The 71,129-nt window shown below is 39.5% G+C and overlaps 8 protein-coding genes, 1 long non-coding RNA gene and 6 other non-coding genes across 17 annotated transcripts in view; 8 read left to right on the top strand and 7 right to left on the bottom strand.

Moving 5' to 3' along the window:
• The window catches only part of LOC102700308, a 6,958-nt gene extending 6,918 nt beyond the window's left edge, over positions 1–40 (top strand). For all 3 annotated transcript variants that reach the window (XM_040521068.1, XM_040521067.1, XM_040521069.1), the window contains one exon: positions 1–40. This exon is cut by the window's left edge. The gene's annotated coding sequence lies outside the window, so the exon portion shown is untranslated.
• An 11,792-nt stretch (positions 41–11,832) lies between these two features.
• On the top strand, positions 11,833–12,774 carry LOC102700028 (dof zinc finger protein 3-like; the record flags this gene model as incomplete). The annotated part of the gene is made up of 1 exon (XM_015833056.2): positions 11,833–12,774. A coding segment is annotated over one exon (942 nt), but the record flags the coding sequence as incomplete, so codon positions are not given.
• Positions 12,775–21,190: 8,416 nt separating this feature from the next.
• LOC102712328 (NAC domain-containing protein 76-like) lies at positions 21,191–22,496 on the bottom strand. Its single transcript, XM_006647061.1, has 3 exons — positions 22,325–22,496; positions 21,920–22,197; positions 21,191–21,820 (listed from the first exon to the last, which is right to left on the bottom strand). The coding sequence occupies exons 1-3, from the start codon at positions 22,491–22,493 to the stop codon at positions 21,191–21,193; spliced, it is 1,077 nt and encodes a 358-aa protein (XP_006647124.1). The 5' UTR covers positions 22,494–22,496.
• A 10,466-nt stretch (positions 22,497–32,962) lies between these two features.
• Positions 32,963–36,847, bottom strand: LOC102712049 (serine/arginine-rich SC35-like splicing factor SCL30). Its single transcript, XM_006647060.2, has 8 exons — positions 36,758–36,847; positions 35,763–35,916; positions 35,568–35,645; positions 34,415–34,579; positions 34,289–34,329; positions 34,016–34,070; positions 33,726–33,908; positions 32,963–33,422 (listed from the first exon to the last, which is right to left on the bottom strand). The coding sequence occupies exons 2-8, from the start codon at positions 35,906–35,908 to the stop codon at positions 33,299–33,301; spliced, it is 792 nt and encodes a 263-aa protein (XP_006647123.1). The 5' UTR covers positions 35,909–35,916; positions 36,758–36,847; the 3' UTR covers positions 32,963–33,298.
• Positions 36,848–41,523: 4,676 nt separating this feature from the next.
• LOC102699752 lies at positions 41,524–42,152 on the top strand. The gene has a single exon (XM_006648444.3). It carries the CDS (start codon positions 41,640–41,642, stop codon positions 42,012–42,014), a length of 375 nt encoding a protein of 124 aa, XP_006648507.2. The 5' UTR covers positions 41,524–41,639; the 3' UTR covers positions 42,015–42,152.
• Positions 42,153–46,285: 4,133 nt separating this feature from the next.
• LOC107303506 lies at positions 46,286–47,038 on the top strand. Its single transcript, XM_040521430.1, has one exon. It carries the CDS (start codon positions 46,380–46,382, stop codon positions 46,776–46,778), a length of 399 nt encoding a protein of 132 aa, XP_040377364.1. The 5' UTR covers positions 46,286–46,379; the 3' UTR covers positions 46,779–47,038.
• A 1,079-nt stretch (positions 47,039–48,117) lies between these two features.
• LOC102711770 (probable inactive dual specificity protein phosphatase-like At4g18593) lies at positions 48,118–50,770 on the bottom strand. The gene is made up of 3 exons (XM_006647059.3): positions 50,648–50,770; positions 48,617–49,066; positions 48,118–48,523 (listed from the first exon to the last, which is right to left on the bottom strand). Exons 2-3 carry the CDS (start codon positions 49,041–49,043, stop codon positions 48,369–48,371), a joined length of 582 nt encoding a protein of 193 aa, XP_006647122.1. The 5' UTR covers positions 49,044–49,066; positions 50,648–50,770; the 3' UTR covers positions 48,118–48,368.
• Positions 50,771–52,236: 1,466 nt separating this feature from the next.
• Positions 52,237–52,308, bottom strand: TRNAQ-UUG. The gene has a single exon. It is a non-coding gene; the product is annotated as a tRNA-Gln (tRNA).
• Positions 52,309–53,442: 1,134 nt separating this feature from the next.
• On the bottom strand, positions 53,443–53,514 carry TRNAQ-UUG. The gene has a single exon. It is a non-coding gene; the product is annotated as a tRNA-Gln (tRNA).
• Positions 53,515–54,774: 1,260 nt separating this feature from the next.
• On the bottom strand, positions 54,775–54,846 carry TRNAQ-UUG. Its single transcript has one exon. It is a non-coding gene; the product is annotated as a tRNA-Gln (tRNA).
• A 5,175-nt stretch (positions 54,847–60,021) lies between these two features.
• Positions 60,022–60,093, top strand: TRNAQ-UUG. The gene has a single exon. It is a non-coding gene; the product is annotated as a tRNA-Gln (tRNA).
• Positions 60,094–64,302: 4,209 nt separating this feature from the next.
• Positions 64,303–67,619, bottom strand: LOC102711221. Its single transcript, XR_423149.3, has 4 exons — positions 67,276–67,619; positions 66,825–66,928; positions 65,960–66,076; positions 64,303–64,599 (listed from the first exon to the last, which is right to left on the bottom strand). It is a non-coding gene; the product is annotated as an uncharacterized LOC102711221 (long non-coding RNA).
• Positions 64,503–64,574, top strand: TRNAQ-UUG. Its single transcript has one exon. It is a non-coding gene; the product is annotated as a tRNA-Gln (tRNA).
• Positions 65,967–66,038, top strand: TRNAQ-UUG. Its single transcript has one exon. It is a non-coding gene; the product is annotated as a tRNA-Gln (tRNA).
• A 198-nt stretch (positions 67,620–67,817) lies between the features above and the next one.
• On the top strand, positions 67,818–69,743 carry LOC121053468 (seed biotin-containing protein SBP65-like). Its single transcript, XM_040520406.1, has 2 exons — positions 67,818–69,473; positions 69,570–69,743. Exons 1-2 carry the CDS (start codon positions 67,818–67,820, stop codon positions 69,741–69,743), a joined length of 1,830 nt encoding a protein of 609 aa, XP_040376340.1.
• The last annotated feature ends 1,386 nt before the right edge of the window (positions 69,744–71,129 follow it).

Below are 71,129 nucleotides of genomic sequence, written 5' to 3'. Positions count from 1 at the left end.
AGCCCTGTTTGATGCTAATAATAAACTTGTTTTACTTGTTCAGAACTCATTTTACTTGTTTGATGCTAAGAAATTTGGTAAGAGTGCATGTTCAGAATTTTTTTTACTTGAAAAGGTTTACTGGCCAGACACAATAATAAACTTGTTAGTTTTGTTATTATAATTCACGTCACGTAAAACTGTCTGGGTGTACATGTTCAGAACTTCAGATATAACTATGCTCGAAAAGTTTGTCAGTTTACTAACTAGACATAATAGTTTTGTTAGTTTCGTTAATTAAATTTTCAGATAATTTGTTTTGTTATCACTTAAAATGAGTACTCCCTCTGATTTTCGTTTTTTTATTTGATGTAATTGACTTTTAGATTTATAGTTGACCGTTCGTCTTATTCAAGAATGTTGTGCAAATATGCAAAGTTACAAGTCATTCTTCAATTTTTCAAGTAATAAATCAAATCATAACAAAAAAAATTAATAATTATACTAAGTCAAACATAGACCAAAAATTACTAGTGTCAAATAAAAAAAATTGGAAGGGGTTTGTAAGAAAATGTGAATCATAGTTAAATAAGGTTTATGTTTTACCATGTCTAAGCAGAGAGATTTTTTGTCTTTTGTTCTTCATGCAACAAGGTACCGAACATAGGGATCTGGTGAGACTATCTAGGGGTGATTGTAATAGCATGTTTACAAATGGAAATTATTTTGTAACTAAAATTTTTATAACATGTTCTTGACGATCTAAAATCAAAGGCTATAAAATAAACTATGATGAAAGTCTTAAAATTGACTATAAATTTAAGGTTAAATTTTAGGTTAAAAATATAAATTTTGGTATATAAGCATAAACAAAAGCGAAAAGATGAGGGATAGGTATGTTCTATTTGAGCAATATTAATTTTATTAACAAGTTTCCGTAATCAGAAAAAAAAATACATTTGTTTCGTTTGCACTGAATATTACTCTAAAAAATACAAGTTTTAGTGAAAACTGACCTAAATGTTTTCTAAATTCAAAAGAAAATTACTAGAGAGAGATATAAGAATGAACTACTACCTCCGTTTCAAAGTATGAGCATTTCTAGGGTGAGCATTGATTAAGAAGTCAAAAGATTCTCTTTCAGCCATTTTAATGATTAATTTTATAATTTTGAATTGATTAGATTTTCTATCTAACCATCTGATTAGCTCTGAAATTATCGGAATGACTAAAATTATGAAAATCAGTGCAGAATGCTTATATTATGGTATAAAACTTGAATCTTAGAAAATTTTAAATTTAGGGATGTATGGCGTACATTACAAGTACGAAGCCAACTTCATTTGAGATGGCTCGTCTGTTCCTCCTAAAATGAAGTTGAGCTTTAGTTGATGCCTATAGTTGTGTCAAGTAATGTTTTATGAATTTTAAAAAGTTTTGGGATGGTATTCCGTTCCAAAACGGAATGATTCATTACCAAACATGATATTTCACCAGTATCAAATATAATCAAATATGGAACCAACCGTTACCAAATGATATTGGATGGTATCAGTTAATACTTTATTGGTGATGACTGATATCTAGTACCAACAATAAACATTAGTATCAGGATGATACTTTAGTTGTCTGTTGCCTGCCAAATTAATCACCGTTGTGATTAATTAACATACTACTAATTAACTATGTTTGTGCGCTTGCACAAACTATGGTGCAGCGTACACGAGAGAATACCCCCCTAGGGACGGTATACCGAGAGCTAGCTTTTTCCAAAACTTCTCCGGTTTATACGGATTCACTTATTCAATGGATTTTACTAATATTTCCCTATTTTAGAAATAGCCAAATAAGAGAAGTATAATTTGCATGCGAAATTGACCTTTTCTCTGTTGTGTCGATCTGCAGTCCATAGAGAAGTGTATTTGAATGTCGAAACCAACTCAATCGTGTGTGCCCACGTAATGCAAATCTACACCAACCCAACAGACGTAACGGATGCGTACGTATATGCATGTAGATATCACAACTACTTCATATTTATTATGCAATTGCACTTGAACGAAACCAGACAGCCCACTACGGACGTCAATGGACGGTGTGTATACGTGTATGAAAAATGTGCACAAAAATCAATTTCGAGGAGACTACGGAGCGATATACCATTCTAGAACGATAGACGATATAGGTCTGATGCCTAGGTATCAGTTTATCCCGTTCGAAGGGTATACTGTTTCTTTAGCTTTTGTGATCAATTTTTGCTAGGCAAAGAAATCAAATTAGATCCCAGACACTCAACAAAATATTAGGGGCAAGTTAAATAAGCATATTTTACCCAAAAAAAATTGACAATTATGTAGTTTTGCCGACGCTTATGAACCAAACATGCATGCCCTGATGAATTTCTTTCAGAGATCCACTGTAGGGGCTCTCTACTGGATTGAGATCACTCTGTACAATAGCTTCCTCTTAGGGACTTGGTTTGACATTAGTCATCTTTCTTAAACAAAAAATTCATGGTATGCTAGGTGAATGATATGTTTATTGGCCAAACTGTTCCTTGTAATGTAAAGTCGACCCTTAGCTTCACATTGAACAGCCCTAGAGTGGTTGCTTAAGTAGCAACACTTCCCTATTCTAAATGGGTTGACTAATAAGCTTTTAAAGATTAAAATATGTTACATGATACTCGAAAGTTGGGGTCTTTGGTTATGCATACTCTACAATTGTACCTTTGCTAACTTACATCAGAAGATTGTGGTAATTTGTTACTAAGACACTGCAACCATTAAAATATAAAATCCAGATAATTGAGAGGTAAGAGTCATAAAATATTTATTTTGCCCTCTTCTTCGACATCGTCTAAGGTCATGTCCTAAACAGCTTAATTGGTTTAGCTACTCATCGACTTCCATTAACACATTCTCAAACTACTAAACAATATGTTTCGTGTCAAAACTATATGAAAATTGTTTTAGGAAAATAAATTCCTTTTTAAGTTTAATTATATGGTAATCATATTCCTGGTTTTGCGTGTGTATAATCGGCACCGGTTCAAGCGGGCCCATGCATGTGCTGTTACAGGAACAAATAGAATTGTCTGTAAGAGCATTGTGATTTGTGCTACATTCAAGTTATAGCATTTTAAATATACGAACTCAAACGGTGGGGCCCACTGTATAGCATATATCGGATGATCTCCACCAACTAATCCCTCTCGCCATCACATGGTCCACTTTCCCTCCCCTCCCCCCTCTCTCATCAGGAAAGACATACCGGGTTTCCGCGATAAACGTGACATAATTGAGCATAGGAGAAAAGGACAAACTGTCTCTAACGGCATTGTGATTTGTGCTACATTCAAGTTATAGCATTTTAAATATACGAACTCAAACGGTGAGACCCACTGTATAGCATATATCGGATGATCTCCACCAACTGGTCCCTCTCGCCATCACATGGTCCACTTTCCCTCCCCCTCCCCCCTCTCTCATCAGGAAAGACATACCAGGTTTCCGCGATAAACGTGACTCAATTGAGCATAGAAGAAAGGACAAACTGTCTCTAAGTGCATTGTTATTTGTGATACATTCAAGTTATAGTATTTAAAAACATATATAAAACATATTTGACTTTAATTTGTGAGGCCAACCATATAGCATATACCAGATGATCTCCACCAAGTGGCCCCTCTCTCCATCACATGCTCCACCCCCGCCCCTCCCCCTTCTATCAACAATAGGAAAGGACATATCGGGTTTCCACAATAAGCATGACTCAATTCGACACAGGAGAAATGGACAAGCCAATCATTTTGCTGGCTTCCCTTGTCTAATATATTTTAAGCATGACTCAATAAGCATATATTTTAACGCATGTCACGTTTAGTAGGATTTCACCGTAATGTTTTGATATTATTTTAGCAATATTGTACTTTTGGAGTGTCCATCAATAAAGACATCAACTTTCAAGTTTCCATGGCAATTTTTGTCACTTCTAAATGGTGTTATATCTGCGAAAACTTTCTATACATGGATTTCGATCTTATAATATTGTTTTAAAATTTATATTTTTTACCTTTATATTAGTTAATTCAATCATTTGTAACCTTGGTAATTGTTAATTCAATCATTTGTAACCTTGGGTAATTTCTGAATAGTATTATTATAATTTGCATGCCTAGCTTGTTTCCTCGTATCTCTTATATATAATTGTAGTTCATAGAGAAGTACGTATAATTTGCATGTACAAAAACTAAATCAATCATATGTTTTTTTAGGTGAAAATCAGTCGTGTGTTGTCTAGGTAATGCAAGTCTACGCCAACCAAACGGTCGTAACAGATGCATACGTATGTATAATGTATATGCATGTGTACTATACCACAACTATTTATTGTGTGCAATTTCACATGTACGAACCTGAACAGCAGCAATACAGATTTGCATGCGCGATGTGTATATATACGTGTACGTACATACCGTTGACGTCGATCGACATATTCAATTTTTTAGCAAGCAAATCAAATAAAATTCTAAACACTCAACAAAAATTGCTAGCAGAACAAATGAGCGTATTTCCCCCAAAAAAGATGATGGTGTATGGTGTTTTCGTTTGCTATGGTCTGGTCTCTGATATTATTTGTATTTTTTTTCCAAACAGATTAAGGACCAGATTTTGTTTTCTGCTACAGTAAATTAAATACTGATGTTGGATTAATACTATTTTCCGAGCCAAAAAGTATATTTGTAAAATCAACCATGATCATCTTTACATTGAATTGCCGAAGTGCATCTGCTTAAGTTAGGTTCTAGGGACACTTCCTTCTTCTTTGGAGATTATTGGATTGATGAGTATTTCTAACATTTCAAAAACAAAATTTGCTACAAACATTCAAAAATTATGGTCTTTGCTGATGGATACTCTAAAATTTTGGTTTTGCGAGACAATACTAAAAGATTGCAGTAACTTGCTACTAGACACCACATGCATTAAAATATAATATTCGGATGGTTTATGGGCGAGAAGTCATACAAAACATATGTTCTTCCATCTTCTTCGACATCTTGGGGGCATCATTTGTTTCTAGATAAAAGGATGGATGTTTCCTAGTTTATTCGTTAGTATGTTTCAAATTGTTAAAAGGTTCTATCTAGAAAGTTCCTTAAAAACAAGTAAATATATTTTGCAAATTCGCAATAGGCAATACTTAACTAATTGTCCACTTATGGTTAACCTTAGTTTCATGTCCCATTGAAAACACATCCAAACATCACTAAAGAACTGTGTCTAAGTCACGCACCAGTTTTTACACAAGCTATCAGAGCTATTCATAAGCACATTGGGATTTGTGCCACATAGAAGTAACACTATTTTAAAAAATAAAATTCAAATCATATAAAATTAAGTATGTGGGGCCCATCATATACCAACGTCCGTTCCTCTTCTCGTCACGTCACATGCTCTGTGCCCTCTTCATCACGTCACGTGCTTCATGCTCCGTGCTCCGCGCCCTCTCTTTCAATAGAAACAACACATTTGTTTCAATGATAAGCGTGACTCTATTTGAAGGATGGATACGAACAAACGATTTATTTTGTATGGATTACCTCTTCATAGCTGGCAAGATATTATGTTGTAACGCATGTCGCATTCAGTAGAAAATCACCGAAATCTTTCGGTATCGTTAAGCAAAACTTTCAAATTCCTATAGCAACAATATTAATTTTTGCCCTCTACAAAACGGTGTGATTTGGAAAAAAAGAGAGTGCTCACTTTTTTAAAGGTGTATTTAAAAAATTACATCTAGAAAGTTTCTTAAAACAAATAAATATATTTTTCAAGTTCTCAATAGGTGATACTTAACTAATCATCCACCTACAGTTAACCTCAGTTTCATGTCCCATTGAAAATCCATCCAAACATCACTAAAAGAAATTTGCCTAAGTGACACACCAGTTTCCACACAAGCTATCAGAACTGTTTATAAGCACATTGGGATTTGTGCCGCATTGAAGTAACACTATTTTGAAAAACAAAATTTAAATCATTCATTTATAGATAAAAGGATGGATGTTTCCTAGTTTTCTGTTACCATGTTTTTCAAATTGTTAAAAGGTTCTATCTAGAAAGTTTCTTAAAAATAGATAAATATATTTTTTAAATTTGCAATAGGCAATACTTAACTAATCGTTCACTTACGCCTAACCTTAATTTCATGTCCCATTCAAAATCCATTCAAACATCACTAAAGAATCATGCCTAAGTCACGCGCCTATTTTCACACAAGCTATCAGAATTGTTCATAAGCACATTGAGATTTCTGCCGCATTGAAGTAACACTATTTTAAAAAACAAAATTCAAATCTTATAAAATTAAGTATGTGGGGCCCATCATATACCAACCGCCATTCCTCTCCTCATCATGTCACATGCTCCGCACCCTCTTCATCACGTCATGTGCTCCGTGCTCTGTCCCCCTCTTTTAATAGTAACAACACATTTGTTCAAATGATAAGCATGACTCTTTTTGAAGGATGGGTATGAACAAATGATTCATTTTGTATGGATTATCTCTTCGTAGCTGACAAGATATTATGTTTTAATGCATGTGGCATTTAGTAGAACATCACTGAAATCTTTCGCTATCGTTTAGCAAAACTTTCAAATTCCTATAGCAACAACATTAATTTTTGCCCTCTTCAAAACGGAGTGATTTGAAAAAAAAAAGAGAGATCACTTTTTTAGAAGGTGTATTTTTAAAAAAAATCCATCTAGAAAGTTTCTTAAAACAAATAAATATATTTTTCAAGTTCGCAATAGGCAATACTTAACTAATCGTCCACTTACAGCTACCCTTAGTTTCATGCCCCATTGAAAATCCATCAAAACATCACTAAAGAATTGTGCCTAAGGCATGCAACCATTATTGCACAAGCTATTAGAACGATTCATAAGCACATTGGGATTTGTGCCACATTGAAGTTACAATATTTAAAAAACAAAATTCAACACATACAAAATTAAGTATGTTGATGGGGCCCATCATATACCAACCGTCGTTCCTTCTCCATCATGTGCTCCGCGCCTCTTCATCACGTCACATGCTCCGTGCTCTGCGTCCCCTCCTTCAGTAGAAATAACATACCAGCTCCAATGACAAGCGTGACTCCGTTCGAAGGATGAATATGAACAAACGATTCGTTTTGTAATGATTACCTCTTCGTAGCTAACATGATATTATGTTTTAATGCGTATGGCATCCAGTAGAAATTCACAAAAATCGTTTAGCAAAACTTTCACATCCCTATAGCAACAACATTAACATTTTTTCCCTCTTCAGAACGGTGTGATTTTCAAAAAAAAAAAGATCACTTTGTAGTTATAAATTTCTTATAACTCATTCATTTGTATCCTGGAATAACCATCCCATGCAATTCATTCAGCAGAGAAGAAGAGTTAACACGCCCATAGGAATACCCGGCCCGTACGTTGCTGTACCTCCCAAACTCTGCAAGCAATCTGCACAAAGTCCCAGCATACACGCGATGGCCGCCATGGGCGGCCCCCATCCACTTGTCACGCACCTGCAGCTGCTGGGAGAGATCGAGGATCGATCGATCGGAGGAGGACGAAGGAGAAGCTAGCGGCCGGGAAGGGGGGTTGTTTTCTTGTGCGAAGAAGAATTAACATGCACCCATGCAAGTGACGTACGCGTGAAGAAGATCCAGCCATAAATTCCAAGCAAGCATGCATGCATGATATGACGACGATGACCATGGCGGGCGGCCAGCAGCAACCCGGCCCGGCCATGCGTGTTTTCTGGGCGGGCCCCATTTGCTGACAGCCGGGTTAGTTCGCTCGCTGAAGCCAGCAAGCAAACGGCATGCATGCATGGGGAGATCATCTCATCTCCATCGATGGCGACGGACGGGAGCGGCGTCACGGCCGCGTCGACCGTCGACGAGGCAGGCCTGAAGCTACCTTTCACGGGAAGCCGTTGGTTGCTCTTGTCCCGAATGAATCGATCTCTCTCCTTTCCGTTGCTACCTACAGCTAGAGGCCGCGCGCGGGTGAGAGAGTAGACTTGCAAGCCACCATGATCTGGTGGATGGATGGACGCATGCAGCCGTCCATGCCATGCCTTGCCTGGCTCTCGAGATGGATGGATGGATGGATGGGGTGACGTCCCTGTGCTGTGCAGGCCGGCTGTTTCCACAGAAAACCAGCGTCAGGTTGTTTTGCCTCTGGCTGGCTGCCTACCTACCTATTTTTCATCTCTTTCATCCCGGCCCTTCTCCCTCTCTCTCTGGCGCCTAGAGCTCACCTCACGCACCTCGATCACATGCCCCATGCATCCATCGTCCGCGATAGCTTGCACTGATCTCTCTGGAGCACGATCTCCCTCCCCTCCTTCTGCAGGCTACAAGTATTAAAGGAGGGAGCCTCCGTCTCCTCCTCCTCCTCCTGCTCCTGCTCCTCGTCTTCACCACCGTTTTGCTTGGCTTTTCTTGCTTGTTCTTCTTCTTGTTTCTCTCATCTCGGGGTTCTTCGCTCCTTCGTACCTTTTGATTGAGTTTGCTTCGCCGCGCGCTCACCAACAGGTATGTGCTTGTCTTTGCCCTCTTTCTTCGCTCTTTCTCCTTTCGGTTTATATGTATGTTTTTAAGTAGTTAATCTTCGAGTTTGGTTGAGTATTTAGATCTTGATCTGTTTGCTAATAGCTACTATATACAGGAGTATTGTATGGTTTTTGTGTGTTTTGATTCATCCGACTGATTTGTTGTGTACTCCACACAAACTTACGGGGTGTTCTTCCTATAGCTATACATCTTGATATGTGTGCAAATATTCATAGTCCATCATCTACAGCTACCTATCTAACATTCTAGGGGGGATCTGGTTTTCTCTCTTTAGAAACATACCATGATCAAATTATTTTCTTTCTTTGCTCCGTTTACAGTTAAAAAAATTTCAAAATAAATATTTGCATCCAAATGATCCAATTTTCTCTTTAATCTAGAAAACTCCATCTCTTGACGCGTACGGTGAATAAGTAGGGTATTTGACAAAAAAAATCCCCCGATTAATCTTTGTTCATCCATGAATTCCCCGAGAATCCCATCTTGGGTTCATGGATGAACAAAGATTACTTTAGAAGTTTTTTGGGACCATGCTTCACTTCTCCGTGTGTCGACTTTCACAACTTCTGTCTTTGGTTGGACTGAAAGTGAAACATGTTCCAAAATAAAAACTTTGTAGAAATTCCCTTACTACGTCAGTTTTGGTCATCGGCATGCTTCGGTTTTGAAGAAGTCCAAAAAAAAGACGTAACATGTTTCATCAATCACGGGTATACAGACATCTTAAAAAATTAAATTAGTACATATTTTGCTATGTTTCATGTTAAACTTATTAATTTCTTCTAAAAATATAAAACACGTTTAAGTCCTTCGACAACACCTAGAAACTAAGAGCCTACTATATGATAAAAATACATGAGGATAGACAAAAAACTTTGGGTTTGCATACAAATGATCCAACATTGCCTTTACTCTAGAAAACTCTACGGAATAAGTAGGCAATTTGAAAGAAAAAACCCCCCAAATTAATCTCTATTCACGCACAAATCCACAAGAATTCTATCTTGGGTTCATGGATTAACAAAGATTAATCTAGGGGATTTTTTTGGAACATGTTTCGCTTCCTCATGTATAGACTTTTCAGAACTTCAATCTTGGGGCTGGATTGAAAGTAACATGTTCCAAAATAAGTACTTTGTAGGAATTCCCTTATCACGTCAGTTTTGGTCGTACGGATGCTTCCGTTATGAAAAAGTCCAAGAAAATATGATGTAACATATTTCCTTGAATCGTGGGTCGACATAAAGCTTAAAAATCATATTAATACCTATTTTAGTGTCATATTAAACTTATTAATTTCTTCTAAAAATGTAAACCACGTTTTAAGTCCTTCAACTAGCACACTTAGAAATTAAGAGTCTGCTATATGATAGAAACACATGAGGATAGACAAAATACTCTGGGTTTGCATACAAGAAACTCCATCCCTTGACCCGTACGGTGAATAAGTAGACAATTTGAAAGAAAAAGTCCCCCAAATAATTCTATTCACTCACGAATACACGAGAATTCTATCTTGGGTCCATGGATGAACAAATATTAATCTAGGGGATTATTTTTGAACATGTTTCACTTCCTTGCATATAGACTTTTCAGAACTTCAATCTTGGGATGGATTGAAAGTAAAACAAGTTCCAAAACAAGTATTTTGTAGGAATTCCCTTATCACGTCAGTTTTGGTCATATGCATGCTTCGGTTATGAAAAGGTCCAAGAAAATAAGACGTAACATATTTCCTTGAATCACGGGTAGACCGAAAGCTTAAAAAATCAAATTAATACCTACTTTCTTATGTATCATATTAAACTTATTAATTTCCTCTAAAAATGTAAACCACGTTTAAGTCCTTCGACAAGCACTACTAGAAACTGAGAGTCTACTATATAATAAAAGCACATAAAGATATATAGAAAAAAAAAACTCTCCAGGACTAGGTCTAATATTATTCATCCTATTTTTTTCGACCAAAGGCTCATATGTGGTGAGTGGTACAAAAATAGTGTTACTTGAATGTGACACAAATCTCAATGTGCTTAATTACAAACAACTGTGATAGCTCTTGTGACAACAAAAGTCACCACAGTTGTCCGCAATCACATTGAGATTTGTGATGCATTCCAACAAAAATATTTTAAGGAAAAAATACAAAGCATATACCAATTAAGTACGTGGGCCCACCATATAGCCGGATGACATCTCCCCCAACTGGTCTTCCCGGCCTCTCTCCATCACATGCCCCCCCCCCCCCACCCCCTCTCAATCCACTCTTGACAGAAACGACATCTTGGTTCCTAGGTGTGACTCGCCAGAAAAAGGCATACTATTTATTTTGCATATGGTTTCCCTCTCCTTTGCTGTCTAGAAGTTTTATTTTAATTCACGTGACGTCTAGTAACAAATCACTACAATCTTTCAGTGCTATTTAGCAAAATTATGATGGCAGCCTTGTAATTTTTCTAAGAAATATTAGTACGCATCAACAAAGCCCGCGATTTTCAAATTCCCATTGCAAATAAATTTTGCCCGCTTATAAATGGTGTAATTTTTGTAAAAAGTCTTTGTATATAGCATACACCGGATGACATCTTCCACTAACTGGCCTTCCTCTCTCCATAGAAATGGCATCTTGGTTCTCATGATAGGCATGACTCAGTACGATGTAGAACTAAGCACAAATTGATCATTTTGCAGAGCTTGGAATTAATGGTTAGCTGGTATTCTCCTCGTTCTTGTGTGTATGGCTGTAGTAATGTGTGTGCACCTACATAGAAATGTGTTTGGTGATTGATATAGATATGTGTTGTGCAGAAAAGTGCAATGTAATATTGTATTATTTTATTAAAACATGTGTTGTACACACAAACATTAAAAGTAAAGACGTCCCAGATATTGTGTTTTATTGGAACATGTCTTATACACACAAACCTCAAAGTAAAGACACCACAGACATTGTGGCTAGTTGGAAATATGTGTTGTACACACAAACCTGAAAGCTAGCAAAGATACCCCACATATATATTGTGTTTTATTGACAAATATGTGTTGTATACATATGAACTTTTGTGTTGTAATTTGTAAATAGACTTAACACTTTGATTTGTGGTAATTGCAGGAGGTCATCAATGGCGAGTGGTGGTGCATCATCAAAGGTGGTGGCGGAGGAGAAGGCGGCCAAGACGGCGGCGGCGCTGGCTGAGCAGCAGCAGCAGCGGCGGCACGACGACGAGGCGGCGAAAGCGGCGACGGAGCTGATGAAGAAGAGCAACCCGAAGTGCCCGCGGTGCAGCTCCATCCACACCAAGTTCTGCTACTACAACAACTACAGCATGGCGCAGCCGCGCTACTTCTGCCGGGAGTGCCGCCGCTACTGGACCAAGGGTGGCTCCCTCCGCAACGTCCCCGTCGGCGGCGGCTGCCGCAAGAGCAAGCGCTCCTCGTCGTCCTCCTCCTCCTCGTCGGTGGCGGCTGCAGCACCGGAGGCGCCGGTGTCGCCGCCGCCCAGCATGCAGGCGGTGCTGCCGCCGCTGTCGTCGGCGATCAGCAAGCTCCTGCAGTCGGAGCCCATGCCGGCGCCGTGCGCGGACTTCCCCAACGTGCTCCCGACGTTCGTGTCGACTGGGTTCGAGCTCCCCGGCGAGCACCTCTCCCTGGGCTCCTTCGGGCCGTTCGGCAACCTGCCGGCGGTGGCTCCTGGTGGGACGACGACGTCGTTCATGGACATGCTGAGAGGAGTGGGCTCAGCAGGAGGAGCGCTTTTCGATGGAGGCAACGGCGGCGGCTACTACGCCGCTGGTGCGCCTGTCACCGCCGCCGGCAACGGGATGCTGATGCCGCCGCCGCTGCCGCCATTTGGTAGCCTATCTCTGATGCAGCATGAGATGCAGGGCTTGTTCGCCGGTGGTATCAACCACGCGATGGGAGGAGGCGGCGAGGAAGGCGGCGTGATGGGGCTAGGCCAGTGGCCGCCGTCGGAGCTCGGTGGCGCGGAGGAGCAGCAGCACGCCGGCAGTGGCGGTGCAACTGCAGCCACGATGATGAAGGACGGCTGCTACGGCTGGAACAGCGCCGCCGCGGCTGGAGGCGGCAACGGCGCTGGCGCTGCCGGTGGTGCAACTCCATGGCAGGGCCTCATCGACAGCAGCTCGGCCATGATGTAAGCTCAATCGAGCAAATCATGGCAAAGGTGGCGGCCGGCCGGAGAGACCTCTCATCCAGAAGTCGTTGCTGGCTTTTGTGATGGTTCTCTTCAAATTCATCGCTCTTAGTTTTTTTTTTCCTCCGTTTTGGATCAAATTAGTTCGCTCTTTTGGAAAAATTCGCCAAAAACAGCTTTAAATTTTGCTAGACAGTGCATGTCGTCGCTCGTTCGTTTACCTGTAATTAGCTTAATTGGAGTGAGGTTGTTTGATTGACCTCGTGGAACCATGCATGCATGAGGGTTGATTAATGTGTACAACATTGGTCGTGACATCGCTTGATTGTCGTTGGTGTTTTCTTTAATTTGTGCATGTCTTTAGAGTTTTCAGTGATTTATACTTAGTTTTTATAGGTTTTTTTAATTAGGGGAGGTGATTTGGTTATTTTGCTCAAACTGGGAGGTCATTTGGTTACTTGATGTATGGAAGTTGAATTGCCACAAATTAAGTACTTTTTTCCTGCGCTCACACAATTTCAAAAAATGTTCCGCAAGAATTCTCTGTGCTCTTTGTTTGGGGAGCTCAAGATTCTGAAAAGCGACCAATAGGATTTTTAAAAATTATGGCATTCGCTAAAATCTTGTTTGTTAATGGTTTATTTCTAAGTACTATGACTTTTAGTAATATCACAATCTAGAGTCCTAAAGATCAACGATATACATTAGTATTTGTATTAGAGTAATTTTACGGTAATTGAGTAGGTACTGAGAGATACTAAAATTTTAGTGTAAAATTTGGTACCTCGTAGTACCTAGGTACCAAGATGTAGTACCTCATGGTAACTTCTCAAGGACTATAAAATTATTCTTTGTATTATTGTATATTAGAGAGAGATTAACATAAAGAAAGAAAAATAGAATGTGAACTCATGCATACCAATAACTGTTTGGGAGGATTCTTGAACTGAGTTCAGCTTCCACAAGCCAGAGTGCCTTGAGTAAAGATGTATTGCCAGATTTCTTAACCTAGAAAGATGGTGAAATGGCAGCAGAGAAGGTCAGAGGGAAGAAACAATTGTACCTATGTTTAATACATGAGTTTTTTTCTCATCCTTAAACAGGTACGATGAGGTACCATTGTTTTCTATATAAAATTTGGTACCTTATAGTATCTAAAGTATCAAGAGGTATCAAATTTTACGTCGAAAACAGCGGTAGCTCCTAAAAATAGTAAAATTGCTCTTAATACATATATGGTCTAACCGGCTTTTTCTATGTCAAATGCATAACGTGGCGGAGGACAAATAAAAAAGAGGAGTGGCTAAGTTCAGTACATAAAAATGTTCTATCAATGACATGACAATACGAGGTAGTAATAAGAAGCTAGCATTTAACATGAAAATCACAATTCATTTGCAAACATAGAAGAGATTATCGATCGGAAAGTACCTGGCAAAATGAAGATTCAATGCTGGACCTAGAAGAGAGAAACATACATATATAAATATTTTGCCGCTGTTATTTTGTCAAACAAAGATCAATGATATACATTAGTATTCGTATTTTTGAGATAGATTAACATAAAGAAAAGAAAAACAGAGTGTAAAGTTATCAATTACAAATTTTTAATTGCGCCTGGATACTTTAGGAGATCCAGGCAATTGCATTTGGCTATTATCCAATTAGATGCTAAATAGACTAATCAAAATCATTAGATCTACCTCTTTGATAAGCCAAATCATCTTTCCTTTCCTTTTTCTATTCATCTTCTCAAACCCAAAAATGGGAATCACACAAATTCTCAAATCCAATAGTCCCTACATCCCCAATTGTCATTGTATCTTGAACCTACTTGCTGTGCTGCCACCACCGATGCCTTGCCTCCTCGTTGCACCGTTGTGGGGGTGGTGATGGCCGGTGACGGCTGCTCCACATAGCCCACCGAGCCACCTACTTACCGCATGTCACCTGGTGCTTGGCTTACACTATGTCACTAGCGACTACCATCTAGGGGTTGTTGTCGTCCATTAGCCTTGGCCTTAACTATCCCACCAACCACCACTCGCTCCCTTACCTTGAGCGAGCCCTTTGACACAAACGCAACACCAGCCGCCGCTACCTTTCGAGTTCATATTGAATTAGTGTCTTGTAGCTATGGTTCCGAATCCTAATTCACCTAACCACAAGTATCACATGGGCCATGGGCCACGGCCCAACTCTAATCCACCATCTCTGATCCATAGAGAAATAATATTTTGGCGCTCACGTGGTGTGATGACCATGGTGTCATGACTCATGAAGGCCGCCTAGTGCTTGCATGAGGGCATCGTAGGAAGAAGAGGTGCCAGGGTAGTAGGGTTATTGAGTCATGGTTGAGGTATAGCAAGTGTCGCACATGGCCTCGTCAGTGGTCTTCACGTAAATGCATACATGGTCTTTTAGTTGAACCAGATTTGAGGATGCATATGAGCTGGACACACTTGCGTTGTGCTTGCGTCCTTGTGCGTAAAATTTACAGATTTATCATAATCCATTGCAACATCAAAGAACTCCTGTTTTCTCTTTTTTATGTTCTCTTTTCATCCCCACAAAATCGGAATTTATAGAATTCATATTACTACTTGGACGAGTTGATTGGCAATCACAAAGGCTTACAAAACTTTCACTGCATTATTTTTACATGGAAACTTTATTATATAGCTAAAATCGGAACTTTTTTTATTGTGGTAATTTTTTTCCTCCCTTATGCGCTCCACACAAGCTAGGCACGCTTTGCACGATGAACTTGTGTCCTTATTATGTGGCATGTGTGTCGTGCTACAATCAATTTTGTCCATGTCACGTGTGATGCCTTTCTCTCTAGAAAATGGGCCTCACACTTAGCCTAGTCACTCAGCCAAACGCCCATTCCACCTGCATGCATGTGTCCTAAAATTAATGGGCTGACTAGATGTACAGATATGAAAATAGAGAGTATGTTTGCCTTCTCTTCCAAGAAAGAGTCATTGAGTAGTACTGTAATGTATTGAAATAATAGTGTAAAATTTTCTAGTAGCTAGGTACCTCCTGTCACCTTCTCAAGTACTATAAAATTAATCTAAGATGATTTTACAAAATTTGACAAGGTATATGTGTGTTCAATAGTGTTTAGCTTTAATTCCTCAAAAATTAATACTCCATCCGTCCCTAAATATTTAACGACGTTAATTTTTTATACATGTTTGACTATTCATCTTATTAATTTAAAAAATTTACATAATTATTAATTATTGTTATATCATTTTATTTATTGTGAAATACACTTTTATGCATGTAAATAGCTTTACATATTTTCTAAAAAATAAATAAAATAAATAGTTAAACATGTGTCAAAAAGTCAACTCTGTCAAATATTTAGGGAATGATGGAGTACTTAACTTTAGTTGATGGATGAAGATGGTATTAGAAGAAAGAAAAGAAATGTGGGTCTCCTAAAAGTTGTGCGTGCCTTTTATTTGCAATGAAAACCATGCTGAATTGGCTAAAAAGATAGGATTTCCACACCAGATTCATATAAATCAACTAACCACTGAACTAATCGGTTCAAAAAATGTATATTTTAATAGTTTGCAAAATTGTATCTTAATAACTATCACATATATAACTTAGTTTGAGGATTTCCACAAGAATTCTCCATGTCCATTGTTTAGGGACCTTGAGATTCTGAAAAAGCAGCCGACGAGATTTTGAAAAAATATGGCATTTCTAAATTCTACAACTTTTCGGAATATCACAATCTAGAATGCATATATGGACTGATTGGGAGAATTCTTGGAGTGACCATAACTTCCACAAGCCCTCCAAACAGGGTCATTAGTGCCTTAAGTATTACTCCTTTCGTCCCTAAATATTTGACGTTGTTAACTTTTCTATATACGTTTGACTATTTGTTTTATTAAAAAAATTACATAATTATTAATTATTTTAATATAATTTCATTTATTGTTACATACTTTTATGCATATATATAGCTTTACATGTTTTTAAAAAAATAAATAAAATGAACAGTCAAACATGTGTCAATAAGTCAACCGTGTCAAATATTTACGGAAGGAGGGAGTAGATGCATTACCAGGTTTGTTTATCTGGAAAGATGATGAAATGTTAGTAGGAGGGCGAGAGGGAAGAAGCATTATACCTTTGTTTAGTCCATACATGGTCAAACCGACTTTTTCAAGTTCAAATGCATAGTCACATAGGACAAATTAAAAATAAGGTGTCACGCATGGCTAAGTACAATATAAGTGCACCAAAAATGTGCTCCCAATGACAGGATAATGTGGGGTAATAATCAGCAATTCAACATTTAACATGAAGATCACAATCCATTTGCAAACATAGAAGAGATCATTGAAAAGTACCTTGACAAAATGATGATTCAACACTAGAGCTAGAGGAGAGCAGCATATATATATATATATAAATAATCGGCCACCGCCATTGTGCCAAACAAAGAGCAATAATATTTGTACTTTTGAGATAGATTAAAATAAAGAAAGACAAAGGGAATATAAAGGGATACTAATAACAAGTTTTTAACTATGTCTAGATACTTTAGGAGATCTAGCCCATTACACTTTCCTATCATTCAATTAGGTGCTAAATAGAGCAACCAAAACTTCCAAACAAACTAATTGAAATTCCCAAATCTACCTCTTTGAGATGTCGATGTATCTCTTACCTTCTTTATCCATCTTCTCAAAGCCAAAAATCAAGAATAATACAATTTCCCAAACCTAATAATCCCCAATTGTAGTTGTTCCTTGAACCTACATATTGCCTTGCTCACCTTCTCCAACCTCATGGATGCCTTGCCTCTTATATACCACTGTCATGGGGTGGTACTAGCCAGTGGGCGGTGGCAGCTGCACCCCGGCCTTGGCCTTAGCCAGTCCATCGACCACCACTTGCCGCCTCACCTCGAGCCCCTAACGGCAAGCCCTCATGACATGATGACGCAACTGCAACATTCACCATCTTTACCCTTTAGGTTTCACATAAGGTTCCAAACTCCCAATTTATCAGCCCACATAAGAAGCAGCCCATGGGCCGCTACGTAGGTCTGCTAATGGGTTGGATGGAAATGGGTTAAATGAGTTGGTTTTGATTTGGATTGTGTTTAGTTGGGTGTAAATGGACTATAACTTCAAATGATCTGGATTGGATTGGGTTATAGAGACAAATGGATTGGTATGGACTAGATTTGGTTAGCTTATTTTATGTTCTAAATGGATTTAACCCGTGGAGGGTAAATGGATTCTTTAATTGGATAGCTAATGGATAAGATAATAGACATACGTGGGGTCCACATGTACAAATCGACCAAAATTTACACAAAGTTGCTTTTATATATAACAGATCATTCCACTAAATTTTAGTCAAATTTGATAAACTTTTATAGTGTGAACGCGAATTTTAAAATTTTAGGTCCGAGTTTATACATATCAAATGGTGCATCCATTTTGCAAGAGTGGGTTGAATCCATTTTAACCAAATGAGTTGGTACGGGTTGGGCTAAAATTAAAGTTGGATTGGTTTGGATTGGATCTCAATGAAAAATAATTGGTGCGGGTTGGTTTGATAGACTAATTAGCGAAGAAATAGAGTAGAATGAATTTGGATTGGATTACAATCCACTGGCAAGCCCAACTTCCAATCCACCGCCTCTAGTCCACAGAAAACTAACAACGCTTGCATTGCACGGCCAAGGTGTCACATGGGCCGCCTAGTGCTTGCAGGAGGGGGTCGTGGAAAGAAGAGGTGAATCAGGGGGAGGATGTGGGGGTGGTGGCCTGCTTCCGTCATGGTTGAGATATACTCCCTCTATATTTATTAAATATATGTTATATGACGCTGTTGACTTTTAGTTTCATGTTTGACCATTCGTCTTATTTAAAAAATTTATAATTATTAATTATTTTGTTATAATATGATTTATTATTATAAGAACTTTAATTATGCATTATAATTTTGCATATTTAAACATAAATTTTAAATAAGACGAATGGTCAAACGTGATCCTAAAAGTTAATGGTGTCATATATAAAAATATAGAGGGAGTAGCATACTCGGCGCTCCCCCCTAATGTATATATGGTCTTTTTATTGAACTAGGCATTCCTTTCGGATATTCTATTCCAAATTGTTTGTTCGGTCGGGTCCAGTCCTAATAATTTTTATTGCTCTCATATGTTTTCCACAAAATTAGAATTTATAGAATTCAAATATTTACCTGGATAAATAGGTTCACAGAAAACCTATCCGCTTACAAAATTTTGATTGCATTATTTTCGCATGGAAAATTTTGTGGCCAAAAATTGAAATTGGTCCCATTTTAAATTTCATTTTTCTCTTCTCAGCGCCGTACAAGCTGGACTCACTTATGATGCACTTGCGCCCTTATGCGTAAAACTTATATAGTTATATATTACCATAATCCATTGCATTATGCAAAAAAAAAACTTTTTCCTTTCTTCTCTTATTTCCCCCCACAAAATTGGAATTTATAGAATTCAAATTATTACTTGGACAAATCGGTTGGCAACATAGAGGCTTACAAAATTTTGTCTGTGTTATTTTACACGGAAAATGTATTGTACGGCTAAAATTGGACAATTAATGATTCCCGTAATTTCCTTTGCTTTCCTCACTTACACGCACGACACAAGATAGGCACGTAAGCATGTTTCGCATGATGCACGTGTCATTAAGACAAGTTATTATAGATTTGGTGCGTGTCACGTATGGTGCTTTTCTCCCTAGAAAATGGGCCTCACACTTTGTCCAGTCACGCTGCCAAAGGCCCATCCGACTTGCATGCACATGTCTGAACATTGATAAGTCATCTAGACCAATCAATTGGCTTATGCGTCCTAGCAATTCCTGACGTGTGTGTATATATAGAGAGATTGTTTTGCTACCCTGAGTCGCACCTCGGGTAGTTTCCTTCGTTAAGATCTGAGCCGTCGGCTCTGCATCAGGATTCGTACAGACAGAGCACTAATAAAATCTAAACTCTGGATGCGCCTTAACTGCACCCATCCAGTCCTCACCTTTCTCTTTCCTTTCCCTTTCTTTCTCCTTCTTTCCCCAGCCCACTCCACCCTCCCACTCACGAGGCAGCCCCAGCGCTAGGAACCCTACCAAATAAAGGTGGCAACAGGGACCCATTATCCGATACCCGACGGGTATTTACCCCATTAGAATGGCTAAATAGGTTAGATTTTGTACTCACGGATACCTTAGTGAGAAATTTTTATACGCGATGGGTAATTGGTTTTGGGTATGAGTAGGTAGTATCCATACCCATCATCCAATGGGTACCCACTAAAAATAAATAAAAATAAATTATAACATTTACCCATAAAAATTCGGCCCAACATAAAAAAAATTCTAATTATGTGGTAAACTATTAGCCAACTACTTTTGTGGTACTCATCGTTTATTGCTAAATTATAGCACAAGATTACAATTGATATTGATCTTGTATTGTTATTTTTATTGTATTGTGGGTAATAATTGGATGTGGGTTACCTGTGGGCAAAAAATATCCACGTGAGTATGGGTATGAGAAAAAATTATACCATGAATTTAAATGGGTAATCCAATGAGTGAAATTTTATTTCGTAGAGGTGGGTATAAGGTGATGGTATCCATTAGGTATCTACCCATTATCATCTTTATGCACCACCACCCTCGATACAACTTAGTAACGAGGGATCCTCTTTACACTGGTTCTGATGGATGGAGAGTGTTCCGTACCCAGTTTTACGGTTGACAGAGGTGATCGGAATTTAACCCACGGTTGAGGAAAGTAAAATGAACTTTTTCAGACAGGAGAAACTATAACAATTTGGGCCAGAACGGAGGTGTTGCTGACGTTGGGCTCATATTAGTTTGGGTCAAGCGCAAAACGCTGATGAGAGCGCCCAGGAGTTGTGCCACGGTCCCAACTCATGTCGACATTAAATTAAATCACTCTATTCCTACTAGTACTACTATTTGCTTTACAAAGTTAGAATTAGATTTGAATTTTTTTTTGTTTTCCTTGAGAGTCAAATCGTCCTTACACTCATCTTCCTCGTATGAAACCCAGAATAAACGTATCAGCAACGCCAAAAGGTGTGCCTGCCGTTCGGTTCATACCTACCTGACAAGCTCAGTAATTTGAGACTAACAAACATGGATTGAACATTGAGAAAAGTTCATACGGAATTCAGGATAGTGCTTGACTTGCACACACACGCATGCTTCGAGAGGCAGTAGCAGGACAGAACTCCGAGATTAATCTTATCAAACTAATACTAATAACTTTTTGACAAAACTAGACAAAAAAAATACAAGAATTCGCCTGCTTAATTAAGAGCACAGGAGCTAAATTAGTTACTACTGCATTGAGTTCTACATAGCAAACTTGAGAAGATCCGCAGCCTCCAGCCCGAGGTAATGGTGGAATGGCAACCTCTGCTGCATCGACGAGGCGGCGTCCATGGCGACCTGCTGCTGCTGCTGCTGCTGCTGCTGCTGATGATGATGATGATGATGATGCGATCCTGCAGCTTTGCCATGGAAGAGCTGGTCGAGGTTCTGGTGCGAGGCGAGGAGCTTGTCGAGGATCGACCAGTCGGCGCCGGCGCCGAAGCGGCCACCGTCGGCGCCGCTCAGTATGAGCATCTCGCCGGCGCTGCCGACGGCTTCGAGCGGGTTCATGGAGGCGAACGCGACGTGGCCGCCGACGCCGACGCCGCACAGCGTGGCGTCGGCGCTGGCGAGCTGCGGCAGGTGCATGGAGGGGTCGAACGCCGGCGGGACGAAGCCGCCGCCGTGGCCGTGCGCGAGCTGCTGCTGGAGGGCGTGCTTCTGGTCGACCTCCGGCGACGACATGGCGAACGCCGCCGCGCCATGGACCTGGTACCTGAGGTCGTCGTCGTCCTCGGCCGCCGCCGCCACGTCCGGCTGGTCGTCGAAGCCCCCCCTCTGGTGATGGATGCTCTTCTTCTTGAACACCCTGCACACCACCCACCCTTCCTCCTGCACGCGTCCCGACATTCCAAAAACCTCCATTAATCCCTTCGAGCGCAACACTAAGCTTGATTGATTAGCAGTGGTGGTGGTGCTGCTGTTGCTTACGGGGACGTCGACATTGTCGTCGTCGAGGCGGTACTCGTGCATGATCCAGTCGGTCTTCTTGCCGTGCGGCGCCCTGCCGGTGTAGAACACCAGCGTCTTCCTCAGGCCGATCCTCCTGCCAGCGCCGGCGCCGAGGAAGATGGCCTTGTCCCGGCCGGTCGCCTTCCAGAACCCGGCCGCCGTGGCCCGGTTCGTCCTCGTCCCCGTCGGGTACTTCTTGTCCTTGTGGCTGAAGAAGTACCACTCGTCCTGCGGCCCCGTCCCAATACTGCACCGATCTGCATCCATCCATGCATCAACGCAACAATGCACATCAACACCCACCCAAATCCAAATCTTTTTGCATCAAAATGCATTTTTTTTCTCATCGATCGATTTGTAGCAGCAGTTCGATCATTAGCATACCTTTGAGATCCCATGGCTCAAGCTTGTTAAGATCAATCTCCCTGATGACGTCGAGATCAATGGCCTCGTAGGCCACCTTCTTCCTCAGGTAGTAGTACAGCAGCTCCTCGTCGGTCGGGTGGAACCGGAAGCCCGGAGGCACGGTCAGCGGCGCGCCATTAGGATGCATTCTTTTGTTCTTCTCCTCCTCCTCTACAAGAAACAGCAACAGCCACCATTATCACAAACTCATGGACTCAATGTAGTAACAAGATTAGCCTTTAATTAGTCCCTGTATACATAAGTTTCTCTCCAAAAGAACATGCATTCATGCATATATATGCAAATCTATATATACCTTGGAAAGGCACACACAGAAGTAAAGCTGAGATCTTTGCTACTTGGTGGTTTTGCTCAGCTTGGAAGCAGCCAAGATGGGAGTGAAAGCTAGGTTTGTGTTGGTGTATTGGTGATGATGTTGCACACACTGGAGAGAGGAGATGCAGTTTGGGGTTATAAAGGGGAGGTTGGGGGAGACCAGCAGAGGTAGCAGCTAGGGTTTGGGAACTTGGGATGATCTGATTTGAGATGCTCACCAAAGGACATGACCTGGGGTTATATAAAGTACTAGTACTATGGGCATGCATGGATGTGATGGAGATTAGCTGTGAATAATGATTTGTTGCATGATCAGTCAGTGACAGTGTGTTTGCATTGGTCATGGCCGGTTTTTGGAAGGACTAAAGGAAAGGAGGAGCCCTGTCTTTGGACCAGGGGACGCACAGGCCACAAAAATGGCCTCATAAGGAGCAATGACATGTCTCCATCTGCAAATAGTAGTGCTTGCTAATTAGCATGTCTCTTTTGCAATGCATGCCTTCTCTCTAGAGATCATTAATTACTATGTGGCAATATATATTATTTTTTTCTCTTGAAGCTTAATTTGTTTTATTGAGCGTGACACTGACAGAGCTAGCTAAATAGGTTTGGATTATTCCTTGAAAGGAGAAGACGTTAGGTTCCATATGATATGATATGATGGTCCATTCATGTGTATGGTTTTAGTTAATAAACAAACTAAACAGCTTTAGATCATCCTTTGACCAGCCGTGTGCGAGTCAGGGAATTAAACCGTGCATTCTGTTATTCCATATTCCATTTCTATTCTCTTCTAATCCCTACATGTTGTTCATTATCTATTCCTATAAGCTACTAGTAATTTGTTAATTATATATTGTGATCCAACTTTTGCATTGGTTATCACACATAATAATTTACTTATCCCAAGTAGAGATCTTGTGATAGTTCAAACATTGCGGTTAGCGCGCGTGTGGTACGATCTTAAATTGTATTCAAACCTGACATTTGACCTTCTCTTGCGAAATAAATGGGGTCATCTGACAATTAAAAACCGACTTTTTAATTTATCATTTGTTGAATGATAAATGCCACACCTCGTTTTTTAATGTACAATTGGCATAAGTAAATGCACCGTATTTATACCACTCCCTTTATTTTATATTAGGACAATCCAATAGAAGAAACTGACACGGTTACCGTAATTTTCTACAATGGAGGTATCCTCGAATAATTAATGTTTTTTTCTTTGTCTCTCCTAACTCTGTATTATTTCCCCAATGGTGAGCGTGATATATGTCCTCTAGAAACTAGTAGTTTCTCCCTAATGACGAATTCATGGTTTCTTGGTGTATTGGATGAATAGAAGACTTGGTTTCTTCATGAGAAAATCATTAATTACTTTGTCATGTCACCATTTTACTTATGTGGCAAGCTATTTAATGAGGATAGAAACCATCATTAATATACGATTGGGACTGCCCTTGGGACATGTTTAAAGATAGAGGCTAGTATTAAATCTTCTCTCATCCACGTCAGTAACATTAACTCATTTTATAAGCGTATACACAAAATTAGAGTCAGATATGGTTTATTTATTAATACTACAAAATATAGTTTTATTCATATTTTTTCTTTTAATCTACCCATGCAACAATTTTTTCTTAAATAGATGCTAAAAGTCAACTCTAAGTCGTTGTCATGCATAACAACCATTTTTTATCTTTCCTCACTTCTCTTTTCTCCATGTCATCGTATTTGTTTACGTACCAATTTAGAGACCTAGTTAATAATTATCATTGTACATGTCCTTATATAACTTTGGGTTTATTCTAAGTCAAATGTCTTTTAAGTTAATTTACAATAAAAATCTAAGAGACACTTTCTAGTTCCTAAATATTGCCATAGGCATCAAAACCCCAATGCACCAAAACTGGGATTTGAAACCTTGTGACTGGCTACAGTATCATAAAACCTAATGAGTGCCACTGCTGGCATGTCATGGAATAGCAAGGATAGTGTCCTTCATGTTTTGGAGAGATGGATCTCCTACATGTCATAGGTGTGTCCATCCCCACCAAAAGAGAGGAGACATCCTTCTACAAGGAGACATCCTTCTACAATGAGATTTCCCGTGCAAGAATTGACTAATGGTGGTCGTGGAAGAACTGCCCAATGGACACAACGTCAACTATATGGACCACGGTAGAGTTCATAAGACAAACCATCCGATGGGTGTTTGTTCTACCTCCCCCTCCGTATATTTTGTATGGACCATTGGTGCTAGCGGGTATCCGCTGGTACCGATAGAGTATTGTGCCAATATGGACATGCGGTAGATATAAATCTAAGTACCCACGTGTTATCGTAATATTTTTAGGATTTCTTACAATAGCAATCTCCATTTTATATTAGGACATATTTAAAGATAGAGCCTAATATTAAATCTTCTTATCCATGCATATTAATAACACTAACTCATTTTATAAGAACATGTACAAAATTAGAGTCAGATATGATTTATTTATTAATACTATAAAATATATTTTTATTCATCTTTTTTCTTTTAATCTACCCATGCAATAAAATTTTCTTAAATAAATGCTAAGAGTCAACTCTAAGTCGTTGTCATGCATAAGAACCATTTTTCTCTTTCCTCACTTCTCTTTTCCCTATGTCGTTGTATTTGTTTACATAGCAATTTTTAGAGGGTCAGCTAATAATTGTCATTGTATATGTTCTTATAAGTTACTTTGGGTTTGCTCTAATTCAAATGTCATAAAGTTAATTTACAATAAATCTGAGAGTGCATACACTTCCTGGTTCCTAAATATTGCCATAGGCATCAAAACTCCAATGCACCAAAACTAGGATTTGAACCCTTGTGACTGGCTACAGATACCGCAAAACCTAATGAGTACCACTATTGGCATGCCGTAGCATGGATAGTGGCATTCAAGTTTTGGAGAGATGGATATCTCCTGCATGCCATAGGTGTGTCCATCCCACCAGAGGAGGAGAGGAGACATCCTTCAACGAGAAGATTTCCCATGCAAGAATCGACTAATGGTGATCGTGGAAGAACTACCCAATGGACACTACGTCAATCATATGGAGCATGGTAGAGTTCACAAGACAAACCACTCGATGGGTGTTTGTTCAACCTCCTAGCTCCTCCACATATTTGGTATGAACCGATATCTGTTGGTGTTAGCAGGTATCCGCTAGTATCATAATATTTTGGACATGTAGTAGATCTATCTAAGGACCTACGTGGTATCATAATATTTTAGAATTTCCTTACAATAGCAGTCTCGATATTAATATGGTATTTTAGATCACCATAAAAATTATCGTGGATTATATATCCGGGACGAAGTTATCTAATACATTAGATTGAAAAGTTGAATAAACATTGATCATTAGATCAGAAGAAAAATCCAAATGGACACAGTATTCTCTATGAGAACAGGAAAAATTTTGGTTTGATGAGCTATCACTTGGATGATCGAGCTAGCATTGAATCGTAAGCTTGCTTGCGAGTTAAGCCGTTGACTAATTAAGCAGTTACCTACTCGATCGCAATGTAGATTCATCTATCTTTGTGTGGGTAGAAATGCTCATCAAGCTAGCTAGACTACTGTTACTGTACGTAAAATATTGTCGATCTGCACCATCTCCAAGAGCCTCCAACTTGCACATACGCATGATGATCAGCATTGATCATCTCAGCACTATAGTTCAGTAATAAGTACGTTCGTATGTATTCTGCTGCCACTAGCCATGGATATCGCATAGTCCAGCTATTTCCGGCCGGGGCTCCGGCTAGCTGTGCGGCAACATGCCATCGCCGGCGCCGACGTGCCACCGACCACCGTCGCTCCATACCGGCCGGCCGGCTGGCTGGTTCCATGCATGCTGGCATACACTGATACACAACTAAACGAAATTAACGGGGTCAACGAAGAAGTGATACATGATTGAGATTGATCATCTCGTCATCGAGACGACAGCGATAGCGATCGACCATGCAGCCGCCGGCCGGCCACCGGAAAAGATTGGTGGATCTCACCGTCACCGGCTGGCAGGAGCTGATCCAGTGTGAGAATGGTGTGGGCTCGAGTCCTTGCTACCCCGGTAACATTAGGCCAATCTCAATGGGAGTTTTATGGATAATAAATCGGGTGTCATGTAGATATTTTTGATGATGTGGTAAAGTATTAATGAAGAGAGATAAAATAAGTTTTATGAAGATAAAACATTCTATACACTGTTACCTCTTATATTTAACCTAGAAAACAACAATAGATGAAACTATGCATTGAGAGAGGAGTGTTTTATCCTAGTTTTAAATTTTATAGATGATATATCACTCTAGTTAATCGCGTCCATAAAACTTACATTGAGGATGGTCTAACGGAAACATTCACTAAAATTTTATGGTAAAAATCAATAAGACTGAAGCTGCGTGGAGGGAATATTAAGAGGGAAATAAATAGTAGGAATAATATATATTATCAGGAAAATATGGGGCCGGGCGAGAGAGATGATGGATGGATTTGTCGCCGGCGATGGCGATGGAGGAGGCGACAGGAGAGCTGGAAGTCCGGGGAGGTGTGGCGCGGGCCGGGCAGTGCACACGTGCGCGCTCATCACCTAGCTGCGGCTTCTATCCCGGCCGGGCCCTGACTTCCAGGGATATATATACACACTATACTATTAGGTGCGTAATAATTAATAATTAGTTATTCACCACCTGCGCTTGCCCATACCGTCAGGGCCAAATTTGAATTAAAGCCAAGTCAAAAACCATTTCTATTAAAACTTAGTTTTAGGTTTAGTTATTTATTTTCATTTCATTAATTGCTTGATTAGAGGACAGACATATAGCTTAGTGGTCACGGTGACCTGAGTAGCACTAATGTCTGTATTCAAATCTTTATAGGAGCATTAATTTTAGATTAGATATTTGAGGGGCTAAGGCCGCGTTCGGCCACCCCAGATAAGTTATCTAACTCTCTTGTTTTCCACGCGTACGTTTCCCGAACTACTAAACGATGTATTTTTTCAAAAATTTTCTATATGAAAGTTGTTTTAAAAATCATATTAATCTATTTTATATTTTTTTTAATAATTAATTAATCATCTACTAATCTATTATTACGTTTTCCGCGCCTGATAACTAACCCGTCCCCCTTCTACCAAACACGGCCTATGTCCCCTACTTGGGCTAAGTTCCCGAACTAAAAAAAAATGGTTGCATGCATCCAGTTGAATATAGAGGCCGGGTAAAAATACCCTTCTCTATAAGGGATATTACCCCCGTGCAATTTTAGATGAAGCTAGATTTATATTAATGTGGAATTAGATTTGTATATAAGATTCTACTTCTAGAGAGATACAATTGTTTTTTTTCCTACAAGTATATTTGGATTTTATGTATAACTCTTAGCTTCTCCTTTTCACATATTTAGGCTTTAAATGCAACTTTTTGCTTCTGTTTTTTAGATATATATACTTGCATTTTATAAATATTAGTATATTGCTTAATCTACAACATTAAAATTTAGACTCTCACATTTCTCATGTGCCCTCTCCTCTACTCTTTACCATGGTGGAGGAGGCATGGGCCAGATCCTATGGTCCTGGAGCTCATCCACCATGGCATACGGGGCATTTAACTTTTTGTCACTCTTATGTTCATAACAGATTTATCACCGGATGCGCATGTCATAGACTCACGAGGACATATATGTCATAGACAGTTAGTTATTTTGACCACTCGTAAAAGTGATAAAAAGTTAAATTTTTCATGGCAGACCGACAAGGGAAGTAAAGAGGGAGAATTTTGCAAGGTGCCATTGACAGGCAGGAAGAGACCAGCGCAAGGTGGTGCCAAGCAGAGAATCAGGTTAGCGAGGAAATGAGGAGAGGCCGAATAGAGAGGAAGAGATATCATATGCCTCACAGGAGGATCTTGGAGGATCTTGTATTCACACTTATAAACGGTCGATTCAATTACATCCTGGCAATACTGATAACTCACCCACACATAAGTGATTGTCAGACTAGCCTCCTAAACTGGGATTCATATATTGGCTCCATCTTTTCAATTTTACTTATGTTTATAAGCTAAAATTTAAATTTTCAACCTTAAATTTAGAGCGTAGTTTAGGTTTTCTTCATCATGGTTTATTTTTCAGCCTTATATTTTAAATCACTAAAAACACGTATATAAAAGTTTTATAAATTATTTTTTATTTATAAATATGTTGTTTGGTTTTTTATAGAATAAACAAACAATCATCCATTACATGGTCATCATCAGCATTGGGTTTCGGTGGTTTGAGATGCACAAGTTCGAAGAACGGAGAAGTCCATAGTAATGCTGTATTTTTTATCCAACATTACTATTGTGGTATTAATAATATATTGATATACCCGTAACTTGTATCTAGGGAGAGACTGTTTGGTTTTTTTTCATAAAAGGAGGCAAGTATTATATTTGCAAATAAAAAATAATCTGTGAATATATAAAATTTTTATATACTTATTCGTAACGGTCTAAAAGTCAATGGTGAAAAATAAATATTAATGAAAAAACTCCAAAATTAACTCTAAATTTAAGGTAAAATTTCAAATTTTAACTTATAAGTATAAACATAAGTAAAAATAGTACTGGATACGTCACTACTAGTTATACATAGCTCTTGTGGTGGTGGATTTGTTATGAGATTGATCGAACGGTGCCGGGGTAACAATATAGAGGAACTAGCTTCATCATTGTTTTCATCCGTTGGTGATAATTGATATACATTGTACTGCTGCTACTACTCTAGTTAACTTTTTTTTTTAAATTACTACTACTAGAATTTCAGTTAATAATAATAGGGGCAGAGGGATGCTCACGCTAACTTAGTGCACTCTATTCGATGTATACAACCACCCGGCTGGTCAAACGTGTGGAGCCTGATAAGATCTCTCGTGTATGCTACTGCTCTACCATTTGACTAGCTAGCTTGATTACGTACTATCTTTTCATTTCTATCTGTACTTATAATTTAAAATTTAAATTATTAACCTTAAATTTAAGCTGATTTTAGAATTTTTTATCAAAGTTTATTTTTTAATTTGGCTTTTAGATCGTAAAGAATAAGTATATAAAAACTTTACTCATAGTTTATTTAGTTTGCAAATATACTGTTCCGCCCCTTTAACTTAGATCTCTGCTGTTCTGCAGTAATATTTGGTGGTTAACTTCGGAGTATATATATGCATCTGATCAGTATATATGATCTAGGGATTGGGGATGATGTCCATTTGGGATGTACAATATTCCCCACAAGAAACTAACGTTGTGTATTTCTTTGTCTTTTTTTTTCTTTTTGCTACTAGCCACTAAACTCATCGTGAGCACACTTCTCAAGTTACAAAACAGCGCGATATTTGCAAAACCTTTATATATATAGCAACCCTTCTTCTTCGTTTGTGTGTGAGAGATTAGGAATTTGAAGGTGCTACCATTGTTCCTTCCCTAACAAATTATTCTTTCTCAGCTCAGTCTCTCTAATTAACCGTCCTTGTACGTGTGGCATGTTTGTGCCACTGTGGTTGTGTTCTTTTGGTCAATTAAAAATGAAAATAAAAGATTATTTAATTATTTATAACTATTTAATAGTATAAACGATAAAATTAATTAGTATAAAATTATAAAATATTTTCTAAAGTTGAGATGATGAACTTTTGTATGGATTTTAGCAGTTTAAAAACATTTATATAAAAATCAAGAAATAATCTGGTCCAAAATAACACAGCTTACGTATATAGTTATACAATAACCTTTTACGCAGGTTGCATCCATACTTGCATGCATAAAGACAAATTACAGTTCATAGCTAGGATCGAGCCAAGCTTCCCCTTTCCCATATTCTCTCCCCCTGCACTGCACATACCATTCGTGCGAGTGATGACCCATACATTTCTATATTGTTCCGTGTCCCCCATCATCCATTTGTTCGCACGAACATATAGACAACTACTCCCTCCTTTCACAATATTAATATTACTTGTTATTTTACACAAAACCGTGGTCTTCAAAAAATAATTTTAACCACTATTTTCTATTATAATATATATAAAAATATCATAATGTGAATATATACATATAGTTTGCATGCTTCTAAATAAATATTTTAAAAATTAATTATAGTCAAAGTTCTAACAGTTTAACATTCGCCATATCCAAGATGACAAATATTATGTAACCAAAGGGAGTACGTCGATTATCGTTTAGTAGATATAACCAAACTAGCAGCTAATATAAGCCGGCCATTTAGTTTGACCATACGTGGCCACCGTCTTTTCATTCCTGCTTATAAACTAAATTTTAAATTTAAATTTATAGTTAATTTTGGAGTTTTTTCATCGTAGTTTATTTTTTTATCCTAGGAATATATATATATATATAGAGAATATTTTTAATCATTAATAAGTCGTTCGCTTATACTGTAATCTCAAAAAATGATAGTGCTGGTAGCAGTTTAACTAGGTTGTTAGCTAGGAACCACTCGTGCATGCATGGGTGGGTCAAGTGAAGATCTAGCCAGGACAGTGGCCGGTCAATAGTCATTAGTCGCAAGCAAGGGGTTTTGTGGGGGCCATCAGCGATCAACAACTTTTTTGCAGCTCGATCGGCACCTTTCATGGAATGATGTCTGACAAATTCTGTCCGTATATATGATATGAGAATATTATTTTACGCAATTTCAAGATAAAGTTGCTTGTGTAACTTTTGTTATTTAGTAAAGATGACATGAATGTGCTTTCAACACATAGCTTTTTTTGAAGAAAAATCTTTCAATATAATTTTAGTGAGGCCAGGAGATTTATTGTTGGTCTTGTTTTTCTTAGCATATCTTATATAGCGTTACCACTTATCACGGCTATATGGTGTGTGTTCTTAATCAAATGTAATTAGAAAATTAAAAAAAGCACGGCACACTTTTTTTTTTCAAACGGAAAAGCCTCATGCAAAAGCCATAAAACCTCGTATTTTCACTTCTATTTATGTTTATAAGCCAAAATTTAGAATTTAACCTTAAATTTAGAGTTAATTTTGAAATTTTGTATTATAGTTTATTTTCCCGACTTTGCTTTTAGATTGCTAAGAATATATTTGCAAACATTAAAACCCAACGACGTCATCTATACAATATGAAGGGAGTACTCCAATTACATTCATGTGATTTTAAGAAAGAAATCACCCTGGTGATATACAACCACTCCCTACGACTATTACCTGATCTTTATGTAACTGGAGATAAGGGGGGGGGGGGGGGGGAAGAGAAATTTGTTGTATAAATAGCACTGTAGCTTGTATAGCACATCACATCCTGGCCAAAAAGCTTGTATATATACTACGTTTGGATAAGTAGGATGCTGATTATCACCATGTACACCAACACAATTAATTTGACATCCATGCACGATGATGAATCTCGCGGCCACATGATCAGTAAAGCCATATATATCAGGGATCGATATGGTACACGGACCGGTGCGTTGGGGGGAAGCAACGGCCACGTCTTTCTTTCTTCAATATTGTGAGCTCATTGATCACCTTGATCTTGCTTACGCCATATACATGTACTGTAGAGCTAGCTAGCTAGGGTTTCGATCCACTGTTTATTTTTTGTTTCTCGTTAACAACGTTGATCTGTGCTCACGTAATTATCTTGAGAACAAAGCAACATCCTGTTCTTCTCGTTTTGATCGATGCATGGAAAATAACCCTTTAATGAATGCAAATTAAAGTGAGGCACGCAGTGATCGATACAGGGGAGAGTGATACTCCAAAAGATGACAGTTTTGGGTGATGTCCACTCAAAGAATGATAGATGGTAGATCGATCAAGAGCAACATCGTCGGCCCTTTCTCTCAGATTTTCAGAGAGAGCTGCTGAAATACGTGGATTCTAGTGAAGTGAAATGAAGTTTCCGACAAAATGGCTAGAGAATCAAACAGAAATGCTACGTATCTTTCTAGGTTTGTGCTTCCGTTTCATCTCCAACAACCCCAACTAACAAGAATTAGATTTCAGAAAACGGGAAGAGGGAAGTTTTCACGATTGGGATTGGGGTCCCGGGGAAAGGGGGGGGGGCACGAAGTACCAAACAAAGGCCACACTTGTATTAGTATTTAATTAATTAATTATTAGCTACAAAAACTTAAAAGATAAACTGGTATGATTTTTTAAAAAAAATTAGTAACTCCAGAATCATGCAGGAGAACATAGGTTGAAAAGAAGAGTTGTCGAACATGGCTTAGTCATCAACACTGTCCACGAGCACAGTACATAAGATTGATATGGTAAAGTTAACAACACAATATCATGCCACAAAGCAATTCTAAGGTTTCACCGCACACACGACTCGATCAAGAAGTCTCCACCATGGCCGCACTTAAGAAAGCACACACAATGGTGACAAGCATGTCCTCGATACCAAACCACCACAGATGCTAACATTACAGGTTTACGACAAAGCCCCGGAGGGGTTTTTACTTGAACTACTGGTTCAGTCCGACCAACAAGCTAGAGGAGATTGTAGCCCAGTGCAGAGCGTTGTTCTGTGACTTCTGTCAGTCACTCCTGGCAGGAGACGCATCGGCAGACCTGGAGCGGGACCCTGGAGGCGATCCTGAGGATTGCCTAGGGGACCTCCGATGCGGAGGGGATCCATCGCTGTCAGCTGGGGGCGACCTTCTGTGAACATAAAAATACTCTTTTCATTGTATGACCAGAACAGTATACGTATGTTTATAGATATCCCACAAGTAACGCACAATATGACCAAAATGACTCTACATGAGTATGCACAAAAGATTACTAGATTAGAATGCTTTCCCCTTATGCACAACAGCTACTCTTATCTTTACTAGAATATCACACGCTAAAAGTCTACTGTCTGCTACTTTCAACCATATTGGAGTGTGAAAAATAAAAATATATAAAGAAAGCAGACCTTGCATTGCAAAGAAAAATATATATGAAACACTCAAAACTTACTTCTCGAAACCATTATCAGCATCACGTGGGTCCCCATCCCTACTACCAGGAGAATAGGATCTCCGCTTCTTGTCTTCTTCATGTTCTTTTGGCTGACGCCTAGGAGATTTTGCACGATGTGTGTCTTTTCTCTCTGGGGATGCGGAATAGTCCTCTCGCCGTCTTGGAGCAGGAGAGTACGACCTTTTAAAAAATAACAAAACATATAAGCAAGGACTCATGAATAAAGCTGAGTGGCTTAGGAATCACATGGAGCAACAAAACATAAACAGAAATTATTATTGGTCTACCTTGACCGTGGACGACCACGATAGCGGGGAGAGCGAGAACGTGAACGAGACCTCCCTGTCAGAACATATAGATGTCATCAGTAATTCAGTGTGCCAACAAAAGAAATTCAAGCTTGCATTTCAGAACGAGAAAGTTAACAAAAACTGAAGATATCGTACCAATAGGGACACATGAATTACATTTTTCCAAGCATAATTACAGAGCATACAAGATTCTAAACGTGCATTTAGAAAGGCATAGGATCATGAATGATGAGTAATGTGAGAAAATACCATAATGCCCTGAACGACGACCTTCATTGCCAGAGTAACCTCTGCAAAGCAACCACACAAAGTCATTGCAAACAAGCACACAACTGAAGGTTCAGCCGCACATTCAAGCAGTAACAGGAATAATACCTGACTCTAGCTCTACTTCGCATCTCTTCTGGCCTTTTCCGTGACTCAGCAGCAAGAACAACAGTTATCTCCCGACCAAAAAACACCTGGCGATTCATGTGATATTGGGCCTCAGAAGCATCATATGGGTCAACAAACTCCACAAATGCAAAACCCCGCGGCTCCCTGTATATGTAGACTTTATGAGACAATTTCCTGGGGAAATTTGATGGAAAAACTAACAAATAAGAAGATGCAAAGTGTTCATGTGTAGTGTGTGTATGTCATGTTACCATCACAGTTCAAAACTCAATTTGCCCTCTATGATTCTCAGTGGAGCACAGTCAACAACTTACGAACATTTCCACCAAAACGGAAGCAAGTGATGCAAAAAGCAGTTAGATGTCCAGGCTCTAGTATCTGAATTTCTTGTAAAACACTACGTACGGTGATCCTCATAAAGAGCATCTTCACAGAAGCATTTGCTTCATGTTCCTGAATGTGCGAAAAGTCAAGATAGTACTTGAAATCAACTTCACTCCCTTTTATCTTCGTATGTACCACCCAGTACAACTCTTTTATCTTCTCTTCATGAAATTAATTTTCTCAATGAATCAAATCTTGTCTTCATAGAAGAACTTCTTCATTCGGACAAGACTCTATCTTGCCAAACAAATCAATTGTTAGGAATATTAAAAGGCATTCTTCAACATTGTATTTACTTCAATCCAATATGACCCTGGGAATAATTTCAGGGAAAAAACTCACAGGGAAAGGACAAGCACATTACATGCTCCAGTGACAGCAAAAGAAAATAAAATATGGATTCCCACATTAGTTTGTTACATGTCCAGTGATAAGAATAAATTTACTAAAAACACCATCAGATTAAAAATGATTAAAGCATTTTAACGGAGCTAAATGAAAAGCTGATTGATGTAATTCAAACCACACTGAATCTGGAAAATGTTCACAAGGCAAGCCTCCGTTGTGAAACAATTATTTTATTTCCAGTCTAGTGCATAACTTTAGAAAAGCTTCTAAGTTTATTGCAGTCACAATACAAACATACAGACGGTCTACATTTACTATCCTAATAGTATAACATTCCTTTTTTTAGCAATTGCCAAAGAAAAATTCAAATAGAGTAAGAAAATCATTAACAACACTTTACCCGGTGTAATAATCCTTTGGCAGGTAAACATCTCGAACGGGTCCAAACCTTTCAAAAGGAACTCGAAGATCCTCCGCTCTACCATATTTGAGAGACCAAATCAAATTGAATAAGTCAAATGGAATATCTGCTTCTTTCATGAAGAATATAGTCATCACAATGGAAATAGGTGCTACAGTTATACAGTTCCAGTACCTGCAGCTTAAAGGAATGTTGCGGACCAAGAGACTGCCAGAACCCTGCTCCTTCCGACCTCCATATCCCCTCCTAGGGGGACTTCTTCCCCTGCCACCATATCCCCTCCTTGGGGGACTGCGATATGGTGGGCTATACCTCCTCATTGTTCTGTCTGAATTTACAAATGAATGCAGGAACGGCCGCAATAAGACAATTGCAAGTATGCAACCAAACAAGAAAAATTGCTGAGCCTATCGCCAGATATAGGTTTTGATAATAGTAATATACATCATAACTTAAAGATATAGGGAACAAAAAACCATAGGTAAATTCAAGTACATGGGGAGCAGTCCTCAAACACAAGCATGGGGTCATGTTAAAAAGCATTTAACAAAAAGAAAAACTACCACATTAAAATTTGGATAGTCCGATGGTGCTTGCACATTGCAAGTTCATTGCGCAATTCATAAGGCAACATATTTGAGTTTAAAACACTGTTCCAAAATTTTGAATTGCAACTCAAATTTTAAACTATGACTGTTCCCTTATCCTTTGGATGTAACAATTACGACAATGGCACAGAACACAGCACCAAAACAAAGGGCTATATCGATGTAACACCAAGATCCAGCAGATTGAGTTGACCTACCAATTACCCCCCAACAACTCAGGTACTCCGGTACCAACCAAGCAATTACTACGCATATGACGAACTCACGACAACCCTGAAGCAACAACGCTAGCCTAGAAACCTGCCATGGCAGGAAGAGATCTGAGATTCCAAAACATTTCAGCCACGGAGCGAAAAGAAAAGAAGCACGCCCTATCTCGTCAACCTGCTCGTCGAGGCATCTCCAACAAGAGAACCACCAAATCCCGCGCGGATCTACGCGGCGGCGGCGGCGGGGGAGGCGGACCTAGGGTTTTCGATTGCGGCAGACATGGCACGAGCGAGCGCACACGAATACGCATGCGAGGTAGGGAGAAGAAGAGGAGCACAGATCCAAGGTTACCGGGTGAGACGGTGGGCCACCGGAGATGCTCCGCCCCTGCCGCTGCCGCCGCCGCCGCGGACGCCGACGCGTACTTTGCGAGGGAGAAAGCGAGAGGCGGGTGGAGGGGGGAGAGGTCTCCGTAGATAAGGCGTAAGAGAGAGAAAGAGGCCGGTGGGCTGTATGGGCCTAGCATCGATATTTGGGCTTTGCAGGCCCAGTAATCCGCTAGCTTGCTAGTGGAGTAAAGAAAAAGTGTATTTCAAATCCCTCATCTGTAGTACGAGTTCGATTTTGACAAGGGTCTTCAAATTTTATGACTCATATGGTCATCTGGAGTATAAGAACATCCATATTATATCATTCATATATTTTATTAAATCTATATTACATTATTCATATATTTTATTAATATTTTATAACTAGTTTTCTCATATTGTTATTGTTCTCTTCTCCTGTGATTGGATGTTGAAATATGAAGGAGATAGAACATTCATATTTGGAGTTTCTTTTTTCAATATGGATAATACTCTATTTTTGAATGATTAGATAGAATATCTGCTTGAGCAACATTTTTCTCTACACTCTCTATTTTTAGAATGGATGATGGGACAGAGTGTCTACTGGAAATGCTCTAAGTCGTAAAATTGGGTACAATCATCCCTCATCTTTCAAAATTGGTGCGACCAAACACTTGTGAAAATGGTTTTTTGGCCGATTATGCGCTAGTGGAAGAATAAGATACGCAAAATGAGATAGGTCATTAGCACATGATTAACTAGGTATGAATTTTTTTATATTAATATAATTTTTAAAACAAATTTTCTATAGAAATCTTTTTAAAATACATATTGTTTTGTAGTTCGTAAAATATGTTGATGGAAAAGCAGGCACTTTTCTCTCTTTGCCTCGCTCTCGAATGGTTCCTTCTGCTACAAACCGTGCCACCAGAGTACAAAATTCACATCAAGGAATGATCCCACACAAGCAATAGTGATTTAATTGGTAATTGATATGTTCTCGGTTGTCCCAACCTTTCGATGAGCATGCATAAGTTGATTGGGTAGAGAACAAATTGATGAGACTACAACCATCTAGGGAAATATGTCTTAGCGATCACCACACCAACTCCAAAAACCATTCTTGATCTTTCATTCCAATAATGAGGGTACATATTCCTACAAGCAATCCGGAAATAGCAATAACATGTTCAACAAGCTAAACTAATTATACTCATAAAAATAAGTTTCCAAACAAATAACTAAATGGTCTAGCCGACACGCAAAATCACAACCAAAATGATTGTATCTAACTTTTAATTTATCAAAACCCTAAAACTCGTACCTAACGATTTAAAGAGGTGGGAGGATGACTCGGTGGGTCCTAAGGTTGTGCTCTACTTGGTTGGGGTGCACGTAACATAGGTCCCATTTATGTCGGGTTCTAGGCATAGTTATAAGCGCATAGATTCAAGACATGTGGTGCGACACTTTGTTCAGTTTGGGTGGAATTTGGTGATGAGACTACATCATTCAAAAGAGAACTCTGAGAGATTTGCGTCAAGTATTTATAGGTAAAAAATGAATCATATACAATTTGTTGGATGTTTAAATTTAGAGTAATCTTTAGTCCTTGAGAAGATATCAGGAGGTACCAAAATTTACATAAAAAAAGTGATACCTCTTGGTATCTTCTCAAAAACTATAAAATTGCTCTTAAATTCAACACCGTCTCAAGAGGCCGAACATAATTTGTTTAGAAGATTTGATCTATGCATCTACATATTTACATATTATGTGAGCAAATTGTATCCATACATACCATGGTCACATAAGTAATTGTGACCTGGAAGTGGTTTCAAGCTAGGTCACACATTCTGTTAAAATAACAAAATTGATAACTTTTGCGCTGTGATATCTATCATTTCCATTGGTCAGTTGGGCCTCTTGGCTCACGCTTAGTTCAGGTACAATAGCAGGCTATAAGCTAGCTATAAAATTTTTTTAAAGAGATAAAAGGGAGAGAGAAGAGAGGTAGACTACTAATTTGTAACCAGCTGTACACGGGCTCCAAGACAAAATGTGTGTATGACACGTAGGACCATGTGTTAATGTTTTTTTAGGTAACTATTGTATAAATTGACTATTAGATTGACTATAGATGAATTGAAGCTATGAGTTGAATATACTATTGAACTTGCTCTTAGATGAGCCGGATCTTATTGAGACGGCAAGCCAAAGACATTACTCCTACACAACTGGTTCTGTGCACATGCATTACAGCAGCCCAATCATGATCATTTGAACACTGGTAGTAGGCTAGTAGCCTCGCAATGAGAAAGACAGAAGTGACATTTTCAAGCTTTCTTCATTTCTCCGAAGTAGAGTTTGTCATGGGCACCCGTCGCTCTCCACTCGGGAAGGAGTATAGTGACACTGCCCCCTCTCACTTTCAAGTGCTTGCGAGTTGCAGCTGGAGAAAACAATAAAAAACCACTCAATAAATCTTTGCATTTGACTGTGCTGTTGGTACTAATTTAGAGAAATCTTGATTTTTCATTAAAAAAGTCAAATGACATATTTACAAATGAAAAATAATGTATGAAAAAATTTATATACATATTCTTAGCAATCTTAAAAACAAGTCTAAAAAATAAATTTCGATGAAAAAACCCAAAACCAATTTTAATGTTAATATTAAAATTTAAATTTTAGCTTATAAGCATATGAAAAAACAAAAAGATGCGATGACATGGGTAGACAGGAGGATTCCTCGGAACCAGCAGCTGCTTGCTGGCAAGGTTTGACTGGTGGGAATGATCTATGGTTTGAATATTATTTCCTGGCCCAGTTCAACTCCATCGTTTTGCCTACAACTAGCAAAAAAATAATTTATAAATAAAACTTTTATATATTTTTTCATAGAATTTAAAAACCAATACTGAAAAATAGATTAGGATGAAAAAGCTCGAAATCCAATACTGAAAAATAAATTAGGATGAAAAAGCTCAAAATTATTTTTTTAATTTAATTTTTGGCTCCAGCTATCTTATAAGCCGAGAGACAAAAGATCGATGGTTAGATGTATTAGTTATTTGCTCAGGTGATACTCCATGTGTTCCTAAATTTTATTATCTAATTGGCTTAAATTTACAACACCATCCTTTTATTTCTGTTTATGTTTATTATCCAAAATTTATATTTTTAACTTTGAATTTAGAGCAGATTTTGAGATTTTCATTGTAGTTTATTTTCAATATTGTCTTTTAGATCGCTAAGAATACGTATATAAAATTTTATTCACAAATTATTTTCTATTTGCAAATATGTTATTTATCGTTTTTCCTTAAAAAGTCAAACAACCACCCACTTAAACTAGAAATATAGTGATATTTTGCGGCGGATAGATTATCATTCAATATAGAACAGTGTTGCCAACTTCTGGGGCACTAGTAGCACTATTCATTCTAAAAAGCTCATTAATATTCAAATTATTTACAAATAATGTGCTCTTCTCTGAAAAGAAGAGAATAATACATGGGTTGCTACGTTAACCAAATCAACATTACTCGGCAGTCGGCACACACGGGTATGTAGCAGTACCAGTCTTACTCATCATAAAAAGAAAACTGGAAAGGCATTCGTGAAAATTTGTAATTTGAACATAAGTTTTGATGGAGTGCATGCATTTACGTGGAAGACTCGGTCATGATGAACAAACTAAACGATACAACGCATGTGCTGCCTTGCATACGACGCACATGCCATGTAGCGATAATATGGAGCACATGATGGTAAAATGATATGGAATAAACCATTTGCGATAATATGAGAAATATATTTTTAAATGACACAATAAAAGCATCACATTGCATTATCTGGTCCCTGTATTAGTAGCTGAATGAGCTTAACATGCGTAGACTCACTAGAGCTAGGTTCCGTTGCGAATTATTGTCCAAAGCAAAAAAAAAATTGAAATTCTGTAATAGATTTTACATTAATTTTTCAGGGATTTTATCGTCATCTTCGTTTGTTCAGGTCTTGCTAATACAGCAAGTAAAAAATTTGCTTAAGATTACTTTTTATAAATATACTTTATTACTTTTCAACATTAGCTTTAAACTGTTTAAAACAAATATATAAACCTACAAACTTTTTTGGACGCGTACTTCATTCATCAACGACTTAACAGCTGTGCAATAAACTAAACGAAACATAACAACTATCATTTTAATGATTCCAAAGTCAATCAAATATTTACAAATAGAATCTAATCAATTCAAAATTAAGAAGTTGCCTACTGAAATGATTAAAAAATATCTGTTGACAATCGATACTAAACTAAGCAAAATACTTATATTTAGAAACGAAGGTATTACTACTAGGATCACACCGAAGTAGCCAAGAACTCAGACATGAAAATGATACAGGGATAGGGCCAATTTCGGCACGAGGGAGTGAGCGGATCCTTGACCCGTTGACCGTTCCCAGAAGCTGACCGTCGCCTCGCTTCACAACCTGTGTACGACCAGTCAAACCACCCCACCAACCGCGAACCCTCCCTGCCATCTCACCTCCACGCGGGTCCCACCTAACATGGGCCCCACATGTCATCTTCGTAGTGTAGCGCTCCCCTGCGTGGGTCTTGCGTTGTTGCCGCCCTTGGAACAGTTCTTGACAGGTTGACCCCTCACTGCGCCGCTCTGTATATAAGCCGCCCCGCGCGCCACCAGCATGGGAAGGCTTCGTCGTCTTCACCGGCCACCACCTTGAGCTGCGATTCGCTGATCGAATCGAGGAGAAGAAGGCGAAGAGGTGTCGCGTCGCGGCTTTTGATCGAGACGGACGTGGAGCAGGGCTGCTGATCTCATCGGTTCGAGAGGTTGTCGGGTTGATTGATTCCCATGGAGAGGGGTTGCAATGGCGGCGGCGGCGGCGGCGTCAAGGTGACGTTCATCGAGACGCAGTTCGTGACGTCCGACGCCGCCGGGTTCAAGTCCCTCGTGCAGCGCCTCACCGGCAACGACGCCACGGCCGCCGCCCATCCGCCGCCGCTCCAGAGGCCGCGGCCGTGCCGGGCCGCCGCCGACGGGTGGAGGGGAGGAGCCGGCGGCGCGACCACGGTGGTCGCGGCGGCGCAGCGGGAGGCCGTGCCGCCGTCGCCGTGGGTGGATGAGATGCTGCTGCTCTACGAGACGTGCGACCTCGACGAGATGCTCGTCGGCGCGAGCGGAGGACGGTGCCACGGCGGCGGCGGCTACGGTGGCTTCCCCTGTTGATCAACGCCCCGTGATCGATGCTCCCTGCAGATTGTTTCATTCTTTTTATTTTTCCTTTTTTTCTGAATTACTCTGTTACACCCTGTCCTGTAAGCTGTAACGTTTTGGTGCGATCGGGGAATGTATTTTTGGAGTCGCAGACGCATGCCATATATTCCCTCCACTGTTTTTTAATTTAAAGCTGTTTATTTTTTGATTTCGTCTTATTCAAAATTATTTTGTTCAAATATGTAAAACTATAAGACACGTTTAAAATATCTTTAATAATAAATCAAATCACAATAAAATATTTAATAAGTATGTAAAATGTTTAAATAAGATAAATGGTTAAACATAAATTTAAAAGTCAAGTCAAATGTGCTGAATAAAAAAAATTGGAGAAAGTATCGGTATAACATTGTTGTTATAAGAGAGAGGTTGAAAAAAAAAATTCGCGACAGATGATACAAAATTTTCGCACTAATAAAAAAATAACTGCTAGTATACATGTATATCGATCATCAAGTATATAGAGAGTTGACAATTGTATACTTCAACTCTACCTTTAGAAACTTTGTACACAAAATACTATCGCGGCTACGAAAACATAACCAAAGGTTGTATATCAAACTTTCTATCAGTTATCTAAAAATGGTTGTACTATATCAAATTTAATCTCTCTATTTTTTAAATAACTGACACTGAGCTCTATTAAATTTAAAACTTTATAATCACTCGTCTTTTTTTGCAAAAGAATGTAAATACTAAAAAATTCTATTCTTGTGACAAAATTTACGGTATTTGAGAAAAAAACGGTAGGCAGAGGTGATAATGGGTCAAGATATACAGGTTTTTTTGCGGATCCTGTTTATGAATTCTTTTTATTTTTGCAATTTTATACAAGACTCACAATCATATAACACTAGACACCTCACAATCATGCTTTCTCAATTACACGCTATAACGCATACTTGAGATGGAGATCAGTCACACATTTCTAGCCTTACTGTTAATTTAAAGACCACTCACACATGAGTGATATCTGTGGGTAACATGATTTAAATTTTCGTGGTTGAAGTTATAAACTCACGACTGCATAACCAGATCATATGTGTTATGTTATGTTATGTTTTGTTGTAAAGACAATTAAAAGGGTGTACTCTCTCCATGTGCTAAATTATGACGTTGGCTAGTTAAAAACAAAAAAATTGGAGGGAGTACTTCGTAATATTTTTAATAAACAAAATTTTAAGTTTGGATGATAGTCGGTAGTTGAGTCAAACTCAGTAACTCGGGGTATATTTGGTTTGAGATCAGAATATGCATATATCAAAATGTGTCATTACTAATATTAAGTAAGGTAAAAATCATATTTGGTTTGAGGTCAAAGTACACCAAACCAAAGTTTCTTAGAGTTTATTTGACTTGTAGCTAAAGACATTGCCAAAATTTGGTAACAAAAAATTTAAAGAATACTGTTAGAACCGACGAAATTTAGCCTTAAACCAAATTGTCCCTATATCTTTTTATCTCATGTTTAAGCCTATAGATTTTCTGGTGCATCAAACTATAAACTATGTAATAATTGGCTATAACTTTTTTTAAAGTCAAAACCGAGTTATCCATTATTAGAATATCTTTTTCCAGCGTCGAACAGAGAACAGTTTTAACGGGATAGTGAGCCAGCGTAGAAGAGAAGAGAGTGAGCCTTGACCGTTCCCAAAAGCTGACCGTTAATGCGAAAGGGCCTGGTTACAAAGGCTTAGTAGCACCTAAAATTCTAGGTTCGACTTCTGGTTGGAGCGAATTTTTCAGAATTTTCTAACGGCCTCATGCTTTCGGGGTAGGCGCCGGGATAGGATTTAGGTGCGTGCGTTCTTCGTCAAAAAAAAAAAAAGCTGACCGTTAATTAGCTGACCAGTGCCGTGCCTGCGTACGACCGGTCAAACCGCTTCAACTTGTCCCGTTCTACTTCTACTTCTACCCACCCTCCCATCTCACCTCCATATGGGCCCCACTCGCCCAACCCAAAATGGACCCCACATGTCAGTTCTTGCGGCACGGAAGATTCGCTCTTCGCGGATCGAATCAAGAAGAGGGAAAAAAGGCGAAAAAGGTCGCGGATTTTGATCGAGACATAAAGAGCAACGAGCTGAACTCATCGCGGTTGATTCCATGGAGTGGGGTTGCAATGGCGGCGGCGGCAAGGTGACCTTCATCGAGGCGCAGTTCGTCACCTCCGACGCCGCCGGGCTCGATTCCCTCGTGCAGCGCCTCACCGCCAACGACGCCGCCGCCGCCGCTCCGGACGTGCCGGGCCGACGGCTGGATGGGAGCCGGCGGCGCTGGTGGGCCGCGAGGTGGAGAAGCCTATCACGGCGGCGCGAGCGCGAGCGCGACGGTGGGGGTGGGGCCGGAGCGACGGGCAGTGGTGCGGCCGGCGCCGTGGGTGGACGTACGTGATGCTCTACGAGATGGGCGACCTCGCCGAGATGTTCTGCGCCGACCAGCGATGAGATTAATCCATCCATGAGCTCAGTGTCCTCCGTTTTGGATGATCTCTGCATATTTTTTGATTTTCTTTTGGAAATTTTATGTATAATGTTACATGCCTTGTAGTACCCTGTTCTGCAAGTTTGGTTGCGATCAGGCAATGTAATTCCCGTATAAATAGTGAAAATGAAATATTTTATTATATAGAGCCGATGAATCAAAAATTCTAGAGTCGTGCGGGCAGTACGGTTTGCAATATCGCGATAATAATGACCATAATCAGTCATAGGACACTTTAACAATAAACTACGGTTTGATTCGATAAATATCGTGATAATTTACAAACTTTGAAAAAAATACAAGATATTCATATATCACCATGATTGTGATGTATATCATGTAATCGTGCAATATTACGTATTCTTTCATAGAAAACGTGATTATCGATATCGCCAAAAACCACCTCAATTATCTGCCCATATAGTGTGGACCAAGCCACGGTGATAATTGCTACCTACTATGTGATAATTGCTCCCTGCCGCACGGGTGACCCAAAACTGTGATGATTTTATTTACAAAATTTGAATTCAAATTTATGTGTTTTTCACATGATTATAGCTAATAATTGTGGTATCACTGGTACACGATTTTGTCTTATAAAATGAAAAGTGAAACCTTACTGGCCACATGTAACTTCCTTTATTTGAGACAAACATTTGAATCTGGTCAAAGATGAATGAAAAACTATATAAAGCTGTTGAAAATCAAAGTACATGTAGATTTAATTTATTTCATAAATTAATCATAACATACATCGAAGGCATAAAGTAGTGAAAACATCTCGTATGGATAAAGTGACAAACCATCTCATATGGATATGATCCAAATTTGTATGGGGAAAACCATTCCATCTTTTTTTTAGTTTATGTTTATGCTTATAGCATCTCCAGTTAATGCTAATATTTTACTCCTCAAATTCTTATATTAGGTCTATCCAAAAAACATTGGGCATAAAAATTATACATTCCTTAAGAAAATCCCAAAACTAAATAACTTGTATTAGGGACGCATATGGCTACCCCAAATTTAGGATACAAGAGATGTGATTTTAGACATTCCTAATAAATGAGAATTGAGTTGAAAACTTGTTGGAGATATTATTTCTAGTCGAATTCCCAAAATTTCGGTTTTAGGATCAATTTTAGATGCCTATTGAAAATGCTCTTGCAAGGCAAAATTTGAATGGTAAAACTTAAATAAGATAATTTTGGGTTTTGTCATCACAATTTTTTTTTAATTTTTACATTTGAATCGCTATAAGTTTTGCTCATAAATTATTTTTTAATTATTAATAAGTGGTTTCGCTTATGTTTATTAAAAAGCAAAACAGTTATTACTCCCTATCTCACACCGAAGTCGCAAATAATACAAACTTGAAAAGGACACAGGAGACTGGAGGCCAGGAGGACCCTATCCTCTCTTCCTGCTCGCACGAGGGAGGAGACCCGCTGCCTTGACCGTTCCCAAAAGTTGACCGTTGTCCGTCACTGCCTCTACGACCGGTCAAACCACCCCAACTTGTCACTTCTACATACTCCATCCACCCAAACACCGCGAAACCCGCACCCCTCCCGTCTCACCTCCACGTGGGACCCACCCGCGCGGACCCCACATGTCATCGACGCAGTGCTCGTCCAAGCTCTCGCATGCTTCTTCACTTCACCTCCGCCGCTGCCCCCGCCGGCCTGTATATAATACCCCCAGCGACGAGAGATTTCGTCACCAGCAGCCAACCTTGAGCTACCCTCGAAAAAAAGGGCGAAAAGCTCGCGGCTTGATCGGGACAGGAAGCAGTAGTAAGCGAATTACTTGCTACTCGATCGGATTGGGTCCATGGAGAGGGGTTGCAATGGCGGCGGCGGCGTCAAGGTGACGTTCATCGAGACGCAGTTCGTGACCTCCGACGCCGCCGGGTTCAAGTCCCTCGTGCAGCGCCTCACCGGCAACGACGCCACGGCCGCGCATCCGCATCCGCCGCCGCAGCAGGCGCCGCTGCTCCGGAGGCCTCGGCTGTGCCGGGCCGACGGGTGGAGGGGTGGAGCCGGCGGCGGCGGCGCTGATGGGCCGCGAGGCGGGGAAGTATACCACGGCGGCGCGAGCGCGACGGTGGGGGCGGCGCGGCGGCGGACAGCCTTGCCGCCACCGGCGCCGTGGGTGGACGAGATGCTCTGCGAGACGCGCGGCCTCGCCGAGATGCCCTGCGTCGACGTCGCCGCGAGCCCGCGAACGTAGAGTTCTTGGTGGCTCGATGCTCTCTGTATATTGTTTCATTTTTTTGTTTTCTTTTTCGGAAATTTTTTTTGTGTCTCGCTGTGCTACGTTTTACTCCTAGTTGCTATCGTATTCGCCTTGGGGCAAACGTAATTTAATTTGGAGTTGAAGACGCACATACATATTCTTTTTAGTTTGAATTGGTACCGTATGTTGAGTTTCATCTCTCTCCTGAGATTGCATTGCTTTCATGAAATTCATGGCAGCCTTTGGGGGGGTGGATCGCTTTTTTCCTCTTTCGTGTCAACTTTGTATACATACATATACACATATATATATATATATACACACGAATTTATACATGTAAACTTTATACATATAAACTTTGTATATGCAAAGGAGGAGGATCGCTTTTTTCCTCTTTGGTGTGAACTTTGTATACATGTGTGTATATATATATATATGTAAACTTTATACACACAAACTTTGTATATGCAAACTTTATATATACACACATACATACATATAAAAATTATATAAAAATTAATAGATATAAACTTAAATATAGAAAAATCTTTATACATGCAAACTTTATATCCATAAAGTAAAAATTTATACATGCAAACTTTATAGCCATAAAGTAAAAAAAATTATAAATAAAAAATATAGATATAAACTTAATATAAAAAATCTTTATACATGTAAACTTTATACATATAAACTTTATATACATATACACATATATACAAACTTTTCAGTTAAAAATCTACATAGATACAAAATATTATATATACACAAAAAATATAGATATATACTTATTATAGAAAAACTTTATTTTATACGTGTAAACTTTATTTATAAAGTTTAAACCCCTATTTATAAAGTAAAAGAAAAAAAAGCAGGTGGGCCGTGGTTGGGCCGGCACGCGCGACGCGACCGCACGCGTATTAGCCTTTTCGGCCTTGGGCAGATGGCACCGTGTTTTTTATGTTTGGTTGAGTCCTGCTCTCCTGGATGCATGCACTTGTTTCGTTTCGGACTGTTAACCAAGAGGGGATGTGGTGCCACGTTGGACTGTCTGGGGGGGGGGGGGGGGGACTTGACGGTTTTGGACCAAGATAACTCATTTCAACGAGACCTATATATACTTACTTCTTCCACTTTTTCATTTGATGTCTTATTTTAAAATACATAATTATTAATTATTTGGTGTGATTTGATTTTGTATGGAAGTCACTTAAGCATTACTTATAATTTTGCATATTTACACTCAAAATTTGGATAAAACGAACAATGCTTCAGATAAGGAACCGTCAGGGAAGAGCATCCTATTTCCATAGGCTCGAACGAATTGCATTCCAGAAGTACTTGCAATCGTAACGCAGTGTCCAGCTCGTTTGAAATGCAGGGTTTTCAGAGACAAACAGAAAATTGTGACAACTGATAAAAGCACTGAATATTGCGGATACTCTGTAAGATTTTTCGTTTGGACAACAGATCGTGGTTACTGCCAGAGTGCCTAAGTAAGTCTAGAAGGTACTACTTTAAAAAAAAAAGTCTAGGACGTACTGTTTCACTGCTAACTAATTCGAAGTTGAGTTGCTTGACTAATTACATCTCGCATTTATCAATCCTGCTGTTGACGAGCTTGAAAGCTGGATTGACCCAGGCTCCGCAGCTGCACTGCATTCCTGCCCAGTGGAATTCTCCTAATCGGGTGTTGCATTTCCTGCACGCGATCTTCCCCGAAACATATCCTTCCACGACTGCAATGCAACACATTTTACACGAAAATATGTCAGGCATAGACACAATACCAACAAAAAGGAACATTGAAACATTCAAGGTAGGCAACTCACAGGGTTGCATCCACTTCAAGGGCTGCACAAAGAGGCAGGTGCATTCAGGTTCCTCCTCATCTGGATCATACTTTCTGCGCATCGCAAAACTCTTCTGACCACAACCAACTTTGTGGGTAACAACGTACCCTTCTGTAGCGACGAGCGTGCGGCATCTTTTACAGCGGTAAGTAGCACCTGGATCAGTGGTGGTTCCTGGGTCACCATAAGTTACCTCATTTGTGTCATGGTTTGTTTCTGCAGGATTTGGGTTAGCCCCTGGACTTGTTTCCAGCTCAGTTTGCATTGCTGGTTTAGTATCACTTTCCATGACTGTATCCTGGCTTATTTCCTCAGCCTTTTGATCATCCATGGATCCTGGCATCTCATCAACCTCAGGTTCTGACTTCTGCTGAATTCTTGATTCTAGCTCCTGAATTGTTTCCATCTCCTGATTGGAATCAGTTCACCCTGCATTATAAACAGTGAAGAGAAAAGTGGTTGCTGCAGTGCTTGGTAACGTGTAAACAAAATTAAGGGTAATTGTGTGCAAATTGTTATTCAGTTTTCAGCACTCTCAATCAATGACTTATAATTTGAAGAAAATGTTGTTTCCATAAGTTGCTCTGAATATTACTGCTAAATAAAAACAATTATGTTCTGTATTTGAATGGAAAGATCACAATGCAACCCACTTGTTAAGTTCTTATGGACACCAGAAGCGCACACGCAAGGAAGATGCAACAGCCAGAGTAAAATGGCCATGTAGAGGTACATGGCCCGGTAGAAGTATATGTCATATCTAGCTATATTTCTCAAATTGGCTTGTTAGCATGCTTAACTTATAAGATAAATCCAAAATATCTACAAGAAGAAATCAGAGAAAAGACAGAGCAACAGTCAAGAATAAAAGGCACTGATCAGATTAAAAAAAACATGAGGTTTCTGGAAATTGAAAAGCTGCTGCCATCTCCAGCGATTTCCCTGCAATTTTACTTTTCCACCCACCAAATAAATAATATTTGTAAAAATATCACTAGCTGGTTAATTCAAGAGTTAGATTTTTTACATCAAGGACCTTAGAAGTTTTTGTCCTATACCTAGCTTTCGGTTAGTTTCAACCCACCATATAATTAAACTAATTCATAAAAGTCCTTCAGCAATATAAGCCCTACAATATAAGCTAGATGATTTTGTGTTAACTATTTGAGCATACAAGTGAATAAATTAACGGTATAAAATTGAACGATATATTTAAAATAGTTTTCTAAAAAAATAACCGTCAGTTTGTTTATGAAAATCACATCATTTAGGAGCTCGAGAAGCATGTGCATTCATTCTTCTATTCCTTAGGAGATAGGACAGTGCTTTAATACAATATCTACGGCTAAAAATTAGTATCAATTCCGTAATTTTGGTGGGTTTCCTTGTTTACCTCCTGTTATCTAAACTATGTAGATGGAACTGTGATATAAAAATGAGTAGTAGGTTTTAAGGATCATCATTGAGAAATATTCCCTTCGTTCTATATTATATGAGACTTTCTGACGTTGTCTAGATTTATACTTGCACTAATAAATCTAGACACGTATACAAAACATATACATGGATTAATCTAGGCAAACTCAAAAAGTCATAATACGGAACAGATAAAGTATCAGTAAAGGACAATCTACCATCCTATACACCAACAAGATTTCGGTCAGATATAAACTCAATAGTAAGAACTACGAAGTACGGAATAGTATACAAACTCAATTATCGCCAAAAAGTAATTTAACCTGACGCTTAATGAAGAATAGCAAACCAAACAATATTAGCAGCAGCAGCAGCAGCAATAGATTGATTAATAGGAGTACTAATCGAACAATTCCTGGCCACCAGCAATTTTTCAACACACAAACAACCCGGCTGAGGCCTGATTATATAGAAAAAGCAAAAAAAAGCAAGGGTTCGTCCTACAGGGATCGCAATTTGAATCCCGGATAAAATCAATCGCCAAGAACACCGAGATCAGAAAGAAGAGAAATCCAGTATCCCAAGATGCCATACCCAGATGTAGATCCCGATCACGTTCTTCCTCCCCACCACTACGGGAGGTGCGAGCGCGGCGGCGGAGGCGGAGGCGGCGGTTCCGTCGAGTTCACCTGCAGAGCGCAACAAAAACAATAAAAAAAAGGAAACAAAAACTCCTATATGGACGCGGCCACGCAGGCCGTCCTCCTAACCGGGCCGAGCTGGACCGGCCCAAATGCTGGGCCCATGAAGCGCCCTACCTTACCCCTAGCCGATCCGATCCCCTCCGCGCCGCCGCCCATCTCTGGCCGCACCACCATTGCCGCCGCGTCCAAGCCCTAGCACGCGCGGGTGCGGCGATGGAGTTCCTCCTCCCCTCTCGCCCTTGGCCGCGAATGCAGGCGTCCGAGCCTTCCGGCCTCCCCGCATCTGCGCCTCCTAATGGCGCATCCGGTTGGAGGGAGAGGGGCGGTGGGTGGGGGGAGGGGGGGGGGGCAGTTCTGCCCTAGCCAGGAGCGTACGTACTCCCTGCTTCTCCTCGCCGTGGCAGGTATCGGTGTTCGTACGTGCGCTTGTCGCGTATGGGAGAAGTGCTTAGCATCGGGCGTTCCCTTTTCTTCAGTTAGGATGGCTTTTTTGTTTTTTTGGTTGATTTTGTTTGTTTTTAGTGTTGCTTTATGGAATTGCACATGTAAATTTGGGCGTGCTGCTTTGTTTTCGATTAATACCTGCAATAGTGTCGGTAATTAGTTGTGATTAAGCAATTTGTGCCATTCTGGTGGGAGCTCTATGCGCGAGTCTATCCAAGTTAAGGGATCAGCACACGCATCTTATGCTACACATTTGATGCTACTAGGCTTCATGAATTTTTTAAGTTGTAAGATCGCCTGGTATTTATTTCTAAGTAAGAAATAGACAAACATATGAAAATTTGTATGTGAATGATCTCATACAGCAAGGTTAAATTCTAGGATCAAATGAATGTAACAACTGCTCCTTACTACAATAAGTAATATGAGATAGCTCCCACTTACTAAAATCAATTGAGATTGAATTTAGCGTTTAGATTGAAGTGATTAATTGCTGTATAACAATATTTCAAGCGGCTAAACTAACATTGAAATTATAATGATTAGTTTGATCTAATGATTCTTTCGAACATCAAGCAATTAACAATCGATTGATGTGCCTGTCATTTTAAGCTAGAGTTCACGTTTCAATTTATGGAAAAGATATGTTGAATAAATATTTGTAAAACAATTTTGTGTTGTTTAATTATAAACCTATTTGTGGGAACTTGGGTGTGAGGTTTATCTGTTATACATGAGGCTATCCTGCTACGTGACTCGTAAGTGCTATTTCCTTCTTGAGTTATATCCTAATATGCAGGTGCTGTCAGCAAATATTATTTGTAGTTTACTTCAAATGGATAACATAGTTAGTCGTGCACATATACTTGAACATGCATGTTGAATTATAAAAAAATGCTTCTTGTTTCTTGTGCTTTGTCATGACTCACAACTAAACGTTAATAACAAAAAAAAATAACTCATGCAACATATTTTGGCCCTACAAACATTTGCCTGTGTCCATCCCATTTGAGGAGTATGGCAATATGAAAAAAAAGGTTCCACCGGGATTTGAACCCAGGTTGCCAGATTCAAAGTCTGGAGTGCTAACCACTACACTATGGAACAGATGTTATTTGTAGTCCCTTGCCGCTGACATTTCTAGGTCACATTCCATAGGCAGGAAAAATGCCCCTGTACCATTTTTATCTTTTTTTCTTGTGTGTTTGTTTCCATCTGTTTAGTTTCAGTGGATTGTGTTCCTTTTTCAGCATGCATCCAATTGGCATACGTGTAGAATATGGAATTGGCTAAAAAACCCTATTCATTTAAAGCATGCACGTTTTCTTCTGGTTGTAGGAGAGAGAAGACAATAAATAAGAATTCCCAGTTGTTACTGCACAAGTGAGAATCAACCTTGAATTTTTCCCCCCTGAATTTAAGGCCCTAATTTGCAGTTGGATTGTCAACCATATGATTCCTTTTGTAATGAATAAAGACTTTCAGATATAACCTTAAAAACTAATATATCAGATTTGTCTCAAGGCAATTTGTGGGATCACAATCTTTTGTTGTATGTGCTGTGTATGTTACTGAAATTACATGCCTATTTTCCTCATTTTTGTTTTTCTGCTCAGCAAACTCTGGATTGCTTGTTTATATATTCCATGGGATATTATATTGAATACGATATGTTAATGTGTGCCATATTTTCCGCTTTCATGGTATTAGAGTTTATTGGCTAGTTCCTCTTGTTCTCTCTCTCTATCCATTTTTCCTCCATTTGCAATCATGAATGTAGAGGGCTAAATTCATGCCAAACATTTTGCTACCATCTAGGATCAAAATACAACTATTATCTCATAGTTGAAAACAGTGTTGTTGATGCAGCTCTTTGGGACGTTTGCCAAGAGCCCAACAGTGATGAGTGACAACTCCTTAAGTCCTTATATTTACAATATTATATGCTTGAAGTCCAAGAGTGCTGTGTGTGTGATTTTTAATGCTGGTGATGGTAATGGCTGATGGCATTATGGAAGGTTTGTCACTAAAGGTTACAAGTTGGAGAAGTTGAGATAGTGAGAAGATCAATAGTCTCTGATACCATGAAAGCGGAGAGATATGCCACATGTTGACCCACTGTTTATACAAGAACATGGTATACAAAACCGTTATTTTCTTAAAGATTCAATAAAAATATATTGGCCCTGCAAGCAATTCACTATGCATATCCCATTTGAAGAGTATGGCATTACCAAAAAAAGGTCCCATCGGGATTCGAACCCAGGTTGCCAGATTCAAAGTCTGGAGTGCTAACCACTACACTATGGAACCGGATGTTGTATGTGGTCCCTTTCAGATAAGATTTTTGTCTTAAACACATAAACACAGTAAAAGACAGGAAAATATTGTCTTTATGCTTTTTATCTTTTTTTTTATGTGTTTGTTTGCATCTGTTTGGTTTGAATGGAATTATGTTCCTTTTTCAGCATGCATCCAGTTTGCATCCATGTAGAATATGACATTGGCTAAAAAAACACCCATTCATTTAAAACATGTATGCTTTCTTCTGGTTGTAGGAGAGAGAAGGTGATAAGTGAGAATTCCCAGTTGTTACTGCACAAGTGGAATTGCCAGTTCATAGAAAACCATCCAGGTAATACTTCCAAAAATATTTCAGATAAATATGATTAGATTACTGAGATGTGTAGTGGTTGTCGATGGACGAATGACCTGGATTAACCTTTATATAGTGTGAAATCGTATAGTTATTTTTATTTCACCCATAGATGCTTTGCTCTTTTATGTAAATTGAGATCTTGATAGTTTTATTTCAAGTTTAAGAGTACCTAGGTGGCCTGTTCTGCCATAAGTATCTCATTTTCTGCTGAGCAGAAGTGGACAATTGCTGAGTAGCATTGAACAATGGACCTGAGCCAGTGCTTCTGAAACTTGGGTTAATTTCATCTGGATTCATGTGGCAAAAAATATGATACTAATGAAATCATAATTTCCCTCAAAAGTGGCATCACCAAATGTAACTTTCTTAGTGTATGAATAATGTTGAGTAAATTCTTTAATGGCTTTCTCTATTTCTTTATAAAAAGAAATATGACCAAGAGTGGTTTGAGTGGCTAGTTGCTCTTGTTCTGTCTATCCTTTTTTCTTCCATCTGCAATAATGAGTGTAGAGGCCTAAATTCATGCAAAAAAATGTTATTAGCATCAAAATACACTTCTCATCTCATAGATGGAAAACAGTTTTGTTGATGTGGCTCTCTAGGGAATTTGCGAAAAGCCAAAGAATGACAAGTTACAACTTATATTTTCAGTGATTAGATTCTTGTAGACCAAGAGTTCAAGTTCGTGATTTTTGATGCCGGTGATGGTAATGGTGTGATGAAAGGTTTGTCACCAAAGGTTGCAGGCTGGAGAACTTGAGACAGTGAAATGATTAAAATGCTCTAATGTGATGAAAGTGGATAGATATGCCACATATCGATGCACTGTATTGAACAATAACATGGTGAAAGAGAGTTGGCTCTGCAAGCAATTGATTATGCGTGTTCCGTTTGAGTATGGTAATACTAAAAAAAGGTCCCACCGGGATTCGAACCCAGGTTACCAGATTCAAAGTCTGGAGTGCTAACCACTACACTATGGAACCAGATGTTGTGTGTGGTCCCTTGCTGATGGCATTTGTCTTATATTCCATCAGCAAAAGGCAAGAAATTATTTCTATATTCTTTTTTCCTTTTTCTTATGTTCGTTTCTGTCAGTTTTCAGTGAAATTGTTTCCCTTTTTGTGCATGCATCCAATTAGCATACATGTGGAATATAACATTTGTTGAAAAGTTCCATTCATTGAAAATCTTTTTGGTGCAACTCTTTGGTACTGTATGTGGTTATTAAATGTAATTTTCAGCAGTGTATGCTCTCTTAAGAGATAATATCAACTTTTGAGAGAGTTTGCTTTCACTGATGTATGTTTGTGAACAGAGTGATTATATCAAATTTAATGCTATGTATTAAATTTTGGGTTTAATCTTAGGTTGAAATATTTTTCAGCCTAATGTGGTGAACACATGCCCACAAAATACGGTGGGTATGCAACGTAAGGGTTGTACCTGACAACATTTACTACTAGTTCTAATTTTACATCACAATATACTATTATCGCAGAAATACTTGATATCTCATCTCAAAGAATGCTCTGTGACACATTTTGCGTTTTGTTCTGGTTGTAGGCAATATGAGGACAGGGAGGCATACATCATGTCTGCAGGGACATGAGAATTCCCAGTTTACTGCACAATTTCACCCAAACAAAAGCTTGTTCAAGCTTCTTAGGTAACTACTTGACCATCTTATCAATGCAAATTTTAAAATTGAGTGAAAAGTATTATGTGGTTTATTACAATTCTATCGTAGAAAAAAAAAAGACATGTTTCCCGTAACTCTTGCCATTATTTTATTATCTTTCAGTGCTCTGATATGTAACACTTCACCTTCTGATTTATTGATCCATGTTCAGTGATTTAATACTTGGAACTCCATCCTGAAATTCTGTTTTTCTTTTCAGGGAGAACTTCTCCTTTTCATCAAGGAGTTCAAGGCCGCCTCTGGCCCTTAAACGGTAAAAGTGAAAAAACAGAAGGATCAAAACTCACCAATACTGTTTACCTGTATTTTGAGATGCAAAAAGAGCAACAAACGAAAGTAGTGACAGGTTACTCTGTTGACCACACGGCCTATCAATTTCGAGTAACCATGAAGAGCAGAATCGAGGATGATGATTTAGCAGCCTGCTGCAGATCATGGTGTTATGATAGGCAACTACTGATTCTGATTCTATGACTCCAAGGGGCCTTGGTGTGGAACTGGCCACAGGAGATGGCATTTAGGAAGCTTCTAAAATTTGCTCCAAATTGATAAGAATATGCTGAGTGAGCCCATGTAAAAGTCTGTCATCTTTTAGTTGGAAACATTCCAGTGAAAAATAGCCTGTTGAACCCTGCTAGCGCGTGACCATGATATAGTTGCCAGGCTGCATTTTTCTGGTCATAGTTCCTGTGGAGACTGCGTAATGAATTGCCAATTTGTTGACACAGATTGAATTGTTCATCTGAACCCCCTGACCTTGCTAGTTGCTATTATTTTTCTCTAATCTTGCTATTATATTATTTAGAAAATTCACGTATACATTTTGCTTATGTTCAGATTCATTAGCATTTAAGTGATGGAGTATAATATTTCTGATGCAGTCTTAACTCATGAGCACTTTTATAAAATCGAGAGAGGGTATGCGGCACCGTAAAATCGAGAGGGTATGCGGCACCGTAATGACCGTGAGACGACGGCAAGGCGTTGGCTAGTGCTGAATAATTTCGGTTGTGTTGGCTTTCTGGGGTGATTTTGCAAATGAAAACTGTGATTAAAACTTTTATATATATATTCTTAGCTATCTAAAAGTTAATGTTGATAAATAAACTTTGATAAAAAATCCTCAAGATCATCTTTAAATTTAAGGTTGAAAATTTAAATTAACTCGTAACTTCATAATGATGGCAAAACTAGGCCTAGTACAACTATAACTAGAGGCCTAGTTCTATAATCCCTTTAATATTATATAAAATTATCATATCAAACTTAAAAATAGATAATACTAAGCTTAGCCCTACTCTCTGAACTTCTGTTCCGCCCCTGTTCGGACACGAGTAGCGCGCGGGTTAAGCCGTTTCTAATTCCGATTAGGTTTGCCGGAAAATGCCTAAGAAAAACAAAAGGTTAGCCGGAGATGGCGGCGACGAGGCGCTCGCCGCTAGATGCGGCTACGATATGCCGCAAAGACTTGTGTCTATCCCCGAAGTGTCTTTCCAGATTAGTTCATACATTAAGTCTCCATGTTTCTAAAATAAATATTTTAAAAAGTTATTTATAGTTAAAGTTTTTAAAATTTAGCCTTAGCCTTGCCCTAAATAAATTATCCAAAACAATAAATTATCCAAAATGATAAGTACTATAGAACGAGTAGCAGTAATCCAATAATTCTGACCAGGAAAAAACAAGACAGAAAGAATGTGCAGACTCTGAGGCTCGAAGCACCAACAAGCTTTTCTGGACACACGAGCTTGTGCACTATAGGCAAGGACCAAAAACATCGGTCCGGTGAGCTTCTGCTTTCACCACTGCACCTTTAATCATGCCATCGAACCACAACAGCAGAGTAATTATAGCAAGGAAATAACACATCGGAAGAAAATGAATCAATTTGTGCAAAAAAAAGGATTGGTTCTTCCTTATGCAGTCACCACTGAATAGAATTTCAATAGATTGACAAGACCTGCTGATATCTTCTCATTTCAGCATACAAGGGCAATGCAACCAGGCAACTGTCCAGGTCCTGCACCAGCAACGTTCAGCAGGCCAATTTCACTGCAATGTTGCGAACTGGAACATCACAGCAACTAATACATCACAGCAATGTTCACTAAGCATATATCAGCACGTAGGAAATTTTCAGAAGCCTCCTTGCATGCCATTTCAGGTGGCCAGTTCCACTTCCAAACGCCGCCACCTCCCTTCATAGTAGTGCCCTAACAACAAGCTCAAAACTCCGTGGAGGCTGCTGCATCAGTGAAGCGTCATATTCGCTCCTCCAGGTCACACAAAGATAACACGAGAACTGCCAGCCAAATGTCCGACAGAGACACAGAGTGACCTTTCAATACTAAATTACTAATGTTACTGCTCTTTGCTTCTCAAAATGCAAGGTAGACAACTGGACACCAGTAGTTGTGATTTTTTTTTAATCCTTCTGTTGTATTCTTTGTTTGAAAGCCAGAGGAAAAGAACCCCTTGGGATGTGAGGAGCTTCTGGTAAATTGAAAAGGAAAAACTAAACAAGAACAAGTATCTGCACACGAAGTGTAAATATCAGAACACTAAATGGTCAAAAGTTAATTCAACAATGAAAGGAGTTTAAGAATTTTTCTTGCCATCAAAAGAATGTTTGTGTTCACCTGCTAGCTATGGAACAATCGAACAGGGAACTACATGAGATGTAAATAATGTCTCTCTTCATTTGTATACACATTCATCATATATAGTAAATGGGAGTCACTTGATCATAAATTAATATAAACTTGAGCATTGTATCACACTTATCTTTTTTTTAGCTAAAGAAAGGCTCAATTTAAATAGCGATACCAAGACAGGCCCAGAAAAGAGCTCAGTGGCCTTTAATGGTTCTCATTTAAAATCTTAAAGTTATAACTGTGGTATAACAATCGACGAAAAACTGGGAAGCAATTCAAAAGGCCAGAATATGGATTACTCTATATTAGGCTTATTGATAAGAATTACTAATTAGCAACTACTTTCATTATTTATTGTCCATTGACTATAATTACTGGCAAATGATGGACCTTGTATTGGTCTGAACATTGAGAAAAGTTACCTTGTGCCACAATATGTATGCCTATCATTCTTTTACAAGAATGGAGGCCATTACACTCATGATTGTGGATGCAGAAAAAGGGTAGAGGGAAAATGCCATTAGCCAGTAAGCTTTAATACCACAAAAGAAGAAAGAAAAACATAACACATTGTACAAATAGAAGTAGTTGAATTTGAACAGACAACAAAAAATGAGGAAATTTAGGCATGTTGATTGAGCATTTATTATATGTGACGGCATACACACCAAAAGATTGTGAGCCCACACAGTGCCTGCATCAACTTCATGGGTGTCTACAAAATTTGAGTGAAAACAATACATGAGCCTTTTCATGACTACCATAACTTGCAAGAATAGTCAAATGGATTGATATGTGCAATATGACTTTGAGATAGCTACCTTACTTTTGATTATCATGCCTGTGAGTTAGCTTGACTTAATGGTTGACATCCACATTATATTTTTCACTAAATCTAAACAGTTGCATGGAGAAACTGGTCAGATAAGCAGTTACCTAAGTGTTGCTCATGCTTTTATCGGGGTGTGTCTGAGCAATAAACAACTCAGAATTCTCGTGTGTTTGCAGAAGCAGCAAGGACTGACCATGTGGCCTTATCTTGCCCACAACCAGAAGAAAGCATGCAATCTGTCACAGAGTGCTCCTTTATACGTCAACATATCAAGTAAATTTTAATGAGATAGCATAGCACCATGTCAAACAGAACAAGTAACCAATGTTCACTTGTCAGAATACAACCTTGAGTGTGTATACAGTATTCAGTTGTATACAAAATATTCATCCATATCTAAAGTAGCTGCTATACAAGGGAAATGCCCACATGCGGGCTTGTGTTACCTCATTAGGCTGCACCATGTTCACACTTATATCAACTTAAGATCAAATCTAAATTTTAATTTCATACCATTAGATTTGAATGCCCATACATCAGTGCAATCAATCTACTCTCAAAATTTAATTTTGAAAATCCCATTATATGATTATTGCATAACCAAGAGGTAGACATTCTGTCTTGGAGCACGGAAAAAATAGCATGCATTAACAGTTATACAAAGTACCAAAATGCTTCACCAGAATGCCACTTAAACCAATCTAATGGAGCCTTTAGTTAACTGCAATTAATGCACGCTATTTAAATTGAGCCTCAATCTAATGCACGCTGAAAAATTCTGGTTTAAACAGCGTGCATTGTATCACCAGAATGTCTAATTATGCATGCTGAAAAAGGAACACAATGCCACTTAAACCAATCTAATGGAAACAAACAAAAAAAGGATAGAAAGATAAAGACACTTTCCCTGCCTTCTACTGCATTTACAAAATATAAGACAAATGTCATCAGCATGGGACAACATACATTGTCCGGTTCCATAGTGTAGTGGTTAGCACTCCAGACTTTGAATCTGGCAACCTGGGTTCAAATCCCGGTGGGACCTTTTTTTATTGCCATATTCATCAAATGGGATCTGCATGGTTAATTGCTTTCAGGGCCAATACATTATTCATATGTTGTTATTAGACTAAATGGTTTACTTGTGACTCATGAGTCATGAGAGTGCAGAAGCAACAAGATCCCATAGACAGTAACATATCTTTCCTAATGAGTTTGCTCACAAAGTTCTTGGTTAATCGATGCATCAACATGTGGTATATCTCTCAACTTTTATGGTACAAGAGCCTATTGATGTTCTCACGATCTCAACTTCTCCAACCTTCCATCACACCATTATTGTCACCATCATCAAAACCCACATACATATCACTGTCTTCAAGCATCAAATCATTGCAAATAAATGAGTTGTTACTAACAATAACTCTTGGGTCCTCAGCAAATGAACTCAAGAACCACATCAACAAGACTGTTTTCCAGCTAACAGATGATAGTTCTGTTTTCATGCTGGATGCTAATGACTTTTCTAGCATGAATGTAGGCCTCTATACTCATGGTTGCAGATTGAGAAAAAAGGATAGAGGGACAGTATGGTTGGCAAGTTAACTGCAATTAGAAGCTTAACATTCAGGAGAAAAAAACACAAGATGTAAAAACAGGTACCTCCTTATTTGGGAGGTAGTATTGTTTTGTGTAGATTGGCATCCACTACACATATCAGTAATCTAGCCATATTTGTTTGAAAAGGTTATGAGCATAAGAGTATACCTCCGTGGTGGGTGTCTATAATTGTGAATGAAAACAGTGCATCAGCCTTTTCATGAAAGCCATAATTTGCATTAAACAGCAAGCTGTGTTCTTTTGAAGATTATTGATGAAAGATTATATGATTTTGTGTTGGCTATTAATGATATAAATGACAGAATTAACTACTACAAAGTTGACAATCTACTTTAGGAAAATGTGATATGATGAACTTTTCTATAGAAACTTTTTGCAAAAATGCACCATTTAGCAGTTCAGGAAGCATGCACACAAAAGCCGAGGAAAAATATGCCCAAGAAAGTCAAATAATATGTAAATGACTACTTCGATTGACAGCCACCCTTTTCATGATTATCATGCAAGTGTGAGGTGCCTTAATATGATGGGTAATATTAGGCATGGGTAATAACAAACTAGACATTTTTCCTTTAATACTAAAATTTTGGATGAAGCATGGTAAAGGCCTCAAAGGACATACTACCTCCGTCCCAAAATAAGATCATTTTTAATCTATCCTCTTTGTCCCATGGGTTGAATCACGTATTATTTGCAGGAATTATTGTATCAAACTGTTCAATGTCATTAGTTATTACCAATACCACCAAGACCTAACTTCATTGACGAAGTCATAACTTGTGCTAGGCACAACTATTTACATTGCTTGCATGACAATGAGCAGAACCATAAATATTCCAACGAACTTGTCAGCAAATGTAACAAATGTGTAATTGGCAAAGCCTACTATGCCTCATGAGCAAATTCTCAACGCACATTATAGTTTATATTCCATCAAAAACAATCATTAGGATGTGGTATATCACAATTCTCGCATGGTATCAGAGCCTATTGGTCTCCCCCCCTTCTGCAACTTTGTCAATCAATGTTTAGTTACAAACCCCCACATCCTAGCACTCTTGATCATCGGGCATCCAAATATTATACTCCCACGTCGTGGTTGCTCATTACTCTTGGCAAATACCCTTCCTAACCAATAGATCCTACCTACGTGTTGATGCTAGATACTAGACGCTAGATTTGCTATTGACATGAATGGAGGCTTTTATAGTCGTGCTTGTGGATGGAGACAATGTGATCAAGGGAGCAAGAGCAACTTTTCAATAAGCTCAAATAACATGTGAGACTAGAGATATGGCACACACTAATGCATGGTACTTCCACTGTTCTAAAATATAATCATTTCTAGGATTTAAATCTGGTACCAAAATATAAGCATTTCTAGCACTATTCACAATGCTACTTGTCCCATCAATCACTTTCAATTCAAAATTCTTCCAATTTTATCCACACCTATCCTCTTATCAGGGCATCTTAGTCTTTTCTTCTTATTTTTAATACCTGCAAAACAACCTAGAAATGCTTATATTTTAGAACATAGATAATATTGGAGAATTTTTTTTCCGTGGAATGTGTAAGTACCAGCTCTGAGAATTTAAAGCACACACAGAAAAGAAAAAGAGAGGAAATATAGGGAAGTACATTGGGCATTTCCTATAGATGATAATACACCCAACATAAATATTATGGGCTCACACAATGCAATGAAACATACCCACAGTATTTGTAGCATGTGTTCACCTTATAAGGTTGTACTTGACATATATTAAAATAACTTTGTTCACACATGCCAACATCGGTGCAATTCAACTTCACTCAAGATTTAACTTCAAAGATTCTGTTAAGTTTCTAGTACAGAGATCAGAGGACAGCATTATGTGTCTGAGAGCATGAAATGTTAACCATCACATGCACCTAAAATTTATACAAAATAACCAAAAAGATACATCATATAATATTTAAATGAATGGAATTTTTTAACAAATGTCATATTCTACATCACTACATGTATGCTAATTGGATGCATGCTAAAAAAGGAACATAGTTTCACTGAAACCAAACAGAACAAACACATAAAAAATAAATAAAGGATAAAGACAAGTTTCCTTACCATTTACTGAGTTTGTGGAATGTAAGACAAAAATGTGCACATGATGGGAGCACATACAACATCCGGTTACAGAGAATATCCAGGAGACCCCATAAACTAGGTCAGTTCATCCGTTTTACTTCCTGTCTTGCTCCATTAGACATTCATTGTAAGACTATGACACAGGATACAGAAAATATGCAAAACAGCCATTGCAAGAATACATGAACATATGACAAAAAGTGAAACAAGGTAAAGGTGAATTTACAAAAAGTTATTCCACATATATTTTCTGTAAATAAGAACTCGACTTAATGAGCATTTACATATTGATATACACTGTATTAACGACGTTCAGATAAAAATACATACATACATCACCATGGGCTGAATCACTTAATATTTTCAAGAATTGCTGTATCAAATTGATCACTGTTATTAGCAATATCATCGAGACCTAACTTCATTAATGAAAAATCATATTTGTGCTAGGCGCAACTATTTGGATTGGTTGCATAGCAATGAGCACAACCATAAATATTAGAGCAAATCTGTTCACAAATGTAACAAATCCACTATTGGCAAAGCCTACCATGCTTCATGAGCAATTTCTCAACACACATGTTCCAGTTTATATTCCATCAAAACAATCATCAGGATGAGGCATATCACCAATCTAACATGGTATCAGAGCTTATTGGTCTTCTCGCCACTGCAACTTCACCATCGAATATTAAACCTTCCAACACAACACTACTGTTGCAAGCATCAAAACCCACATACGTAGGACTCTCAATCATCAAGCATCAAAATATTCTACACACATATGTACTGGCTACTCTACTCTTGGAAAATGCCCTTTCTAAACCATAGGTGCTATATAGGTGCGAATGCTAGACACTAGATTTTTCATTGATGTGAATGAAGGCTTTATACTCGTGGTTGTGGAAGGTAACAATGGGATATAGGGAACAGGAGAAAATAATCGATAAGCTCAGATACCATGTCAGACTAAAAGATATGGCGCACACTAAATGCATAGTATTTGACAAGAATATTTCATGGAATGTATAAGTACCAGCTCTGAGAATTTTATGGGCACATAAAACAAAAAAAATGAGGAAATATAGGGAAGTACCTTGGGCATATTTTATATATGACAACAAACCCAACAAAATATTATGGCTCATACAATGTCATGAAAGTGTGAAACATACCCACAGTATTTTCTTGGCATGTGCTCACCTCACAAGGCAGCTCCATGTTCACAATTATTTCAACAAAGATTACATGCAAAATTAAATTTCGTGCATTATATTTGACTATTGTGTTGTGGTTGACATATGTTATAATCACTATGTTCACATGCATACGTCAGCACAATCAAACTTCATTCAAGATTTAATTTTGAAGCTTCCATTAAATGATTGTTAGAGAAATCAGAGGTCAGAGTTATGTCTTGGAGAGCATTCACTGTCAAAAATAATTTGAATTAAAAATTATACAGAAGAAGAAAAAAGATATACAGGATATACCATAACATTTAAATTAATAGAACTTTGAGCAAATGTCATATTCTGCATGTATGCTAATTGGATGCATGCTCAAAAGGTAACACAGTTTCACAGAAAACAAACAGATGGAAACAAACAGATAATAAAGGATAAAGACAATGTCTTTCCATTTAACTGAGTTTATGAATATAAGACAGAAATGTACACTGGAAGGGAGCACATACAACATCTGGTTCCATAGTGTAGAGGTTAGCACTCCAGACTTTGAATCTGGCAACCTGGGTTCAAATCCCGGTGGGACCTCCTTTTTTTTGTTGGTGTTGCCCTTCTACTCAAATAAGATTAGGAAAGTCAGCTACTTGGAGAGTCAATACAGGACTTGTGGTTGTTTTGAATTAAACGTGCATGTTTCCAGTATATGTGGATGGCTAGTTGATCTCTAATGCATTATGCATCTACACTATAAATAAGCAGTTGCTTGAAACACATTCATATTAGCATAAACTCAAGAAAATAGCACTTAGAGATGATGATAACAAGAGGTAGCCCCATGATTAACACCTGCCATGAATACTCACACCTGGTGTCCCCACAAATCGGTTTATATAACAAAATAATATAACCAATGTCTTACAAGTAGTTATTTCACAAATATTTATCCCTATATTAAAACATGAGCTGTTCAGTGAACCATTGTCATTCAATATTTAGTTAAGTTGCATTAAAATTTACAATAATTGTTAGAATAATAAATTTAAATTTAAAGTTACAATTAATGGCTTCAATCTAAACCTAGTTTCATGAGAGCCTAAGCTTGTTTTATTTTAGTAAGTAGGAATTCTCCCTAGAATATTAGAATGGTAAGGCAAACCTGATGTGCAACTACATGTCTACATTCAATCAAACCTTGATATATTCAGATACTAACTTATTCATGTTTCATCAATAATTTTCAATTCTTACTTCTTAGAAATAACCATTAGACAAAGTTCTAAAGGCACCTTTCAGCTCCACAAGGGCAGAACCCAAATATACTTATCCATAGAGCTCACATGGTCAATGCTAAACCAAAAAAGCCAAAGAAGTCAGCAACATCAACTGCATGTTACGTTTTAAATAAAATATTATGGCTTATACAATGCCATGAAAGTGTGAAACATACCCACAGTATTTTGTTGCCATGTGTTCACCTTGTAAGGCAGCTCCATGTTCACAATTATTTCAACTAAGATTATATGCAAAGTTAAATTTCGTGCATTATATTTGACTATTGCATTGTGGTTGACATATGTTATAATCACTATGTTCACATGCATACGTCAGCACAATCAAACTTCACTCAAGATTTAATTTTGAAGCTTCCATTAAATGATTGTTAGAGAAATCAGAGATCATAGTTATGTCTTGGGAGAGCATTCACTGTCAAAAATAATGTGAATCTAAAAATTATACATAAGAAGAAAAAAGATATAAAGGATATACCATAACATTTAAATTAATAGACCTTTTAGCAAATATCATATTCTGCATGTATGCTAGTTGGATGCATGATAAAAAAGTAACACAGTTTCACTGAAACCAAACAGATGGAAACAAACAGACAATAAAGGATATAAAGATACTTTGTCTTTCCATTAACTGAGTTTATGAATATAAGACAGAAATGTACACTGGAAGGGAGCACATACAACATCTGGTTCCATAGTGTAGAGGTTAGCACTCCAGACTTTGAATCTGGCAACCTGGGTTCGAATCCCGGTGGGACCTCCTTTTTTTTTGTTGGTATTGCCCTTCTACTCAAATAACTGAATAAGATTAGGAAAGTTGGTTACTTGGAGAGTGAATACAGGACTTGTGATTGTTTTGAATTAAACGTGCATGTTTCCAGTATATGTGAATGGCTAGTTGATCTCTAATGCATTTGCTTGAAACACGTTCATATTAGCATAAACTCAAGAAAATAGAACTTACAGATAATGATAACAAGGGGTAGCCCCATGATTAACACCTACCATGAATACTCACACCTGGTGTCCCCACAAATAGGTTTATATAACAAAACAATATAACCAATGTCTTACAAGTAGTTTTTCACAAATATTTATCCCTATATTTAAACATGAACTGTTCAGTGAACCATTGTCATTCAATATTTAGTTAAATTGCTTCAAAGTTTACAATAACTGTTAGAATAAAATTTAAAGTTACAATTAATGGCTTCAATCTAAACCTAGTTTCATAAGAGCCCAAGCTTGTTTTATTTTAGTAAGTAGGAATTCTCCTTAGAATATTAGAATAGTAAGGTAAACCTGATGTGCAACTACAATTCAATCAAACCTTGATATTCAGATACTAATTACTAATTTATTCATGTTTCTTCAATAATTTCCGATTCTTACTTCTTAGAAATAACGATCAGACAAAGTTCTAAGGCGCCTTTCAGCTCCACAAGGGCAGAACCCAGTTATACTTATGTACAGAGCTCACATGGTCAATGCTAAACCAAAAAAGCCAAAGAAGTCAGCAAAACTAGCTGTATGTTACGTTTCATACCAGGAGAAAACCAAAAGCTAGGTCAGTTCGTTCCCTTTACTGTCGCACAGATCCAGAAAAATTATTCCACCACCGGATATTCATTGTAAGACTGTCACACAGATCTAGAAAATAAGCAAATCATCCATTAAAAGAATACATGAACATAAGAGAAAAATTAAACGCAACTAAATGAATATTGTGCTACGTAAATTGATTCCTTAAAAAGAAGAAAACAACCACTGGAATGAACTGGTTATTGTTTCACAATTTAACAAATTTAGCAAACATATTTGGCAGTTTGCGCAGCTTATTCGACCACCTCTGTTTAACTAAAACAAATCTGCAGTGTTAAGGGTTAACAGAAAGCAGCAGATGCTTCGAAAAATCCACACGTAATCGGCTATCATAGAACTACCAAAAGATGCGCTCCTAACAGATGTACTCTATAGTCTCACACATAGAGGGATACCTCCATCGGCGACGAGGTGTACGCACCTTGGGCAGACGCCCCCTCGATCAGAGGCGCCGCCCCACGTGGAACGAGGCGCGAAGGCTGCGCCAGCGACGCCATTGTGGCCACTGGTGAGAGATGGAGACAAATCCGTGGCGTCGCGTCGCGAGGGTTAGGGTTTGAGGCCGCGGCAGCAATGGCGGCCAAACGGAGCGGCGGCGGAGGCGAGGAGGAGATAGATCGGTGGGGATAGTGGGCTTCATGGGCCTCAGCACGTGGGCCGGGCTGGCTCAGCCCAGCGTCGTGGGCGCGTCGGCACCGATTCGCCGGGCAATGGCGGCGGCGGTCCACGCGTGCGGCTCTCCGCGACGCGACCTCTCGCCGGCGAACCCCCACCTCCTCGCCCCTATCCACCCCGCCCCACGTGTCAGCTCGCGCGGACACGTGTCGTCCCGGCGTGGACACGAACCGCTCAAGCACAATATTTTTAAGCGTCCCGCCGCGACGCTGTCGGATCACGTAGCAGCAGCGTCGTCGACGTAGCTTAACTGCTCGATACAATGGCGTCGCAGCAGCAGCAGCAGCAGCCGAGGAAGGGGGTGGGGAAGCAGGAGGAAGGGCGGGGCTGCGGAGAGCGGCGGGCGGCGGGGCTGGAGGAGATCGGCAAGTACCGCGCCCAGGCGCAGCAGAACTCGGCGGACGCCATCCGCGCCGCCGAGGAGCGCTACGCCAAGGCTAACCAGGATCGCGCCGGCGCGGTCACCGTTGTGTCGTGCGTCGAGGGCAAGAAGAAGCAGCCGCCTCCGCCGCACGGGAAGAAGCACGAGGAGGAGGAGGGCCACGGCGGCGGCCGTGGGACCGGCCAGGAGGAGGTGACCGGCAAGCACCGCGACGAGGGGCGGCAGCAGAGCGAGTCAAAGAACAGCAGCGCTGCCCGGGAGAAGAGTGCCGGCGCTGCGCACGGCGCCAAGGGAGCGGCTGCCCACGCGCCGGCGGGCTCGTATCAAGAAGCGAAGGCGTCGGCGACGAGGCATCAGGGGGGCGAAGGCGACCACGGACAAGCGGCGAGTCATGAGGAGACCGGCAGGCAACGTGGAGGAGATCATGACGAGATGCCCGGCGAGGGCAAGCAGGCCGGCGCGGCCGCGGCGGACTACGCCAAACATGCCGCGGCGAAGGCGAAGGACGTCACGCTCAGCACCGGCGGGACGGCGGCGGAGTACGCCAAGACGGCCGCGGGGAAGACCAAGGACGTCACGCTGAGCTCCGGCCAGACGGCCGGCGAGTACGCGAAGCAGGCGGCGGTGAAGGGCAAGGACGTCACGGTCAGCACCGGCGCGACCGCCGCGGACTACGCCAAACAGGCCGCGGCGAAGGCGAAGGACGTCGCGCACAGCACCGGCGAGACGGCGGCGGAGTGCGCCAAGACGGCCGCGGGGAAGACCAAGGACGTCACGCTGAGCTCCGGCCAGACGGCCGGCGAGTACGCGAAGCAGGCGGCGGTGAAGGGCAAGGACGTCACGGTCAGCACCGGCGGGACGGCAGCCGAGTACACCAAGACAGCCACCGAGAAGGCGAAGGACGTCGCGCTGAGCACCGGCGAGACGGCGGCGGAGTACGCCAAGACGGCCGCGGAGAAGGCCAAGGACACCGCGGTGGCCGCCGGCAAGACTACGGCCGGGTACACGCAGCAGGCGGCCGTGAAGGCCAAGGACGTGACGCTCTCCACCGGCGCGACCGTGGCGCAGAAGGCGAAGGAGGTGACCGCCGACACGGCGCACAAGGTGGCGGAGTACGCGAGGGAGAAGGCGGAGCAAGGGAAAGCCGCGGCCACCGTGGCTGAGGAGAAGGCCAAGGAGGCGACCGCACGCGCCGCCGACAGCGCGGAGGAGCCGGGCTCCAACACGGCAGAGAAGACGAAGCGGTCCGGCGCGGAGACGGCGGACAAGGCGAAGCGCTCAGGCGAAGAGACGGCGGACAAGGCCCGCGACATGGCAGCACAAACCAAGGACACGGCCAAGGACACCACCGGAGGCATGGCGCACAAGGTCGGGGCCATGGCGGCGCAGACCAAGGACACCGTGAAAGACGCAGCGGGAGCCATGGCGCAGAAGACGAAGGACACGATCGGCCAGGCAGGGCACAAAGCAGGGGAAGCAAAGAACAGAGCATCAGACGCCGCCGGCGGCCGCGGCGGCGTGACGGCGAAGGCGAAGGTACGGGCGCGTGCATGGCACGACCACAAGCTCCTCCACACACACCGCCTGCCTGCCCAGCTGTATACGTAGCTGACAGCTCAGTTGTAAATGCAGGAGACGGCCGCCGGCGCCGGCGCCGGCGAAGGCGGCGGCACGACGATGGTGGGCGACGTCCTGGAGGCGGTGGGCGCGACGGTGTACGGGATAGCCCAGCACACGAAGGGGATCGTCGCCGGCGAGGAGGAGCTCGTCCCCGTCGCCAAGGAAGACAAGGGCAAGCTCGAGTGAGCGCGCCTCAGTATGACAAGCACACTGGACCTGCCACGTACTTTATTTAGTGACGAGTTTATAACTTGGTTTCGAATAATGTTCTTGTATGTATCACGAGTCCATGGTAGTGTATATTACAATATGTAGCTATTTGAAATGAGTATGAAACTTAGCTTCAGTTTTCAAGCCACCATCTTTTAAAATCGTACTTCCTCCGTATTTCTATTTATCAATAGATGATGACGTTTTTTTTCTAAATATATGTTTAATTATCCATCTTAATTAAAAAAATTGAGCGAGTACTACTTAAATTTAAGTAGTAAATCAATCCCAATAAAATAACAGGGTGGCTAGAGGATGAAATCACGATATAAGTTATCGTGATCTTAATCATATGAATCAAATACCTATTACTCCCTTCTATTTTTTTCCTATTTTTTTAGACGTTGGTTAGTTTAAAATTAAACTAACCAACATGTAACATTTACATACGGAGGGAGCTTTACCGTAAGCTATATTATTACAGTCTAAAATAGACTAGGGATAGTAATGCGCGTAATTACCATCTAGAAAGACATTCTTGAAGGAACTTATTGAAATAAACTAATTTGGACACTACATTTTTATAATACATATTACAATAATTCTAAGCTGAACAAACAGTTCTAAACTGAAATAAACAAACATGAGTCGAAATAAAGAGGGGCTCAGTATGTCGCTCAGTGTTTGTTAATTAATATATTATTTTGATTAGCTCGATTTTTCTCATCCGTGATGGCAGCATATACAAAGTGTGAATCATAGGTTGCAACGACAAGTTCATTCATACACGACAAATAAGGATTGTAAATTAAATTTACATCCTAAATATGATGAATATGGCGTTTCAAAATACCATAATTTGGAAGCAACGTACGTGCTCCTAACACGATCACTGCATGAATTACAGTACCTAACTAAATGAAGGCAGAATATCTGCTGGTATAAGCATCTGAAAAGGATATATCAGCAGTAAACCTGTCAGTTCTTCGGAAATTCGGGTATAATTGATGTGTGATAAAATCAATATATGACGACGAGATTACTAGGTGAGAGAGGTGAAAACGTTACGTTTCGAGCTTTTCTCCCTACAGGTACATTTCACTTAGGTAGGTACCAAATTTGGACAGTTTGTACCACTCAATCTGATGGTGGGAAATTAGGTACAAAATTATCCATGTTGCTGTACCGAAACACATAGAAGGGTGGAAGGGTATTTTTGATTTTTCGCTAGGTGAGGGACCTGGGTTTTCAATCCCTCTATCTGATGCGTAGCGACGGTTCCCCTCTGATCTGAACCGTGGAAGCGAGCCGGTGGCCATGGTCAGAAAATTGTAAAAATGACACTGCCAATCGTGTGTTTCG

This window comes from Oryza brachyantha, chromosome 2, assembly GCF_000231095.2.
Source record: "Oryza brachyantha chromosome 2, ObraRS2, whole genome shotgun sequence".
Taxonomy (NCBI): domain Eukaryota; kingdom Viridiplantae; phylum Streptophyta; class Magnoliopsida; order Poales; family Poaceae; genus Oryza; species Oryza brachyantha.
Note: the sequence above shows the minus strand (reverse complement) of the source record. Positions and strands in the feature narration are given on the sequence as shown.

What these genes read in the sequence shown, in the direction of transcription:
- LOC102712328 (XM_006647061.1), bottom strand. Translation starts at nt 22,493, where the DNA reads ATGCATCCTAATGGCGCGCCGCTGACCGTGCCTCCGGGCTTCCGGTTC. An exon ending in TGAGCCATGGGATCTCAAAG is followed by an intron (nt 22,198 to 22,324) that starts GTATGCTAATGA and finishes GGATGGATGCAG; the next exon opens with ATCGGTGCAGTATTGGGACG. An exon ending in ACGACAATGTCGACGTCCCC is followed by an intron (nt 21,821 to 21,919) that starts GTAAGCAACAGC and finishes GGACGCGTGCAG; the next exon opens with GAGGAAGGGTGGGTGGTGTG.
- LOC121053468 (XM_040520406.1), top strand. Translation starts at nt 67,818, where the DNA reads ATGGCGTCGCAGCAGCAGCAGCAGCAGCCGAGGAAGGGGGTGGGGAAG. An exon ending in GCGTGACGGCGAAGGCGAAG is followed by an intron (nt 69,474 to 69,569) that starts GTACGGGCGCGT and finishes TTGTAAATGCAG; the next exon opens with GAGACGGCCGCCGGCGCCGG.
- LOC102712049 (XM_006647060.2), bottom strand. Translation starts at nt 35,908, where the DNA reads ATGAGGAGGTATAGCCCACCATATCGCAGTCCCCCAAGGAGGGGATAT. An exon ending in CGTGGTCGTCCACGGTCAAG is followed by an intron (nt 33,909 to 34,015) that starts GTAGACCAATAA and finishes ATTTTTTAAAAG; the next exon opens with GTCGTACTCTCCTGCTCCAA. An exon ending in GCTGATAATGGTTTCGAGAA is followed by an intron (nt 33,423 to 33,725) that starts GTAAGTTTTGAG and finishes TTATGTTCACAG; the next exon opens with AAGGTCGCCCCCAGCTGACA.
- LOC102711770 (XM_006647059.3), bottom strand. Translation starts at nt 49,043, where the DNA reads ATGGAAACAATTCAGGAGCTAGAATCAAGAATTCAGCAGAAGTCAGAA. An exon ending in CTTGAAGTGGATGCAACCCT is followed by an intron (nt 48,524 to 48,616) that starts GTGAGTTGCCTA and finishes GTTGCATTGCAG; the next exon opens with TCGTGGAAGGATATGTTTCG.
- LOC107303506 (XM_040521430.1), top strand. Translation starts at nt 46,380, where the DNA reads ATGGAGAGGGGTTGCAATGGCGGCGGCGGCGTCAAGGTGACGTTCATC.
- LOC102699752 (XM_006648444.3), top strand. Translation starts at nt 41,640, where the DNA reads ATGGAGAGGGGTTGCAATGGCGGCGGCGGCGGCGGCGTCAAGGTGACG.